The 72,089-nt window shown below is 29.5% G+C and overlaps 6 protein-coding genes, 2 non-coding genes and 1 pseudogene across 12 annotated transcripts in view; 6 read left to right on the forward strand and 3 right to left on the reverse strand.

Annotated features, from left to right (window-relative positions):
• Positions 1-288: 288 nt before the first annotated feature.
• On the reverse strand, positions 289-360 carry TRNAW-CCA (transfer RNA tryptophan (anticodon CCA)). Its single transcript has one exon. It is a non-coding gene; the product is annotated as a tRNA-Trp (tRNA).
• Positions 361-4,779: 4,419 nt separating this feature from the next.
• On the forward strand, positions 4,780-6,052 carry LOC127243080 (probable inactive patatin-like protein 9). Its single transcript, XM_051262935.1, has 2 exons — positions 4,780-5,712; positions 5,783-6,052. The coding sequence occupies exons 1-2, from the start codon at positions 4,780-4,782 to the stop codon at positions 5,966-5,968; spliced, it is 1,119 nt and encodes a 372-aa protein (XP_051118892.1). The 3' UTR covers positions 5,969-6,052.
• A 17,863-nt stretch (positions 6,053-23,915) lies between these two features.
• On the reverse strand, positions 23,916-26,463 carry LOC127243081 (chloroplast stem-loop binding protein of 41 kDa a, chloroplastic). Its single transcript, XM_051262936.1, has 6 exons — positions 26,057-26,463; positions 25,840-25,961; positions 25,230-25,332; positions 24,997-25,135; positions 24,328-24,605; positions 23,916-24,254 (listed from the first exon to the last, which is right to left on the reverse strand). Exons 1-6 carry the CDS (start codon positions 26,432-26,434, stop codon positions 24,072-24,074), a joined length of 1,203 nt encoding a protein of 400 aa, XP_051118893.1. The 5' UTR covers positions 26,435-26,463; the 3' UTR covers positions 23,916-24,071.
• Positions 26,464-26,563: 100 nt separating this feature from the next.
• TRNAH-GUG (transfer RNA histidin (anticodon GUG)) lies at positions 26,564-26,635 on the forward strand. Its single transcript has one exon. It is a non-coding gene; the product is annotated as a tRNA-His (tRNA).
• LOC127243082 (uncharacterized) lies at positions 26,580-29,169 on the forward strand. 3 transcript variants are annotated; one of them, XR_007836935.1, is made up of 7 exons: positions 26,580-26,852; positions 26,959-27,087; positions 27,256-27,381; positions 27,759-27,968; positions 28,049-28,171; positions 28,265-28,534; positions 29,080-29,169. XR_007836935.1 is itself a non-coding variant. In XM_051262937.1 (6 exons), exons 1-6 carry the CDS (start codon positions 26,712-26,714, stop codon positions 28,472-28,474), a joined length of 939 nt encoding a protein of 312 aa, XP_051118894.1. In that variant the 5' UTR covers positions 26,581-26,711; the 3' UTR covers positions 28,475-28,879. The 3 variants fall into 3 exon arrangements, 2 of the variants coding, with proteins under 2 accessions (XP_051118894.1, XP_051118895.1); XM_051262937.1 differs by lacking the exon at positions 29,080-29,169 and having other exon boundaries at positions 26,581-26,852; positions 28,265-28,879; XM_051262938.1 differs by lacking the exon at positions 29,080-29,169 and having other exon boundaries at positions 26,582-26,852; positions 27,259-27,381; positions 28,265-28,879.
• A 7,298-nt stretch (positions 29,170-36,467) lies between these two features.
• On the forward strand, positions 36,468-41,901 carry LOC127243005 (probable transmembrane GTPase FZO-like, chloroplastic). Its single transcript, XM_051262837.1, has 11 exons — positions 36,468-37,057; positions 37,505-38,061; positions 38,175-38,243; positions 38,787-38,981; positions 39,556-39,687; positions 39,859-39,945; positions 40,035-40,469; positions 40,556-40,723; positions 40,819-41,046; positions 41,152-41,267; positions 41,388-41,901. The coding sequence occupies exons 1-11, from the start codon at positions 36,580-36,582 to the stop codon at positions 41,692-41,694; spliced, it is 2,772 nt and encodes a 923-aa protein (XP_051118794.1). The 5' UTR covers positions 36,468-36,579; the 3' UTR covers positions 41,695-41,901.
• Positions 41,902-43,787: 1,886 nt separating this feature from the next.
• On the forward strand, positions 43,788-46,291 carry LOC127243019 (uncharacterized). 3 transcript variants are annotated; one of them, XM_051262852.1, is made up of 5 exons: positions 43,788-44,118; positions 44,224-44,313; positions 44,911-45,097; positions 45,782-45,862; positions 45,941-46,291. In XM_051262852.1, the coding sequence occupies exons 1-5, from the start codon at positions 44,011-44,013 to the stop codon at positions 46,075-46,077; spliced, it is 603 nt and encodes a 200-aa protein (XP_051118809.1). In that variant the 5' UTR covers positions 43,788-44,010; the 3' UTR covers positions 46,078-46,291. The 3 variants fall into 3 exon arrangements, with proteins under 3 accessions (XP_051118809.1, XP_051118810.1, XP_051118808.1); XM_051262851.1 differs by having other exon boundaries at positions 43,790-44,118; positions 45,770-45,862; XM_051262853.1 differs by lacking the exon at positions 45,941-46,291 and having other exon boundaries at positions 45,782-45,916.
• A 2,978-nt stretch (positions 46,292-49,269) lies between these two features.
• LOC127243018 (transcription factor BHLH42-like) lies at positions 49,270-55,681 on the reverse strand (annotated as a pseudogene).
• A 14,970-nt stretch (positions 55,682-70,651) lies between these two features.
• Positions 70,652-72,089, forward strand: part of LOC127242853 (aluminum-activated malate transporter 13-like) — a 5,377-nt gene continuing 3,939 nt past the window's right edge. Inside the window, exons 1-2 of the mRNA XM_051262564.1 lie at positions 70,652-70,840; positions 71,950-72,089. The exon at positions 71,950-72,089 is cut by the window's right edge and continues 289 nt beyond it. Coding sequence (XP_051118521.1) covers positions 70,666-70,840; positions 71,950-72,089 — 315 coding nt within the window. The 5' untranslated portion in view covers positions 70,652-70,665. The remainder of the gene's footprint in view (positions 70,841-71,949) is intronic.

Genomic DNA, 72,089 nt, shown 5'->3' on the forward strand with positions numbered 1-72,089 from the left:
TAACTCCAAAAATATCATTATCATTGTTACGATATTTTTACTCCAATTTATAACTATATTTTACTTCAAAAAAACCTATTCTTCCAATATTATATTTTATATATTATTTTAAACTATTTTTTTAATATTTACCATTAATATTATCTTAAAAAAAAAATTAAAATAATAAAAAATAATACTGTGTTCCGACAGACATTTCTTCTTAATTGTTTTGGGCTTTGGATGAGTTATTGGGTGTTTTAATTTAAAATTATATTATAAGCCTATAAAAATTAATTTGATAAAAATTGAACCTGACGTGAATCGAACACGCAACCTTCTGATCTGGAGTCAGACGCGCTACCATTGCGCCACAGATCCTGAGTGACTACTTGTTTGTATTTAATATATTTAATTATATTTTTCACATTATAAATTTGTTTATTAATATAAAATATATTATAAATAATTTCTTAATTGTTTTAAAACTTGAAATAAAATTTTAATTAATAATAATATTTTTAGAAATTTTTATTAATTAAAATTATATTATTAATGAATATTTTTAATTATAAATATATTTATAATTAATATATACATATATTAAATATTTTTAAAATAATAACAATTATTAATTTAGATACAATTCATTATGTATGTGCTAACACACATTCAATGTTATGTTAAGTTTATTAAAATATTTATTATTAAATAAATATAAAAATATTATAGTTTTGTAGTTAATTTAGATCAAATTTTAATAATAATAATAATAATAATAATAATAATAATAATAATAATCATAAATGATATCAAGTGTGCATAATTCGCTTATGATACTATAAGTAATTGTAATAAATAACAATTGGAAAGTAACAAAGAAAGTGAAAAATCTCTGTAAATAATACTCCTCCGTCCCATATACCATATCTGTTATACTGTAGATACGGTATTTTAAGAGATATATAATCAGTAGATAATTAAGAATGTATTAGTGAAAATAATTATCATATAATATATATTAATTATAAATTAAAAAATTTAAAATGAGATTAAAATGTGTAATTATTTTTCAAAAAATGAAAATGACATGAAATGTGAGACGGATAGAAACGATAATTTGGACATGATATGTGGGACGGAAAGAGTAATAATAATGAAGAGCCATGTTGGAAATATTTTACTAGTAAAATATGAGATATAGGGAAATCTAAAAACATGGATGCGAAATTAAATCCGAACCTCGCGTGGAACGCTATTTTTTTAAAAAGAATTCAACCCTTATCGATCATCTTTAAGGATATAACAAATCAAAACGGAATAAAGAACAAAAAAAAAAAAAAAAAAACGGTCCATTCTTGCAAACCTAACCAAAAAAAAAAAAAACTTTTGGAAAAAAATTTGCAGAATTTTGATTGAAGAGATAATTTTTCAGAGATAATTTTTCAGAGAGATTTTGAGAATTAATTTTTTTTAATATTTAAAGGAATGGGGAAGAAATATATATATATATATATATTATTTTCATATATGAGATTATTTGTATTTAATCAAGTGAAAAGAAAAACGGTCCATTCTTGCACGTTGCAACAAATACTTTTATATGATTATTTAATTTTTTCAAGTTAAAATAAATTAATAAGATAAATGGTGTATTTGACAATTAGCTCATAGCTGTTGGTTGTTAGCTAATTCGATTAGCTGATGGTTGTTAGCTAATTCGATTAGTTGTTAGTTGTTAGCTGATTCAATTAGTTGGTTTGACTAGCTGATTCGATTAGTTGTTTGTATTAAAGTGTTTGGTAAAATAGCTGTTTATACGTAAAATGACAATTAAGGATATTTTATATTTTATTTTTAAAATATTTAATTGAGTTTTTTCGGTGGGTAGATTTTTTTTATAATTTTATTATTAATTTAAAAATTTTAGTAAGATATTATTTTTTAAAAAATATTTTGTAAAGAATTAATGCAAATTTATTGAAAAATATATATTTTTTCATTAGAAATAGTATAAATATAAAAGAGCAAAAATTATTAACATATGTATTTTTATTAGATTAATTTTTAATTAATATATATTTATATTATTATAATTTTAAATAAATATATTCAATTTTAATACAAATATTATGTGATAAAAAATACTATAATTGATTCTAACAATATTAATATTTTTTATATTATCTTTATTCTAAAAAATTAAAAATAATTATAAATAAGATAATTGACATATAAAAAAAATAATTATTTAAAATTATAAATATGAATTTATAAGTTATTAGAAGAAAATATATCTATATAATTAATAAAATAGTGTAATAAAAAATATATATGAATATATGTGAAAAAATTAATTAATTGCAAATAAGAAATAAGAAAAATTAAAATAAAAAAGCTCATCTGAAATGTTGGTATACAGAGCTTTTTCAAAATTAGCTTTTTGGACCCAATAAGCTAATTGAAAACACTAATTTACTAAATATCAAAATTAGCTAATTTAGTGGTGAAACAATTAAAAACTTTTCAATAAACTAAAAGCTAAGCTCTTAAAAAAACTGTTTACCAAACACACTCGAAATTGGGACAAATATCTTTATTTCTCTTTCACATATTCAATTAAATACCCAACAATTCATCCCATCAATTAGCTTTAATAATAACAATATATGCATTGAAGATGTTTTTTTTATTTTTATATTTATTTTTATTTTTATATTTATTTTATTTTTTTATTTCATTTTTGTTTCTTTATTATTATTATTATTATTATTTATAAATACTCATGTCTACTTTAACAAGTATATATGCACACACGTTCGTTCGAAAATCTGAAATTTGCCTTAAACCCTTCGCCAATTACGTTGGATATTACCTGCAGGAGTTTTTGATACTATGAAATGGTGGCATGTGCCAGAGATTTGATTCTGTCAATTTTATTTTATTTTTTATTTTTTAACAAGTGTTCTATTTACTAAAAAAAAATTGTAGTGCCTCTATTTAAAATTTAAAATTGCATCATTATCCAAAAAATTAAATAAATTATTTAAAATTTAAAATTTAAAATATCATCAATATTCAAATAATTAAAATTCAATTCAATGAAAATAATAAATTTATATGTTAAAGCATAAATATACAAAATAATATTATATTATTATTATTTAATAAATTGAATCTTATAATTTATTCTATATTAAAGTTTATATATTGTGGAATCAGTAAAAAAAATTTCTGAATTCGCAGCTGTTGAGCTCCATTTGCATCATCACCTATTGAATGTATATATAATACATATATGTATACATAATAGATGATGATGCAAATGAAGCTTAAAATAATTTGATAATGTTGATGTAATAACCCTTGCGTACGGTGTAATATAAAAGTAATGACATTTGTGTAATATAATATAAGTTGAAAGGGTATTTATTATGTTAGATAGGTAGTACAATTACTAAATTAGGAAATGGTAAGCTTGTTTTGGGACGGACGAAAATAGAAAATGGTAACATTTCAATGGGACGGAGGAACTATTATATTAATTTTCAATTTCTATTTTGGTTCGTCACATCACATAGTTTCGATTTCTTTTTTTTAGTAATTATACTATCTACCTAACATTGCAAACATCTTTCAAATTTTACAATATATTACACAAATATCATTACTTTTATATCATATCATACTAATAAGGTTAAAGCAAATCGATAAATATATATGAGACGAAAGAATATTATATATTACTATATCATTATTTAATTATAACAAAAAATTATATTATACGTGCTTGTTAAAAATTTGATATGATATTTTTAAATTATAAATTAAAATTTCATATAAATTAAATTATATTATTTTTAATGTAATCATCTAATTAAAAAATTAAGTGTCAGATTTTATTTAATAAAATAAATTTATATCTATTATATTTATTTAACATTACAAACGATATTGATCTTGTAATTTATTATAAATAAATAAAATTTATATAAGAATAATTATTTTATTTTTAAATGATTCAAATTTTTTACATATAATTTTATTTTTATTTTTATGATATAAATATATACAATGTTTATTTAAAAACAAACCAAGTCATACCATTTATTATTCCTATATCAAAATTGAAGTTTTATTAATAAATTAACAAAATTTCATTAAATACTTTTGTTTTTTTATATTTACATATTATAGGTATTTTTACCAAACTTATTTTATTTTTATTTTTTTCTGCTTAATCAAATACAAAAACAATATTTTTCATGTCTCCCAATCTTTTTTTTTCTATATTAACAAAAACATACTATTACAATTTTAGTACATATATATACTTCTTGCGTTCCAATAGAGTTGTCTTATTTTTTCATTTTTATCCGTCTTAAAATAATTGTCTTATTTAGTAATTGTGGTTCATACTTTATAACAAAATTATTCATATTTTTTCAAACTACCTATAATTATTACTCTAATTTATTTTTTAAAATTATTCAACAAATAAGAATATTAGTATTTTATTTTCTAACTTTATACTTACTTTTAATTAAATATTATTACTTTTTAATTATGGTATCCATTTCTAAATATTTTTTCTGGAATTATTTCTTTTCTTCCCCTCCCCTCAACTCCATTAAAATTACTCTCTTCGCGGCCGCTCATTTGAACCATGTAGTAATTTTGGAGGGGCAATATAGTAACAGAAGTCAAAGAAAATTATCCGCTAAGACGCAGCGCATCGTATGTAGCGTGGTTATCTTTATATATATATATAATGTTAGGGGAAAACGGGAATCGTTGGCGATGGAGTACAGCGCTGTGACGTTGGAGAGTTTCTCCGAGCTGGAGAAGCAATGGATGCACCACTGTCAAGCAAAACGGACGCGTGTTCTCAGCATCGACGGCGGCGGAACCTCCGCCGTCGTCGCTTCCGCTGCTTTGGTTCATTTGGAAGAGCAGATCCGAGAGAGAACAGGTGATTCCAACGCTCGAATTGCTGATTTTTTTGATGTTGTTGCTGCTACGGGAATCGGAGCTCTTCTAGCTGCAATGATTGTTGCGGACAACGGTTCTGGCAGACCTCTGTTCTCCGCCTGCGACTCTGCTCGGTTCGCGATGGTGAATCAAGCAGAGCTGTTTAAGGTGAGAGGTGTTGGTGTTTTCCGGCGACGGAAGAGGTGTTCTGGCCGGAGTATGGATAGATTGTTGAAGGAGACTTTCCGGCGTGGAGATGGTAAGGATTTAACTCTCAGGGATACTTGTAGGCCTCTCCTTGTCCCCTGCTTCGATTTGAATAGCTCCGCGCCGTTCGTGTTCTCCCGTGCCGACGCCTCCGACTCGCCGAGCTACGATTTTGAGATCTGGAAAGTGATTCGCGCTTCATCTGCAACACCGTCGATGTTCAAGCCGTTTAAGCTTTCGTCTACCGACGGAAAAACCTCTTGTCTGGCTTTGGATGGAGGATTGGTTATGAACAATCCTACTGCAGCTGCAATCACTCACGTTTTGCACAACAAACGTGATTTTCCGTCGGTGAATGGAGTCGACGATCTGGTGGTGCTCTCAATCGGTAACGGAGCGTCTAGCAATTTCACGTCGGAGAAGAAGCTCAATCGCGGCGGCGACTGCTCGACTGAGTCAGTCGTCGGTATTGTCCTCGACGGAGTCTCCGAAACCGTCGACCAAATGCTCACCAACGCATTCCTCTGGAATCCAAACGATTACGTCAGGATTCAGGTAATTACGAAACTTTTCCGATCACTTCCACCGTCGAACTCTTAATATTCCGGCGACAATGATTTTGCAGGCCAGCGGCGGATGCAAAACCGCGGCGGAGGTTCTGGCGGAGAGAGCAGTGGTGACGTTGCCGTTTGGCGGGAAACGGTTACTGACGGAGACTAACAGACGGAGAATCGACGGCTTTGTCCAACGCATCATTCCACCGGGAAAAATTAGACAAACACCGACACCGTCTCTTAACACCGTAAGTTAACGGTCGTTACTAATGCCAATATTCCCCTTTCCGACTTACCATTTCATTTAGCTTCCGTCTGTTAACGGGCCTATATGCTCCCGCATTTGCTCTTATTATTAGGTACTTTCATACACTATTTGGCAGTGAATTTACTACTCCGTAGAGACAATAGAACCATTTATTAACTATGTCAGATGCTTATCAAAATTTGAAAATCATTAAATATTCGATTAAAGAAAATAATTATTTGATAAAAAAAATAAATATATTTTTTAAAAATTTATAATTAATGAATAATACCTTTCTTTTGAAAAAAAAAAAAAAAAGTACATAAATAGAATGTAGGTGTACATACGCAAATAAATTTGACATGTAGTACCTAGCTATTACTTTCACCTTCTAGACTAACAAGTTATAATTGAAGTTATGATATGTAACTGTCTCTGTGTAGAAGGAATGGTCTGTCCCATTTATTTTCACCCTCCCATCCAATAACTGTATGTATAAATCTATACGTATATGTTCATACGTGTGTATTATTATTGTACTTTAAACTTACTACGTCCGTTCTTATTTATTTATTTTTTAACAAAATATTTTTTTACTAGTATAATATTTTAATATATAACGAATGTTTTATTTTTTTCAAAAAATATTAATATATAATACTTCATCCGTCCCGCTATAAAGTATACATATTTTTATTTTGGGACGTCCAATTACAAAGTAACAATTTCATTAAATACTCTACTTTTTTCCACAAATACCCTTACTTTACATCACATCATTACTTTATACCAAAAAACAAGAGCAAAAATGTCATTATACTACTTTTACCTACCTACTATAATTAAAATAATATTATTTCTTAAACTCCGCGCCAAAAGTAAATGTATACTTTATCCATGGACGGAGGGAGTATGACAATTATTTTTTTTAATATTATCCATATAATTTCTCATACGTTATACCAAAAATATATATATAAATATAAACACTAAACAAATACACCCATAAAATTTAATAAATATTGCAATTTAATACTTCCTCCGTCCCAAAAGTATAGTCTTGTTGTGTTGGACACGAGATTTAAGGAATATTGATATTATATTAGTAATTGGTAAAAAGTAAAGACAAATGACTTTTTTGCCCTTGTGAGTATATTGGTGTAATAAGTAGTGACAATTGTGTAATAATAATGAAAAAATAGGGGTAGTTTTATGATGATATGGTTATTTATGAAAATGAGACTATTGTTTTGGGACAGACAAAAATGGTAAACAAGACTATTATATTAGGACGAAGGGAGTAATTATTAACACTCCTTCCAAAAATTTTTATGTTGTTTTATGTGGACGTAAAAATTAAAATATAATAATATTTTAATGTTAAATTCAGATAGATAAAAAATAAAATAGTAATATTATGATAAATTTATCAAGAAGTTGGTAAAATATGGATGAATAAGAGTAAAAGATATGATGACAAATTTGTTATTATTGTTAAAATAAAAATATAATAAAATTATAAGTGAATAAAATATTTTACTAAACTATGCGTAGATTTGGCATATGAATAGATTAGAGTGTTGATTGTTGAATGAAAAAATTAACATAAATAAAATATTTGTTTATTTAACACCGCATAAGCTTTGTTAAATAAAATTACGTAATTATATTGTATAAATGTGCTGAATGAAATAATTAACACTATACTTTTTTTTTTTTTTTTTTTTTTGTACTTTTGGGGGTTTGGATTTTGAGCTGGGATTTGAATAGTAAAAATTTTGAATTTGAATAGTTGTATGATGTGATATAAATAGGTGTTGATGTGATCTTTTGAATGTAAAATTGATTTTTAGTATAATATAAAAAATGAAAAATAAGTGTTTGATTTGATATTTTTAGAGGGAAAAAAATTGGATAAATAGTGTAAATCCAATCCAATCCCCCAAACAAACACACCCTTAGCATATCCAAAACACGAAACAACATAGTTGTCTATTGAACACAACATATGTTTTGTTAAATAAAATCATTTAGTTGTTCAATAAGGGATGATCTAGTGGTGTGGGGAGTGAACTTGTGACCATGATGTATTCAGTGCGCATAAATTATGAAATTTAAAAGATAATTAAAATGTATACTTATATTTCCTAAAAAAAAATTGACAAATAAGGTAGAACTAATTGAAATAAAATGTGAGACGGATAAAGTATTCTCTCCGTCCCAATACAATAGTCTTGTTTACTATTTTTGTCCGTTCCAAAACAATAGTCTTATTTCTATAAATAACCATATCACTATAACACTACCATTACTCTTTCATTGTTATTACATAATTGTCACTACCTTTTACACAAATACACTTACAAGGACAAAAATGTCTTTTACATATATTTTTTTACTCACTATCAATATAATATCAATATTCCTTAAATTTCGTGCCCAACACAACCAAGACTATAGTTCCGGGACGGAGGGAGTATAATTTATAGCTGATTTTAACATATTACATGCACTGATACGATACAACTATTTGTTTTTTTCAACACGTTTATGCATTATTTTTTTTCATATAGTGTGTTGTCGATACATATATTATGTTTTTATTGTTCATATATTATGTGATAAGTATGACTATGTCGTACGATGTTATATTATATATTGAATTATATAATATTAACATAAAACAGACAATACATATTATATAATCAAATTCAATAAAATTTCCAATTGAATTCAACACATTACATGCATTCATACAACATTGCTATGTGTTATTATTTAACACTTAACTTGTTGTATGTATTTATATTGTATGTTGTTTATCTCTTATCTAAATATATAGTATTATTTCATTCTTTGACTAATAATTGTCTATTCACTTATATCTTGTAATATATACACATATATAGTATTAAAATTATTTCTAAATTTATATATAAAAAATAAAGATGAAATTGTCCAAAATTCACCTATGTTGGGGTGCAATCTCAAGTCCCACATCGAAAGTTGTGAAGAAAATTGCACACCTTATAAGTCCCAAGTGAACTCCGCTAGTATGAGGCCTTTTGGAGAATATCCAAAAACAAATCCGTGCGGGCTCAGCCCAAAGCGGACAATATCATACTAGTGTTGAGTTGACCCGATTAGATGGTGAAGTGGACTGGGTGGCATTGGGCATTGGTTGTGGTGGTGGGCTCGTCCTCGTGACCTGCAGATGCGGATGTGCCTTGTGGCGAAAGTCTCCTGGCGGTGTTGGGCCGGATTCTCCTTTTGGAGAATATCCAAAAACAAATTCGTGCGGGCTCAACCCAAAGCGGACAATATCATACTAGTGTTGAGTTGACCCAGTCCTAACAACCTATAGTTCAAAAACTTTGCATAATTATTTTTTTTATTTATTTAAAAAATATGTGATATTCTTTCATAATTTTCAAAATGTTATATCAAACTCCAACCATCTGAACTTAACAGAATGTACACAACATGCATCAATAATATTATATCAATGAAATGTTCCAATTTGAAATTCACATTATTTAGCATGTGTCACGCTTGCTCTGTTAGTAAAGATTTAATACAACATTTTGAAAATATAAAAAGATATCACACAATTTTTAAATTACTCTAAAAAATTAATGTTTCTAAACCATATATGAATTATGGATAATTTTGTCAAAAATAAACAAATAAATGCATATCAAGACAGAAAGATAATAATTATTAGTTTAAAGAGCCAATTTATTATATTATTATTATTATTAATATAATTTATTTTAATAAATAATACTCCATCAAAATTGAACAATTTGATTAAAATTACGACATTTAAAATGACGATGTTTAATTGGTTAATAATAATTAGTTATGATATTATTATAATATTATTTTTTTGTATAATTAATAATATTTATAGTTTTAAAGTAATTTAATATATATGATTACAAAAATTAAAATATATATTTAAATATTTAAAAATTATATAGCAATTAAAAAATATATGCAATATGAATATAATTTTGTAGAGAATAAAATACAAGTAAATAAAAAAATATTTTTGTTTATTTATAATTAACATAAATTAATTTTATAAAAGATGTGTAGTTTTAAATATAAATAAAATATTTATTTTTTTGAGGAGAGAGAGGTAGAAATAAAGGGATTTTGAGTGAGTCCGTGTTATTTATGATATTGTATATTATATAGCATAATTAAGTTGATTTATATTTGTTAAATATATTTTGATTTAATAGTTTTTATCAAAAATATAAAAATATCAATTATTATGGGATAGATAAAAATAAAAATAATATCACGGACTGAGTATAAAAGTTACATAATAAAAAATTGAAAAATGATCAAGAAAATAGAATAAGGGCAGGGCAGGCAATAGTACATCATTAATTGCCAAAAATACTATAATTAAAATTTGAAATATACTATCATAAATGAAAGTGTCTGTCCCCTACCACATCATTTATTAACATTATTAAATTCAGATCCAATATCGATCGCTTACCCGTTAAATTTTTTACTGAAATTTCAATATTTACTGTTGAAAGTGGACTGAATGTGTGTCTGGATTTTGATTGATGTTGTTTGCAGGTGGTCCGATCAACAGACGAACAGTGATGAACGAGCGAATTTGGGGCTAACATTTACTACTTCTCATGTCCATGTAATATGATCGTACTGCAAATACGAAAATTTAGATAGAGTATAACTAGTAAATAATTAAAAAACGTATTAGTAAAAATAATTATATATTAAAATTAAGATAATTAAATATTTTAATTAAAATTTTTAAAATTATAAAATTTAAAATGTAATTAAAGTGTGTGTTTGTTTGGGGATTTGGATTTTGAATTGAGATTTGAATAGTAAAAATTTTGAATTTGAATAGTTGTATGATGTGATATAAATAGGTGTTGATGTGATGTTTTGAATGTAAAATTGATTTTTTTAGTATAATAGTATAAAAAATAAAAAATATGTGTTTGATTTGATATTTTTTTGGGGAAAAAAATGAGATAAATAGTGGATTGGAAATCAAATCCCCCAAACAAACAAATCCAAAATGTATAATTATATTTCAAAAAATAAAAGATAAATTATAGGGAACAAATGAAAATAAAAAATAGAACAAATTATGTGAAACAAAAATAGTATTATCTTTATCTTAAAAAAAATTACAGATATTTAAATATTAATTATTAGATTAATATACAGTACAAATTAAAATATATTTATTAACTTTTTATAATACAAATATAACGATGAAAAGAGAAATTAAAGACAGCTCTTCTCATGTAACGAAGACAATATTTAAAATTAGTAGTTTTTTAATATCAAATTCAAATAATCGGTGACAATTATTTATTTATTTATTATTATTATTGTCACTTTGCGCCGGTTGCATTGGAAAGTAAAGAGCCAATATTTGATGTATGAAATCAATATTTAACATAGTATATTTTTAAAAATAATTACGGTTCATAAATAATATTAAAATTTTCAGATAGTATCTTTATTAGAGTTGGAGTTTTAGATTTTTATAATATTTTATTCTCTTTCGGTCTTATTGTGTATTTATCAATTTATTTTTTTAATATTTTTAACATTAATATTTATGTATATATTACATAATGAATGAGTAATTGGACAATTGTACTTAAAAAAATTTAATAATATTTTATATGTGAGTTGATAATTCTATTGTAATAATACATTAAATATAAGTTCTTGTGTTTTAAGTACGTAGAAAGTATAATTTTAAAAACGCATATAGGTTTGTCTGTGGATTTGATTAATTGTATGATATATATAAATATATATTAAGTTATATTTTGAATATAAAATAGTTTTATAATATAATATACGAGTAAAAAAAAATAATAATAAATAAAATGTATAGTAAAATCTTGTAAGTGTTTGTTTGGGGGTTTGGATTTGAAATTTGAATAGTAAAAATTTTGAATTTGAATAATTATATGATGTGATGATATAAATATGTGTTAATGTGATGTTTTGAATGTAAAATTAAGTTTTAATACTCCTTCCGTCCACATAAATTGTCCACATTTTCTATTTTCGTCATTCATACATAATTTATCTTCAACTTTTTGGAAATATAGTTATACATTCTAATCTCATTTTAAATTTTATAATTTATATTTTTTAAATTTTAATTAAATTATTTAGTTATCTAAATCTTTATTTATAATTATTTTTATTATACTATAAATATTTTTACTAATACACTTCTTAATTACTTACTAATTATACTTTACCTAAATTCTCATATCTACGGTAATATGGACAATTTATTTAAGACGGAATGATTATAATATAAAAATTATAAATAAGTGTTTAATTTAATATTTTTAAGTGAACAAATTTTGTTGAATAATGAAAATAGGATAAAATTCTTGAAAAGAACACTAAAAATTCAAAGGAAAAAAAAGGAAACAAAGCCATAATATTTTACTAGGAATAGATTGTTTTTGTTATTTTTTATTCACTAAACGTTTGGACTTAAGCAATTTTGTTTGATTAACATGCTAAAAAATGATAATAGTATTTTAATATAAAAATAGTAAAAATATAAATAATAGTAACAAATAAATTATTAATTATTCGAAAAATAGATTATTAATTACTTATTAAAGTACAAAAAATAGTTGAATAAAAATAAATATTTACTATGAATGTAAACTATACATAAATTTAATGGACAATAAAAAAAATAAAAACTTAAATAAATATCTCAAATGAATTAAAAAATCATTTTTTTAATAAAATAATATATTTCATAAAAAATATTATAATTTTATTTTTATCAAAAAATATAAATATAATATTTCATCTGTCACCTAAAAATACAATTAAACTTTTTTACATGAACTTTAGTGTGAATTTTTATTATTATATTTTCTTTAATTTATCTTTCACATTTTATAAAATTCTTACAACTTCTATGTTATTATAATAAAAATCATAATAATTGTTTAATACTAATATTCATAAATTTTAGTGAAAAAGTAAACAAATATATACATATAAATTGATGAAATATTACTCCGTCTCTCACGTCTATAGTGTCGGGTGACTGTACATACATAATTTATGATAAAGTGTAATTAATAAATAATTATTTTATAATATAAACAATTATAGATTAAAATTAAAATAATTAATTACTTGAATTAAAATTAAAATGAAATTAGAGTGTGTAATCATTTTTTTTTTAAAAAAAATAACAGGAAATGTGAACGGATAGAATCGGTAATGTGAACACGATAGATGGGATGAACGGAGTACAAATTTTTAAAAATAATTTATATTAAGGTAAATCAAATAATCAATTTATTAAAATCTTTCAAGATGATGCTTTCTCTGATGATTGTCTCGGCGATATTGCTGATTTTTATTTTTTAATTTTATTAGTTTTATTCATCTTTTATAGTGTTTGTTTTTTATTTTTATTCTAAAATTTATTGAAAGATCTACAAAAATAATATGTATTTATTATTTATATATTTTTTATTAGCAATTTTCTTAAAAAAATGTCGACCAACTATATTTAAAAAAATTGAATCAATTTATATTTGATATTTGTTTTGTAATATTTATTGTTTAAATTCTAAGATATAATAAATTTTTATATCAAAAATATAAAAATAATATTTTTAGAAAGTTCGTGAGTTAGCCGGCTTGGCTCGCCACCTGTCGGCGAATTAGGTTAGACTGTCTAAATCTTAGGGCCCGTTTGATTTGACTTAAAAAATAAGTAGAAGCTAAAAGCAGAAGCAAAAGTCGAAGCAAAATACAGAAGCAGTTCGACTTTGTATTTGGATAAATTATTATAAAAACAGTTTCTCATAAAAAAACTGTTTGGACGTTATATAGTGAAAGTGCTTTTAAACGGTTACAATTACTTAAAAGGACATGCGGTTAATATAATAGTAGTTTTTCTATAACACTTTTATAATTTAATTTAAATTTTATATTTATATTTAAAGATTTAAAATTAAAGTATAAAAATTGTACTTTTATATTTTGATTATTTATATTTTAAAATTTTAATTTAAGGATAATATATTAATTAAACATAAAATTACAATATAATATTAAATAATTTGTATTTTATAATTTATTTTAAATTTTATAAATTATATTTAATAATTTAAGTATAATAAAAAAGTTTATATACTTCTATTTAAATTAGTATTTAAATTTAAAATTTCAATCCAAATATAATATACATAAATTAACAATAATAAATTAATTATATTTTTTAATTTTTATTAAAATATAATATATATATGTTATTTATTTTTATATTATATTATATTATCGTAATGTATTTATTATTATTATTATTATTATTATTATTATTATTATTATTAAGGATAAAACAATAATTTTAAAGGAAAAATGTTTATACTTATTTCAGAAGCTACCCCTGATGTGCTTATGAAAAAAAACATTTTTCAGCTTAAAAAATTGCTTCTGCTTTTGGACAGAAGCCCGTGCGAACAGGTGCAAACTGCTTTTTTTTAGAAGTAGAAACCAAAAGCTATTGCCAGAAGTCAATCCAAACGGGACCTTGGTTTGTTTTGTTGTGGGTTGGCCTGCAAATAACCCGTTTATGTGCTAGTTATAGTGGATTGTGAACCAATTTTGTTTTAACAGCTCAAATTAATACAATATATTCAATATATTTCTTCTGTTTTGACCAAAGTACTCATTTGAGTTTTTATAGTTGATTAAAAAATAGTAGTCAATAAAATATATATTATAATAGATTAAAAAATAATAATATTTTATTAATTAGTAAAAGTGTGTAAGGTATTTATGTTTGTAATTTATATAATAATTAAAAATATTTTAGTATTAGTATACAATTGTTTTTACTATAATAAAAAATAAAAATTAGACAAAAATAATAAAAAAATAATGTAAGTTGAAACGAATATTGTAAATAATATGAACTCTATTATCTCACGAAAAAAAAAAATTTAAACAAAACATTATTTTTTCTATTATCTATATAGTACTATAATATTTAACATATTATTGGTTAAATTTTTTTTGAGTAAATAAAAGATATTATAGTTAACGTGTATATATATATATATATATATTGTATTTTCTAAAATAATATTTTTTCTATTCAAACTCAAAATATTTTTATTACATTCATATTCTGAAGTACTCATTTTAAAAACAATCATACATAATAAACTTTACCTAAATTACAAACTTAGCATTGTACATAGAATTACTTACAAAGGTAAAGAGAGTATAAGATGTGTTTTCTTTATATTTTTTTTTTTTTAGTTTTCTCCAAATTTTTTTTAATATATCATCCATATTTATTATTTTTATATTATCATACAATTCTTAGTATATTTTATATAAAAAATACTTTATTTGTCTCAATTTAAAATAATTTTTTATCATTTTCGTCAGTCCGATTTCAAAATATCTATTTTTTATTTAGAAAAAAAATCATACACAAATAATACGTATAATTATTTTATACAAAAAGTCAAAAAATAAAAATATCTTATATACTTCTTGCTGATAAAATATTACTCCTTCCATTCTACTTCTCATGTCTACATTTCTATTTTCGTTCGTCCCACTTATTTTGTCACCTTCTTTTTTAAAAAAATAATTATACACTTTAATCTTATTTTTAAAAATTTAATTTATGATTTTTTTTAATTTTAATTATACTAACCAATTATCTTAATTTTAATCTATAATTAATTTTAATATACGATAATTATTTTCACTAATATATTTTTAATTATAAACTAATTATACCCCTTTTAAATTACCATGTCTACAGTAATAGGGACAAAATATTCGGGGGACAGAGGGAGTATTACCCTATTACAAAACCGCAAAACTGAGGCAAGAGTATAAGGTTCATGGAGTATCTATAAAGTCAAATTTATAGATACACATTCATGTATCTATACATGGGTGTGTATCTATAAAGTTGACTTTATAGATATACACCCATGTACCTATACATGGGTGTGTGTGGGGCAGAGAGGGGATGATGCTGAGGATCCCCTCTTTGCCCTACTCTTAGTATCATTACACACTCATATATCTACATGAGTGTGTATTTATAAAGTCAACTTTATAGATACACTCCATTATCTATACATGGGTGTGTGTCCACAGCATCACCGCTCTCTGCCCCACTCTCAGCATCACCACACACCCATGTATGATACATGGGTGTATGTCTATAAAGTTGACTTTATAGATAGACACCTATGTAACTATACATGGGTGTGTGTGGGGCAGGGATGGGTGATGCTGAGGATCCATCTCAGCATCACCCATCCCTGCCCCACTCTCATCATTACCACACACCCATGTATAGATACATCAGTGTGTATCTATAAAGTATACATGAGTGTGTGGGGGCAGGACGCTGAGGATCCCCTCCCCTCTTCAGCATCATCCCTTCCCTGCCCCACTCTCAGCATCATCACACACCCATGTATAGATACATATGGATTTCTATCTATAAAGTCAACATTATAGATACATACCCATGTATTTATACATGGATGTGTGTGGGGCAGGCAGGGGAATATGATTAGGATCCCCTCCCTTCTTCAAAGAAATGAAATCCTCAGTATCACCCATCCATGACCCATTCTCAGCATCGTCACACACCCATAAATAGATACATGGGTGTGTATCTATAAAGTCAAATTTATAGATACACACCCATATATCTATACATGGGTGTGTGTGGGGCAGGGAGGGGATCCTCAGCATCACCCTCCCTTCCCCACTCTCAGCATCATCACACACCCATGTATCTACATGGCTGTGTATCTATAAAGTCAACATTATAGATACACACACATGTATCTATACATGGGTGTGTGTAGGACAGGGAGGGGATAATGCTTAGGATCCCTTCCTCTCTTCAAAGGGAGGGGATCTACAGCATCACCCCTCCCTGCCCCACTTTCAGCATCATCACACACCCATGTATGTCTATAAAGCTGACTTTATAGATACATACTCATGTATAGATACATGTGTGTATCTATAAAGTTGACTGACTTTATATATACACACCCATGTATCGATACATGGTTGTGTGTGGGGCAGGGAGGGGTGATGCTGAGGATCTCTTCCCTTTTCATCACCCCTCCCTGCCCCCCTTTCAGCATTATCACACACCCATTTATAGATACATGGGTGTGTGTGGGGTATGGATGGGATGATGCTTGATGCTCAGCATCATGGGGATGATGCTGAGGATCCCCTCCCCTCAGCATCATCACACACCCATGTATAGATACATAGGTGTATGTCTATAAAGTTGACTTTATAGATAGACACCCATGTAACTATACATGGGTGTGTGTGGGATTGGGAGGGAATGATGCTGAGGATTCTATCCATTTGAAGGGGAGGGGATCCTCAACATCACCCTCCCTGCCCCACTCTCAGTATTACCACACACCCATATATAGATACATCAGTGTGTATATAAAGTATACATGGGTGTGTGGTGGCAGGGAGAGGATGATGCTGAGGATCCCCTCCCCTCTTCAGCATCATCCCCTCCTTGCCCCACTCTCACCATAATCACACACCCATGTATAGATACATGGGTGTGTGCGGGGCAGGGAGGAGATGATGCTGTGCATCCACTCCCATTTTCAAATGGAGGGGTTCCTCAGCATCACCCCTCCCTGCCCCACTTTCAGCATCATCACACACCCATTTATTGATACATGAATTTCTATCTATAAAGTCAACATTATAGATACACACCCATGTATTTATACATGGATGTGTGTAGGGCAGGGATAGGAAGATGATTAGGATCCCATTCCCTCTTCAAATGGAGGGAATCCTCAGTATCACCCATCCCTGCCCCATTCTCAGCATCGTCACACACCAGTGTATAGATACATGGGTTTGTAACTGTAAAGTTGACTTTATATATACACACCCATATATAGATACATTGTTGTGTATATATAGAGTTGACTGACTTCATAGATACACACCCTTGTATCTATATATGGGTATGTGTGGGGCAGGGAGGGGATGATGCTGAGGATCCTCTCCCCCCTTCAAATGGAGGGGATCCTCAACATCATCCCTCCCTGCCCAACTCTCAACATCGTCACACACCCATGTATAAATACATGGGTTTGTATCTATAAAGTTGACTTTATAGATACATTGACTTTATAGATACACACCCATGTATCTATACATTAGTGTGTGTGGGGAAGTGAGCGGCTGGGATGGGATAATGCTGAAGATCCCTTCCATTTTGGGGATCGTCAGTATCATCCCCTCCATGCCCTACATACACCCATGTATAGATACATCGGCGTGTATCTATAAAGTTAGTACACACCCATGTATCTATACATGGGTGTGTGTGCGGCAGGGAAGGAATGATGCTGAGGATCCCCTCCCCTCTTCAAAAGAAGGGGATCCTCAGTATCACTGCTCCCTGCCTTACTCTCAGCATCATCACACACCCATGTATAGATACATGAGGGTGTGTGGGGCAGGGAAGGGCAGGGTGGGGATGGTAGTGAGGATCCCTTATCATCCCCTCTCTGCTCCACACACTCATGTATAGATACATGCGTGTGTATCTATAGATTGGTGTGTGATGATGCTGAGAGTGGAAATCCCTTCCGTTTGAAGAGGGGAGGGGATCCTCAGTATCATCCCCTCTTTGCACCATGCACCCATGTATAGATTCATGGTTGTGTATCTATAAAGTCAACCTTATAGATACACACATGTATCTATACATGGGTATGTGTAGGACAGGGGGGATGATGCTTAGGATCCCTTCCTCTCTTCAAAGGGAGGGGATCCTTAGCATCACCCCTCCCTGCCCTACTCTCAGCATCATCATATACCCATGTATAGATACGTGGGTGTGTGTCTATAAAGCTGACTTTATAGATACACACTCATGTATAGATACATGTGTATATCTATAAAGTTGCCTGACTTTATAGATACACACCAATGTATCGATACATGGGTGTGTGTGGGGCAGGGAGGGGATGATACTGAGGATCATCTCCTCTCTTCAAAGGGAAGAGATCCTCAGCATCACCCCTCTCTGCCCCCTCTCAGCATCATCATACATGGGTGTGTGATGATGCTGATAGGGGATGATGCTGACGATCCCCTCCCCTTAGCATCACCCCTCCTTGCCCCACTCTTAACATCATCACACCCATGTATTGTGTATATATACATGGGTGTGTGTGGGGCAGGGATGGGATGATGCTGAGAATTCCCTCCCCTATTTAAAGGGAGGGGATCCTCAGCATCACCCGTCCCTGCTCCACTCTCAGCATCATCATACATCTATACTTGGGTGTGTATGGGGCATGGAGGGGATGATGCTGAGGATCCCAGTGAGGGGATCCTCACTGGGATCCTCAGCATCATCCCCTCCCTGGCCCACTCTCAGCATCATCACACACCCATGTATCTATACGTGGGTGTGTATCTATAAAGTCAATATTATAGATACACTCATGTATCTATAAATGGGTGTGTGTGGGGCATGGAAGGGATGATGCTGAGGATCCCCTCCCTTTGAAGATGGGAGGATTCAAAGGGAGGAGATCCTCAGCATCACCTCTCCCTGCCCCACTTTCAGCATCGTCACACACCTATGTATAGATACATGGGTGTGTAACTGTAAAGTTGACTTTATAGATACACACCCATGCATAGATACATGGGTGTGTATCTATACATCGGTGTGTGTGGGGCTGGTAGGGGATTCTCAACATCACCCCTCTCTGCCCCACTCTCAGCATCATCACACACCAATATATCTATACACGGGTGTGTGTGGAGCAGAGAGAGGATGATGCTGAGGATCCACTTCACTCTTCAAAGGGAGAAAATCCTCAGCATCACCTCTCCTTGCCCCACTCTCAGCATCATCACACACCCATGTATAGATAAATGGGTGTGTATTTATAAAGTCAATTTTACAGATAGACGCCCGTGTATCTATACATAGGTGTGTGTGGGGCAGGGAGGGGATTATGCTGAGGATTCCCTCCCCTTGCCCTTTTCAAAGGGAGGGAATCCTCAGCATCACCCCTCCCTGCCCCACTCTCAGCATCATCACACACTCATGTATAGATAAATGTGTGTGTATCTATAAAGTCAAATTTATAGATACACACCCATGTATTTACATGGGTGTGTGTGGGGCAGGAAGGGGATGATGTTGAGGAAGGGGAGGGGATCGTCAACATCATCCCTCCTTACCCCACTCTCAGCATCATTCCCTCCCTGCCCACTCTCAGCATCATTACACACATATGTATAGATACATGGGTGTGTGTTGGGTAGGGAGGGGATGATGCTGAGGATCTCCTCCCCTCTTCAAAATATTTACCAAATCATATACACCATAAATATATTAGTTTTACTTTATAGTGGCACCTTTCAATGCTACCGTTGCCGTTGCCCCTCTTTTAGGAAAGCATCAAAGTTGATACCATTGATTCAAAGTTTTTTTTAATTGCGACGAGCACGAAAAGAGTGATGTTTGAACTCGCCGATAGCGGTAAATATGATATTTAAATGAACAGGTCCTCATTTTACAATTAGTGTTGCTGTTATTTTCCTCATGTTTTAGTTTAGGATTTTGTTGAATCGCTATATCTTGGATGTGTGACAATGTGAATATTTTGATTCTTTAGGTTATGATATTTTTTAGGCATCTGCACGCTTAACCGCCGGGAAGAGCTTCCATAGCGTCTTTGTATGTTCTAGAAGGATTGTATTAAGTGTTAGCTGTATGTTACCTTGTGTTTAGGACTCCAATTTCTTGCTGTAGTATTAGAGATTTTTATTTTTATTTTTAAATTTATTTATTGTTGATATATTTTGTTATGGTAATTTAGATTATGGACTAAGTATAACTGTATCTTAGCCTCTAATTTTTGTTATCAATAATAAAAAACTATTAGAACCATTAAGGTGTTTGTTTGTGGGTTTGAATTTTTGGATTTAGAGTTTTGAATAGTAAAAAGTTGAATTTGAATAGTTCGTTTGATGTAATATAAATAGTGTTGATGCGATGTTTTGAATGTAAGATAGATTTATAGCATATAATATAAAAAAAAGAAAATAATTGTATGATTCGAGAAAAAAAAAAGTCTAAATAGTAAAGTCTTTGTTAGAACCCACAAAAGAACACAACCTAAGATTTTAGAGTACACTTATACTAGGAGGCTTCGTAAATTTGAGATTTCTACGTCTTCTCAAACTTGTTTTTTATTTTAATAAAATCTTATATCTGGTCTTATATCGTCTAACTATGTCAAGGGCATTTTTCTAACTCTAATTGCATTGAGAGTCTGTTTTTATGTAAATGCAATCCTTGATAGTCTTGTTTTTTACTCTAACTTTATTGAAAGTCCTCAATTTTGGCTATATCATTTTAGATCTCTCTTGAAAAAGATTAAGTTGTTATTATTTTAGCCTATCCATCTTAATCAGGTCTATTTATAGGCACTAACTTTATTATTAACAACTCTGAATTCTACCAAATAACAGTCGGATTGGATGGCTTTTGAAAGCATATAAAATTGAAGGACAGTTAGGAACAGATTTTGGTGCAAATGAACAATTGCATTTCATCCATTCATGGCAGCTGCTTAAGAAGTGATTGTTAAACCCTTAGTTCTGAATGATTGCTTTTTGTATTTTGCGTATAAAGTTTTGAGTGAATCATAGCTGTCAATAGCGCGCTATTGCGGCGCAATAACGGCGTACTGTAGCGGAAAAGCACTCTGCTGCTTTTTGTATTTTGCGTATAAAGTTTTGAGTGAATCATAGCTGTCAATAGCGCGCTATTGCGGCGCAATAACGGCGTACTGTAGCGGAAAAGCACTCTGCTGCTACGGCCGCTCCGCAATTCCGCGTGTACGCAATAGGGGTGTAGCAGCCTGTAGCAGCACTCAGCTATATTACGCTATACCACTATTGTAGCTTATTGGATTATTTTTTAACAGGTAAATAATTGAAATCTAACTTTAACTTATAAAATGTATTTTTTTTAATATAATATAGACAAAAAATATTTATTTTAAATCTTAACTAAATTTTTAAATTTATTTCGAGAAAAGAAACAAATTAGAAAGCCAAAAGTTAGCAAAATTTGATTTATATCAAATATAACCAAAATTTGTTAGATCATTATGGTAGCAATAATGTGATTGGTCTTATTGTTTTGAGTGATTCCAGTGAGTGGTTAATTAAAAAAGTTGATAATTGGGGAGGATAAGCTAGTCTTTACAATGATAATTTGACTACGGGAGTTGTTGTTGTTGATGCTAATAGGTCTGCTATCTACACTAAGATACAAACATCAATACATCAATGAGAAAGAAAGCTATAGGTACTTCTAAAAAGGAAAATGATATTATACAAGGTTGATAAACATACAATTGAATAAATTGATGATAATGAAGAAGAAAAAAAATATATATATATAGACAAAAGTAATTAAACAGTGAAGATGATGGAAATGAAGAATAAAATTTTTTATTAGATTTTGAATTGGATGCTTTGATATATTTCTATTACACAATAGTTATCTAATTTTTTTTTGCTTATACAACTATCTAATAGTTATGATCATATATATATATATTGACATTTTATTGGTTTGGGTGATAATTATGAAATTAATTTATAGATTTTTCTTATGTATTTTTGTTATAATTTTGTATATATAATAATTATATATATATTCTTAAATATTTAAATAGCGGTCACACCGCTATCCGCTACCCCGCTATAGCATTTTAGATATTGACCGCTGCTCACCGGTATCCGTGATTGACAACTATGGAGTGAACATTATGTATTGATTAGGAGGTGCTAATATTTCTTTGTGGAAGACATTACTGGCTTTAGTGTTCCTTTGTTTTTCCGTGAATAAAATTCATTTTTGTTAGTCTGTGGAGTACCCATATAATTTATCTTCTCAGGTGATTTCATCTTTTTCTCTTGCATTTTCCAAACTTATATATTATGGAAGTAATTAAATGATAATCTTGAATTTGCAGTGAACCCGGGCTAACTTGGAGCTGTAACTATTCAATGCACAGGTTACAGATTGTTCGATTTCTATATCTACCGAGTTCCATTTGTCGACATTTGTGTCTCTAAAGTTCCCTATCTTGTTATGAATCAAATCTTTTATTTGCAATTCATTGGCATTCTATGATGTAGTAATCTTGACATTGTGCCTTGCTCGCTTTAGTCATTAATGTAGGAACTTACAGGAATTAAATCCTAATCCTAAGATCTTTTGTGTTGATATAAGAAAATAAAGTAATTATGTCCGACTTGATTCCATCAGCGCAATCGAATACGAATCTACAAATTAATGGAGGGTCTTGTGTCTATGACGCAAATCCTCCTAAGAAAACATTAGGTTTCTGCCGTTATTTTTACGATGAGATATGAAAAGTAATAGTTTATGCGCCTACACTTGGGATCACAACTCTAATATATTGTCTTTATTATTAATTGACCTCATCATTCAATTAATAATTTGCAGTGTTTCTGCATAAAAGAGGCTTAATGTGTGACTGATAGCCCAAATCGTTATATTTAATCCACAATTAAACGAGTATATAATTTAGTCGTTGTTGTTTGTTGAACATGATCTGAGCACCCTTTATGTTGCGGCAGCCAGGGCATCAAAGCTAAGTGCCGACGACTCTGAACCTTTACCTGTTAAGAGTTCAAATTCATAGGTAATAACTAATTTTTTTTCGAGGAAATAGTGCATTATATATACATTTTGCCTCTCTTTCATGCTTGAATTGTTGCTTCCATCAAGGCTTGAGTTTATTCTCTGTTTGGTGAAGAACAGCAGCTAGAGAAAAATTGTGTCCTTTTGCCATTAAAAATGATCTTTAAAGTTTGTTGCTATTAAGCTTAAAAGAAAAGAATAATACATCAACTGGTTGGGATTTAGTTATCGTTCCTGAGGATATATCGAAATAGCAAAATTTCTTTGCTCAAAACTATAGTCATGCCGCTACAGCCACTTTTAGCGCTGCTAGGATCTTGTCATCTATCTCAAATTTGATGTCTTTCTTATCTCTACCAATCTTGACATACTCCTCGAATCTCTCCTTCAGATCCTCGGGAAGATTCGTGGTTCCACTCCATTCCAGAATCTCCTTTGCAGCTCTTGGCTCTGCATAGAAATGCTGCACCAAACCATACTCAGGCATATGTATATGTTCTCATATATATATATATATATATATATTTGTAGAATACCATGTTGCGGAAGGGGAAGGCTTTCTTTGAGTCAACTCCGACTGCTTTTGGATCATAATGCACTATCTCAACAGGTAGTCCTGCAGCTTTGGCACAATATTTGGCCATGCCGTCGAGCGTCACAGCCCGATCGCTCACACAGTTGAAGATCCGGCCCCCTGCAGCGTCTGGCTTTTCAACCCCCAAGATCAGCATCGATGACAAGTCCCGGACATGGGCTATGTTGGTTAGTTGCATCCCGGACCCGGGAATGGGCACCGGCCTGCCTCGAACTATCCCTGTCAGTATCAAACTCATTTTTTCAATGTTTCTTAGTTCTATAAAGGCTAAATGACATAAATTTACATGTGGTTTTATAAAATTGTGCAAAATCCACCGTATTTTCAAAATTGCTTCAAACTCTCTCATGGTTTCATAAACTCTACGTCTAACTCCCTCGGCCATTTTTATTTATCGGTTTTAACTTATTCGCATTTTTTGGCGCGTGCAGATAAAAAAACATTAATTAAGAAGGGTCGAAGAATTTATAAAACTACGAGGGAGTTTGACGCAATTTTAAAAGTACGGAGGATTTTGTCCAATTTCGTAAAATGTTTTGTGCAATTTATCATTTTATAAATGACCGTTTCACTTAAAGTTTTAACTTGTATGGCATAGACCAACACTTACGATCAAAGAACCATTCCTCGCAATCTTTGTTGTTGCCAGAGCCAATCATGTACTGAGGGCGGAACGATGTCCAGTTGTCGAAGATCTCTGAGATGTATTTCTCCACTCCCACATGGCCGGCGTCTGCTTTGACGGCATCCTGCAAACATCAAGATTTCAGCTTTCTTACATCGAAGGAATTCTCAACTCTTCAAGAACAGAACACAACAAGACTCAATCACAATCATCCTCACCCCTTCGAGGTGTGGCGGTTCGTCTGTTGGTTTGTAAATCCCGGCACTGCTGATGAACATAAATTGCTTCACCCCAGATCCCTTTGCCCAATCCGCCACAGGCCTATCGCAGCAAAAATTGGCTTATTTACAATAACTACATCCGGCCGGAGGACATCGAAATGTTGGCTTAAGGTTAGGCTACTAAACTCAATCTCATTGCACTACTTGATTCTTGATACATACTAGTTTTTAGTATTGCATTGATTTTTTCAGTTAGTAGACTTGTTTTGGCTAATATTGTTTTCATTGAGGCGGGATTTGAGCTTATTTTTAAAAGACAAAATTGCTCATATTTTTTTTTGTCGTTTTGAAACTCAGTCTAGGTCATCTTTATACTTTCAAAATTGCATAGAGTTGCTTGTATTTTAAAAAATATTGCATAAAATCCCTTGTTTTATTTTTTCTATAATGAAAAAATAATTTTCACTTATATCGCAAGGAGGTGTTATGCAATTTTTGAAATACATAAAGAATTTATACTAAATTTCGAAACCACGTACCAGTTGTGGACAATTTGCCTTTTCTAAAATAAGATTCGATTTCTAAGCAGTTTTGAGTTTTAACTAACCTGACGGCCTCCAAATCTTTGCCATTGTTGTCGAGCACCACATCAAATGAAGCACCCTCCAATACCTTCCCGACATCTGCTGGCTCTCCCCACACTGTCTTCCCTCCTGCATTCACTATTTCCTGCATACTTTTATTGTCAGTAATTTGGCTGTCTAAACTGATCATTATATATATATATGTATGTATATGCAATGTTCAGAGGATCATCTCTCAACTGAAAATCTGTTAAAAGGGGGCTTCTTCATCTTGTCCGAGCTTTCTTGGCCAACAGTCATGATGGTGACACCATGGCCGGAGGCCAGAAGGTCCTTGGCGAAGTAGAAGCCGATAATGGCGTGGCCTCCGCTGTCGGTGTTAACTATAAGCACATTCTTCTTCTCGGCCTTGATGATGACAGCCCCCGCCGGAGCGGCGCTGGCCCGCCGGAAAGTTGAATTCTTTGATGCTGATGATATAGAGTGAAGAGAAGGGGAGATGGAGAAGGTGGAGGAGAGAGAGAGGCGTGAGGGAGGAGTGAGAGAGGTGGAAGATGATGACGATGACGATGATGGAGAAGAGAAGAAAAGAAGAGAAGATGCAGCAGCAGCAGCCATTGGAGAACTGGTTTATGGATATGATGAGAACAAATCAGGTTCTTTAATATCTTCCCACTTATGATAAAGATTCAATCTTTCAATTATGATTTTTTTAAATTTGTTGTAAATTTGATTTTATGACAAATTGTGGCTGTAGTTTAGTGGTAAGAATTCCACGTTGTGGCCGTGGAGACCTGGGCTCGAATCCCAGCAGCCACACACGCTTTTTGAGCTTCTGTCCTTAGGAAGCTTCCCAGCCGTTGGATGACCAGACCGTTGTAAAGATAAACGGTGGATGCTAGCATGCCTTTATATTGAACGGACGGACTCGATGCGGCTCCACTCTTTCATCTTTTCTCACTCTTTCTGCAAATCTAGAGAAGCTCTAATGGCGATTACGCTTGAATCTCCTTCCCCTCCTGCTTCGCTCAACAAGGTGTGTATTAATTAGAACATACATATATATATGTATGTATGTATTTCTTAATTGCACGTTAGTAACGGTTTCAGAAATGGAATTTTCACGTCGGCGATTTCAACAGGAACGTGGTCGAAGCTTGATTTCCGCTACTCGCTCGTCCGAGAAACGCCTCTGGAGTGCTCTTCGCAGCCGTTTCGACGCACTCACCGAGAATCAGACCTCGATCGAGCGATCGGTGCCTGCACAAATGGTATTAGAACATATGTATATATATATGTTTGTGGAGTTGCATCCTCTGAATTTACTCACTTTGAGCACGAATTCCCTTCCCCATGTTTAACTAGGGTTTCGGATTGTGAATTAATTATAATGTATAGGTTTTGTTCGTGTTTTTGTTGTTGCTGTTGCTGTTTCCCAGCAGAGAGCTGAAGCGATGGAGCAGGCGAGGAAAATGAAGCAGGACTCCGTGCTTCTTCTCAGAGGGTTTGATTTAACATTTCGTTCACTCTCTCAGCTTTCCAGCAACCTCGACACTGCCTTTCAGGTCAAATTATAATCATTATCTTTAACTATTCCATAATCTCCAGGAATTTTTCGTACCATGCTTAATTATTACTGCAATTATATATTCCTGTGGGCTAGAATTTTCTTCCTCCTTGTTATTTTAATTATTCCCAAAATATTTCAAAATTCTAATAATCTCAATGTGTGAAGCTAAGTGGGAGAATGGTTGGTAAGGATTATACATATATGCTGCACATCCCAGTATTATTGCAAGAATTTTACATTTACTTCATGTGAATTAAAAGCTCTACTGACATGACATGCTGCATAGTGTTTATTCCTCAACAAATCACGTGAACGAATTCAAAACTTCAGTGATTATTTCTGAGTTAAGTTTTGTTTAACAATGTCTGTCAGGGAGCTAGAGACTTATCCAGGCCACCCACATTCACTGAACTACTCGAAACCACCATTGTTAAGAGCAACACGAAGCTCAAGGATGACAAAGTCGAACAGACAGGGGACATCGACAAGAGAGGATCAAAGAGAAAGTTGGATTCCAATGAGGATCAAGAAGGGGAAGAAGAAGGTCCATATGAGATGGGGAGGCTCAAAAAACCCAAAAATGTAAGTAAAATGGTATTCACACAGCCTATAAAATTTGATCATAGATAAACTAAATTTAATGTTACATTTATGTTGTGAAGATGACAACTTCCATGGCCAGAGAAGAATTGGACAAAGTTAGATCTGAGTTAGATTTCATGAAGCAGAGATGTGCTCTGCTAGCAGACGAGATTCGCCGGCGCAACGACAACGAAGATGATTTGGTAATAATATCCTCTCATCATTAGGCAGCCCTTGAAAATTGAATCCAATATTATTTAGATGATTGATTGGCAAATCTAATCAATTACCTTTAGGTGAGGCTTCAATTGGAAGCACTTATGGCAGAAAAATCAAGATTGGCAAATGAAAATGCAAACTTGACTAGAGAAAACCAACATCTGCAACAGCTTGTGGAGTACTTCTCAGTATCATCCTACAACAACCTCGAATCGGGGGCAGCGATGTTCTTACATGAAACTGAAGACAGCCCTTTAAAGATACCATACCGGTTAGAATTCTCCTAATGCTATGACGAAGAACAAGAGCAGCAGAACAAACAATGAAACAAACGAACAATAAATAAGGTAACTAAAATAAGGTTGTGTTCCGATCAAAAAGAAATGTTTAGAAAATATATATTATATTTATGGTACTTATCATATTTAAAAGATTTGTAACATTGGTGTCTTGTGAATTCTTATGATTGAGTTTTATATTCTAATATTGTATAAGAGCTAAATTCTTTTCGGGTACATCCATGACTCGTTATGTCTCGTATATGTTTTTATATTTTATTGATTTATCTGATTTTATATACGGTCATGTTGTCATTTACATGTCGTCTTCGTCCGTCAGTGCTACTTTGATCTCCATTGTAACGCAGTTGAGAGCCCTATTTTTCGACTCTAACGCTGTTGAAAATTTGTTTTCAACTCTAGTTCTGTTCTGTTATGATATGCGAATTCTTGCAATTGAAATAGAAAATTTCAGTTTCACTGTTTATCATATCAAATGCAAATACCTTACATGTTATATACGTAATGTTGCATCGATGATACCTTAGACATGACAGCATCAACTGCTCGAACTATGTAATCGATCTTTTGTTCTAAACTTCTTATGTCCACAGGTGCTACCGAAGACGCAGATGAAATTGTATCAAAAGTCAGAGTCTCGAAAATAATACACTTTTTCTTCTAACAAAATATCTTTTATTATATAGTCCTTCAATCCATTAAAATTAGCTCATTTGTGCATGCCAGATACGAGAATTAAGAAAAATGAATATTTTATAGAAAATGTGATAGGTAGTTGGAGGTATTTTTGAAAATTTAATTAAAAAATAAAGCAAACGAAGAGATAATATAATAAAGTTAGTGGTATTGTTTATAAATAAGTGTTCAATGAATGATAATAATTAAATATTTATTTGTTGATTTTGCTCAAATTAGTAGTGAATGGACTAAAAAGGAAAGTGAAAATAATTTGATGACGGAGTACTATTTAATATTAAATTCAAATTAAAATTTTTCAAACTAAGAAAAACAGATTTTCGGTAATGAAAACACAAATCTAAGGTGATGTTACTTTAGATTACAAAGGTTTTTACTATTGATATTTTATTTTATTTTTAAAAAAATATCAAATCAAACAATTATTTATTTTTATACTATAATATTTATTATATCATATCACATAACTATTTAACTTAAACTTTTACTATTCAATTGTTAAATCTTTGTAGACCAAACAATGAGACATCCTGACTTGAGGGTTGGGTCTAGTTCCATCCTCGGCGGGTGGGTTCGTACCGCTTCAACAACGGTAGGCTTCTTCAGCGAACACTGAAAGTATGTTTCTCTCAAGCAAAGTGCCAGGTAGATTCAATTTAACCGTATTATCTGATGGTTCGTCTTTTTTAAATTTACTTGTTTGTTTTGGTTTTATGTTTTGCTCCCTCCGTTGTGGTGTGTAAAAAGTATGAGTAAAATTTATTTTTTATTTTTGTTCTTGTGAATGTATTAGTGTAAAATTGTGTTATAATAATAAAAAAGTAAGAGTAATTTTATAGTGATATGGTTATTTATGAAAATAAGATTATTGTTTTGAGATAGACAAAAATGGTAAATAATGGTAAATAGGACTATTGTATTGAGACGGATAGAATACTATTTTAATTTTTTTTTTCTCCAAAAACATCATATCAAACACTTATTGTTTATTTATTGTATTATACTAAAATTTAATTGTATATTTAAAACATCACATCAATACATATTTATATCAAATCAAATAATTATTTCAATATAAATTTTTATTATCCAAACCTCAAATCTCACGTGTGAACACACCTGTAAATTTTGCAGAATAAAATATTGAGATTGAAGACGACGGAGAATAGATATATAGGATGTGTTAATTTTGGCGAGGTTAGGGTCTTGGGAATATAATTTAATTTTGGATTGTATTTGAATTTTAATATGACTTCTATTTATATATATATATATATATATTTATATTTATATTTTTAAGTTTATAGGTTAATTTGAATTTGAAAATTTGAGGTTTGATGATTATGATTTGATAAGTAAAAAATATAATTATAAAAATCATACATATTAAATTAAATATATAAAATTAATAATAGTGTGATTCAAGTAGTAAGTTAGATTAATTATAAATAAATATTTATATATTTTATTATATAAAATTTTATTTTTTATAAAATAATCTTAATATTATGTATAGTTTACTTCTATCTGTTCCACATCGTTAATATTATGTATATTTTATTTCCTTTGTTTCACAACGATTGATACTTTTTCATTTTTATTTATTCCATAACGATATATTTTTTTTTGGATAAAATTTACTGAATTAAAACATATTTAATAAATATATAAATAAAAGTATTTTTATTACTTATATTATAAAAAATTTATTTTTGTACAAAATGATATCATCAATATTGCATATATTTTTTATTGCGATATAATTTTAAAATATTAAAAATACATACTATAAATTTGTAATCATATATGTAGTTACTAACCAATGTCGACAGGTATTTTCTCCAATAACCAAACAAGAATCTAGCGAAAATTTAAAGTAATTTTTATTATTACGAAAGCAAACACGATTCGGAGTCAAAGTATCCAATTCGGAAGCGCAATTAACTCACAAACTCGAATCCTAATATAAGGAAATATTCCCACGCCATCGGACTATCCCTTATTGGACAAATTGACTTCGAACAAATTTCAATGACTTCGTGCACTCGTCAAATTTCGTATTCAATTACTTTGAAGATTGTTGCAAATCATAAACACGATTTTTAAGAAGACATACATGTGCTCTTTTATTTTCATTTATAAAATTTTTCGATTGTCGCAGGTAAATCTTTTCATACGCAGGGCCACCCTGGGTCCGGGCTAAAGGGCGACTGTCCAGGATCCAATTTAAATTGGGATCCATTATATATTATTTATATATATAAATTATTTGACATTAATGTATTAGTATAAGAGTATGGTTTGGTGGTTAAATTATATCCTTCAAAATTAAAAAATATTTTTTTATGCATTAAAAAGAATTATACAAAGTTAATATTAATAATATTATTGATATTTTACATATAAAAATGTTAAGAAATTTACTTTATTTAATTATTTATATTTTATTATTAAAAAAAAAATATTATTTATACATATTTATAGGCCTGATTTTTGTTTTAAAATTGTTAATATTAATACTATTATTAATATTTTATTTAAAATTTCTAAAAAATTTATTTTATTTAACAATTTATATTCTATTATAGGTAAAAAAAAATTGGAGTAGATCATATATATATATATATATATTTACGGGTTTTTTATTTTGTTTTAATTATTTTTTTTGCACTAACAAAATAATAGATATTAGAGAAAATTATTATTATTATTATTAAGCAAAATTATCAATAATTCCTTTATGATTTCGAAATTCAATGTAAATTTTCTATATACTTTAAAAATGATATGAACCCTCTTGTACTTTAAAAAACGTTCCATGAAACTCATTTTTATATTTTTTTTTGTGATGAGAAGATGACTTTTCATCTATATTTTTTGTATGGCGGGAGTTTCATATAGTGTTTGTTAAAATATAAGGGAGCTTTACGCAATTTTTAAAATTTATACTATAATTTTTTTAAAATATTTATATTTTATTATAGATAAAAAATATTATATATATATATTTAAGGGGCCCTTAATTTTTATTTTGCCCCGGACCCTTCGAAAATCAGGAACGGCCATGTTCATACGTCATGCAGTTTTAACGTTTAATTGCTTTAATTTTCAATAAAATATATATATTAAATTTATTTTTAAATTATCAATACTATTAATTATATAAAAAATAAAAAAATAATATAATAATTTACTATTATTAAATAATTAAATATCATTGCATTCAATACCTTATTTTAGAATCAAATAATAATGCAACAGACTGTGCTCCAGTTTTGTACAGCCACGTGAATCCTTAAATACATGTTTGGATTATAATTCTAATCAACCACAGAATTATAATAAAAAAATATATAATATAAAATCTTTATGTTTTTTTTTTTAAATTTTCATTTTATTTTTAATATATATATTTTATGTTCGGATAAAAAATAAACATATTTAATATAAAATATTATTTTTTATATTATTGATACGTTTTTTTAATATTTCATATAACAAAATTCAAATCAACGTACTAAAAAAACCAAATTAATTTTTTTAAATATATATTATTATTGATTTACATAAATACTAATATTAAAATACTAAAATAATACTTTATTAATATTATTATAATATTTTATATAAGATAATTAATTTAATAATTTTAATAAATAAATAAAATTAAAATAACTATATACAAATTATGAAATAATATTGATATAAAATTAAAATTATATAAAAAATATTGGTACCTTTCAAATATGATGCAATATTTAATTTTGGTACGATAATTTATTTAGATAATATTAAATAAAATAATTTAAAAATTAAATAATGTAATTAAAAAAAGAAAGAAATGTATATTGATTTTTTTATTTGGCACTGATAGGTATTATACAAAAATAATACTCCATTCGTCTCATAACTAAATATTAGTTTGCTTTTTGCACGAAGTAGAAATATTAGTATTATATTGAGATGTAGTAGGAATAAAATAGAAATGACTAAAATAATATTATTAGTATTGTGTGATATAAAGGTAATGATATTTGTGTAATATATTATAAATTGTAAGGGTATTTGTAATGTTAAGTAGATAATACAACTACTAAAGAAGAAAATTGATATTTTGTTACGAGACAAATTAAAATAGAAAAATGAATACTTTGTTAAGGAGTACTTGTAATTTAATTTAATTGACTACAAAATAAGATTCACCCTTATATATACAACTTCATTCACCAATCGACAGTCAATATCGAATCAATCCAAGGATTAAAATTAGTCTCTAAAATGTTGTAGGTCTTCCATAATCTTCAACAAAGTTCAACCAACTATCAACAATTATGTAAAATTCTAATTTTATCTCTAATTCTCCATAAAAAAGTTTTGATTATTTATGGTTCGTTCGTCATAATTTATGTTTCAACACATTTTTAATAAGGAGCAATCCTGACTTTCGAAGGGCCCGAGGGAAATAAAAGTCAGGGGTCCTTAAATACAAGAGTGTCAATTTTTGTTTTTCGGTTGTGTTCATGTCGGGTTGAGCCATGGAATAACAAAAAAAACTGTCAATCTGAACCTGTAATGTTAGGTAGATAATATAGCTAAAGAAAATTGATATTTTGTTACGAGACAAACTAAAATAGAAAAATGAATATTTTGTTAGGGAGTATTTGTAATTCAATTTAATAAGATTCACCCTTATATATACAACTTCATTCACCCTTATATATTTGTAATGTTAGGTAGATGATACAACTACTAAAGAAGAAAATTGATATTTTGTTACGAGACAAATTAAAATAGAAAAATAAATACTAACAGGGAGTCCTTGTAATTCAATTTAATTGACTACAAAAGAAAAATTCACCCTTATATATACAACTTCATTCACCAACCGACAGTCAATGTGGAATTAATCCAAGGATTAAAATTAGTTTCTAAAATGTTGTAGGGCTTCCATAACATTCAACAAAGTTCAACCAACTATCAACAATTATGTAAAGTTCTAATTTTATCTCTAATTCTCCATAAAGTTTTGATTATTTATGGTTCGTTCGCCATAATTTATGTTTCAACACATTTTTAATTGAAAGCGATCTTGACTTTCGAAGGGCCCGAGGCGAAATAAAAGTTGGGGCTCTTAAATACAAGGGTGTCAATTCGTGTTTTTCATTTGTGTTCATGCCAGATTGAGCCATGGGATAACAAAAAAAACTGTCAACTCTAACCTGACTCGAACCCGTGAAATCCTAAACCCGAACACGATACAAATTCTTTCAAGTTGGGTTTAGGTTGACCTGAATTAGTTTCAGGTCATCCGAAATTCGAACAAATCTAAAACGAATCCAACACCAAATAGACCAGAAAACTTTAATAAAAATTAAATTAACCAAAAAAAATTAATTTTTATTTTTTTTATTTTTATATAAATTTTATTAATTAAAATAATAATAATAAATAATTCCAGGTACCCAAAACATGAAACCTGAAGCCTAACTTGATTTTTATATTTCGAGTTATCAGGTCAACCCGAAACACGACCCGAACACAACACGATTTTCTTTCGTTTTAGGTTCGGGTAGACCCGATTTTTTGTAAACTTGAATAACCCAAACCCGAACCTAAAAAGTTTCAAGTCGAATGGGTTCGATTTTTCGGGTCTAGTTTATTTTTGACACCCCTACTTAAATATATAATATTTTTTTACCTATAACAAAATATAATATATAATAAAACAAATATTTTTGTAGTATTTTTTATGCAAAAAAATCAATAATAATAATAAAGCAAAATTGTTCATAACTCACATATAGTTTCAAAATTTAGTATAAATTCTTCAAATACTTTAAAAATTTCGTGGCTTCCTTTATATTTTAACAAATATTACATGAAACCTCCACCAAAATATAAAATGAGATTTCATACAACGTTTTTGAAAGCATATAACATTTAACCATTAAGCCATATACATCAATTAATACATTAAATATAATATACTCCCTCCTTTCCAAAATTATAATTTGAGTTGTGTTTGACACGATATTTAAGGAATATTGATATTATATTGGTAATGAGTAAAAAGTACGCGTAAAAGATTTTTTTGTCATTGTGAGTATATTAGTGTAAAAAACAGTGACAATTGTGTAATAATAATGATAAAATAAGAATAGTTTTATAGTGATATAATTATTTATGAAGATAAAACTATTATTTTGAAACGAACAAAAATGACAAATATAACTATTGTATTAGAACGGATAAAATATAATATAAATAAATAATATACTCCTATTTAAATTCGGTCTTGGCGGACGCCTCTATCGTCCGGGCACAAGGCCAGCGCTATTTTAAATTCAACACCAGGTGTATGAAAAGTTTAATTATATTTATGAGTCATTAAACATTACGGACCGGGTTTAGTTCTATTAGCTACTAAAATTGAGAAAATTTAGTTTCAATTCTCAAAATTAATTTTTAATAAGAATAAAATTGATGATTGTAATGTAAAATATGCCAAAAATGATTTTTGCTCTTTAAAATATTATAGAATTATTATTTTAAAACACAATAAAAAATTAAATAATCCTTTTTTTTAAAAAAAATGCATTTATTAAATTTTAATTTAATTATTTTAGAATGGTTTTTTTGGTAATATTCATTTGTTTCACACACTAATATCATAATAATTATTGTCCTATTTTTTTTTTAATATAAAAATTTTACTTTTCTACTTTTCATACATTTATTGTTTTTATTTGAGCATGCGACCTCTATCTTACCACAAAATGTAAAATTGTCATTTCATACCAAAAGAGTATTTACTACTTCAAAAATTTTAACCACTTTATTATTTATCAAAAAAAAAAATTTCAAAAAATATCGAATCAAACATATAATTTTTATTTTTATATTATTATAAAAATTAATTTTATATTCAAAATATTAAATCAATACTTTATATCACATTATAGTACTATTTCAATTCAATTTTTTTATTATTCAAATCTCAAACTCAAAATCCAAAATTCCAAACAAACGCACCATTTACGTACAAGGTTACAAAAAAAACGTGAAGCGTCTATGCCAAAATAAAAAAATTAATATATTATATATATTTATTATTTTTATATTTTTTACATAATTTTCTATAATTCATATTAATTTTTTACTTTTTTTTTTAAATAATCTCAAAAAACAAATACACCTGTGTGTCTTCTGTATGGCTTATGCTAAAGTAACAAGCGGCATTGCGGCTTACGGTCACAGTCACTCCACATATAAATAAGCCCAAATCGTCACAGAATTCAAATCACCGTCATCAAATCGGATAAGTGGAGCTTTGCCTACGCACCACCACAGCCACAAGGAGGAACTCCGGCCGCCGCCGTCCGTTTCTTCTTCCATCGATGGTACTTTCTACCTTTCCTCCTTTGACCTCTACTAACCGTTATTTCCTTTTTCATCCCTTGCCGACGGTGCGAGCATCCCGTATTCGTCGCGCATTAGTCTCTTCCAACCCTCGGTCCGGCGCCTCAAGACGCAAGGAGACGCTGATTTCAAATTGTATTCGACAAAGTACACCGAGGAGTCTGTTTCCTGGCGGTTACAAGCGTCCTGAAATTAAGGTGCCGAGTCTCGTCCTCCGATTGAGCTCAGACGATGTGCTTAAGGATGACAAAGCGGTGATTGATGTTGTTGACGTATCTGTTTCTGATACGGTTGGCGTTGTAGTACTTACTGGCGGCGAAGGCAGCGGAAAGCAGCTATATGAGGCGGCTTGTTTGCTGAAATCTGTGATTAAGGACCGTGCTTACTTGTTGATTGATGAGCGCGTAGATATTGCCGCTGCGGTTAATGCAAGCGGAGTTTTGCTATCTGATCAAGGTAGGCATCTGAGATCAAATTCATTGTATCTTTTTGTAACTTGTCTTCTGTTCTTAAACTGCTTACCAATCTTTAAAAGTTTAAATTGTGTTGTTTCATGGAATTGGAATACGTCAAAGGTTAGTTCTACTTTGTATGGAAGTTTAGGCACATGTTGTAGGGTTTTAATTACAAATTTACATTATGAGGAAGCAATTATAGATTGTCTTTTACAGTTGAAGAAAAGTATGAAGGCTATTTTGAGGGCAATCAAATACAATCATGATGCGAGGAACTGTAAAGTTAATTTAATTGCATAGCTAAGACTTTTTGGGGATCTGAATAATATATAGCTTTTTGTGGGGGAACACCTGAATGTTCCATTGCTCATTCAGGTAGCTTGCTACACATAGTTAGTCTTTCGTCTAATGCTTGCTGAATCTTGATGTTTATCTCCATGTATGACAGGCTTACCTACAATTGTGGCAAGAAATACAATGTTGGATGCAAAACTTGATTCGGTGATTCTACCTCTAGTAGGAAGGAATGTCCAAACCCATGATGCTGCTTTAAATGCTTCTAATATTGAGGGTGCCGATTTTCTTATCTATACGTGTAATGAAAACAGTCATCCAGAGGAGATGGTGAGCTCTGTGGCTGAGCATGTAAAAATTCCAATATTTGTTATGGTTGATTCTGTTAGGGATGGGAAATCCTTGAAGCAAACTTTGGGTTCCCTAAGATCAGGAGTTGATGGTGTAGTTGTTTCAGTGGATGAATTGAACTTGTTGAATGAAGAAGACTTAAGAAAGTTCTTTCACAGCGAAATTGCGGTAATTAAGAAAGTAGAGGATAGCAGTCCAGCTTTTGGCCGTGTCAATACTTCATATATGGAGAATGGGTTTCCTGGTCAGAAGATGGTTCCTGGGTTCACTAGATTGGAAGAGAGAGAGAAACAATTCATTGAACAGGAGAAGTCTATATTGCTTGAAGCTGTTGATGTCTTCCAAAGAGCTGCACCACTGGTGATCTTTCCTTGTTAAACTTTGGTAGTTGATGGTGTTCTGACTTGACATTCCATCCTGTTTCTGATTTGTAATTACAGCTAACATGAAACTTTTTAAATCTCGATTGGCAGATGGGGGACATCTCGCTCCTCAAAGATGCTGTTTCCCAACTTGACGAACCATTTTCGTTGGTTATAGTGGTAATTGTGTGCTGAACTTCAACGAATTCTGGTTCCCCGGATATTCATGGGTATTAGCTCTAATTTCGATGAATTTTTGTTTATTAGATGGTTGTTGGTTCAACCTAATCCTGAATCACTCATGTTTCAAAAGGAAGCTTGATTTTCTTAATTAAAACATACATGTTAAAATTAATAATATTTTTCACTTTATTAAGGTAGGCAATCATGATTGTAATATTTCAATCCAATAACATAATATGTGTGTGTGTGTGTGTTCGCATAGTATCTTTTTTCTTCTCTGTAGTTATCTGGTTATATATATATTGGTATTGTAGCGAATATTAGTCTTCTTCTCATATGTCAAAAAGATTTCTTGATAATATATCAAGAACTGAATTTAGTAGATTCTTCATTTTTTTCCTTTTGAGTGTGTTACTTTGGAGTCCCTTGAGAGCGTAGTCGAATTTATAAATTATTGCTACTAGAAAAACTGCTTTAAATTTTTCAATACCATCACATTTGTAGCCCAAGTAAGATCCCTACATGTACTAATTGTACCAGGGAGAGTTTAACTCTGGAAAGTCGAGCGTTATAAATGCTTTGCTTGGACAAAACTACCTAAAGGATGGGGTCATTCCTACGACTAATGAGATCACCTTTCTACGCTATTCTGAATCAGAATATAGTGAACAGCGGTGTGAAAGGAATCCTGATGGCCAATACACATGCTATATACCTGCACCAATTCTAAAAGAAGTGAGTTTTTATTTATTTATTGCTGTATGAAAACATGTTATGGCAATGCATGATCATATTCCTTGTTAACAGATATATCGAGGCATCAGATGTCTTGTACATGAGTTTCACTATTTAATGTTCGTTCTTCCTATGGTTTTTAGTTACACATACTACTTCCAGCAAGTATTTTATTTTACTTTTTTCGGAGCAAAATAATGTGGTTTGTGGTTCATCAATCTGTAATCCAAACACTACGATCATTTAACAAGAATGCAAAAAATTCTTTATTTCATGTCATTAAGATTTCTATCCAAATTTGGATTGAGTCTGTCACTTAAATTTTCATGAGCATCAATTTCACCCAAACATTTTGTATGTTGTTGCTCTGGAGATCATTCTAATAACTATGGCAAAAATGATAACTTTTATTGTCCCAGAAAGTGGATTGATTGTACTTTTTCGTTTATGTAATTCTTGTCTTTAAGTGTAAATTGATCTCGTAGTGCTCTCATATATTGAAGATCTATCGCTCAAAATTTGTCTGAGCTGCCCTGTTTAATATTTACCATATTATTATTCTCATTCCAAACAGATGATCATTGTTGATACTCCTGGAACAAATGTGATTCTTCAAAGACAACAGCGGCTGACTGAGGAATTCGTGCCTCGTGCAGATTTGATTCTCTTTGTCTTGTCTGCTGATCGGCCTTTAACTGAAAGTGAGGTATGGTCTAATTAACCATGGAAGAGCGTCGATGCTTGTGATGCTAGTTATTTCGTATCTCATTACATTTTGAAATAATGTAAAGAAATTATATAAATTACAAAAGTTTGTCTTACCTCTTTCTTTCTCTATAACCTGAGAAGCTAATAGTTTCCTGATGTTATCTATCAGGTTTCTTTTCTACGCTACACCCAACAATGGAAGAAAAAAGTTGTTTTTGTGCTGAATAAGTCCGACCTGTATCGAAATGACGATGAGGTTAACCCTAACATATACGTCCTTCAAATTGTTTCATTTAAATACGAGCTTCCTCTGATTTAAGTTTTATATATATATATTCTATGCAGCTTGAAGAAGCTGTTTCATTCATCAAGGAAAACGCTCGAAAGATGATAAATGCCGAACATGTCAGCTTATACCCTATATCTGCACGGCGTACTTTAGAAGCAAAGCTTTCAGCTTTGAGTGGTCTAGAAAGGGCCGACGAGTTCTGGAACATTCCATACCCAGGAACTAACAAATTTGCCGATTTTGAGAAGTTTCTTTATAGCTTTTTAGATGCAACAACCGATAATGGAATGGAGAGAATAAAACTTAAGCTGGAAACTCCGGTTAAGATTGCTGAAAGGCTACATTCTGCTTGTCAGAAGCTCGTTAGAGAAGATTTCCAGCAGGCGGAAAAGGACTTGGTTTTGGTAAATAAGCTTCTCGACACTGTGAAAGAGTATACATTAAAGATGGAAACTGAAAGTATCTCATGGAAACGACAAATATTGTCTTTGGTACGGTCTGCTGCTCTACGATTGTTTCTCAATTTCCTATTCATTATATTTAAAGGTTTCCGATTTTGTTTGGGTAAAAATTGCAGATAGATAATGCACAAGCGCGCGCAATCAACCTGACCGAGTCCACTCTACAATTATCAAATTTTGATCTCGTCATTTCTTCCGTTCTCAAAAGTGGCAAATCTGCCCGTTTGCCGGTGACATTAAATCTTCAGAGTGAAATACTTGAACCCTCCGTCTCGGAAGTGCAAGTGAGTGATGTTTCTACGTTCTATTTCAAAAAGCACTTCCCTTCTGCTGAAATTAACATGTCATGCGTATTCTGTAAAATTAAATTGTCGGCCAGAAACTGCTTGGCGAGTACACTGCATGGCTGCAATCGAGCAACAATCGTGAAGGGAATGTGTATAAAGAATCATTTGAAAGAAGATGGCCATTCGTCGTCCCGTCTGTTCAATCTCAGTTGGCGGCCAGTGAGCTGCTGAGGACAGAACATCAACTATGTGTAGAAATTCTTACCGATTTCAGCGCGGCTGCTGCTTCTAAACTTTTTGAGCAAGAGATTCGTGAAGCCGTAAGTTCCTTGCATCATTTCCCGACCATTAAAACCATTAATTTATACTACAAGACAAAGCAATCGAATAAATATTGGCTAATAGTTCTGTTCTTAAATTTTTAGTTTTTGGGAACTGTCGGTGGATTGGGCGTAGCCGGTCTATCCGCGTCGCTCTTAACATCCATCTTGCAGACGACATTGGAGGATCTTCTCGCATTGGGCCTTTGTTCCGCCGGAGGGTATGTAAATCGCAATCACATATGCGCTACATTTTCGCCATTTATGCATTTATGGTTAGGAATATACGACGCATGTTTTCTTATTTTTATCTTTACATTTGAATCTATATGATGATATAGACTATTGGCAATTTCGAGCCTTCCTGCGCAACGACAACAAGTGGTAGATAAAGTGAGAAGAACTGCCGATGCCTTAGCTCGTCAGGTCGAGGATGCCATGCAGAAGGACCTCTCGAATGCCACCGATACTTTAAATGACTACACGACCCTCGTCGCCAAACCATATCAAGAAACAGCTCAAAATCGCGCGGATCAACTTTCAGCCACTCTGGATGAATTGGCTGCAATCCAAAGAAAACTGGAAACGCTTCAGGTCGAAATCCAAAACCTTCACGTCTTGCGGCCGCAACCGAGCAATTCCTCGTAAGCCCCTCTCTCTCTCTCTTTCTCTCTCTCTCTCTATATATATATGTATGTATGTATATGTGTGTTTATCTTGTGTTGTTACGGTGAAATTTCGACATTACTATTTTAGGGAAAAGTGGCATGTTGTTGTTTGATGAGCATGTTGATTAGGTGAGTAAGATTAATTGGATTGTATGTTCTGTTGGGAAGTTAGTTGAACTGTTCAAATTGTACATTCGTTATTATGATCTGATCTAAATAGTAGTAATAGCTGAGTTAGGTTATAAGTTTGGTAAAATCTAATAGAAAATTGCACATCACTCCTTTTCAGATACACTGAGCTACCTTTCTTAGGTTATCTAATTATATGCACTTACAATTAAATTTCTACATGAAAATAGACATATACTATATACATCATTTCTATTAATAGAATATATGTTTTGTTAATTGAAATTATGAGATACTGTTCATATTTATTAGGGTGTTTTGTATTGATATATATATATATATATATATTTTGTGTTGATATGTATATTGTATGAATAGCTGTCATTTGTATGTATTCATAGTATATTAATATGAATCGTGTGTAGAGCTGTTAAACGAACCGAGCCGTTCGTCGGCTCGATTCGGCTCGGTTAAAGCTCGTTTGCGAACGTTAAGGAGTCAAGCTGAACAACATAAACAGGCTCGTTTGGTTGACGAATGAACCCGAGCTTTATTCGCGAACGTCCGTTTAAATAATATATTTATTATAAATATTATGTATACATATAAAATTATAATTTATAAATGAATAAAATATTAATTTAAAATATATAAATAAATTTAATTTTTTTTTTTATAATATATATAAATTTTAAAAAATAAAACAAACGAGCTCGAACGAGCTTAATCGAGCCTAAATGAGCCGAATACGAACACGAGTTCAAATAACAAAAATTCTTAACGAGCTGAGCTTGAAAGCTTAACGAACGAACACGAGCCTTGTTCGCGAACGTTAACGAACACTTAAAATTTGACTCGACTAGGCTCGTTAAAAGGTCTAATCGTGTGTAGGCTCGGTGGCTAGAAACAGCACAACAAAGCTAGGCGCGCATATAATTGTTATTGTAGTTATTATTATTATTATTTTGGGTAAGAAGTATTCTGTATTATGAAGATAAATGTGGTCGATAATAAGAGTAAAATTATTTTTTGAAAAATAATAAAATTAGAGTGATCATTAGTTTTGGGAATTATTCAAATTAAATTAAAAGTTAAAAACCTTGTATTGGTAAGAAATGGACAATTATTGCAACCACCTGCGGAAGACGGAGGCGTTTACCCAACCCAACCCAACCTCTCCACGTATACCTGTGTTACTGTGAAATTACTTTGTTGTCCTTGTAATAATGTTGCCTTAAATACTTTTCATTTAATAATAGATATTGTTTTACTGATATTTATTGGTGCGGTCAAAATTTTAGCGTATTGGTTATGATAAATTAAATTGAATGTATGATTAATTACAAATAAGAAAACATTTACATAAAAAAAATTTAATCAAGAGTAGAACAGTGATGAGGTCTGGTTAATTTGAGATGAATCTAGCAAATTAATTCCCGTTTTAACTAGAGAATTTTTAAATAAAAAAAATACGGTAAAAAATTAAATGCTTGACGTGTGTTCGTTTGTAGGATTTTGTCAAAATTTTACTATTTATAAAAAATTTTCACTCCAAAAACATCAAATCAAACACCTATTTTTTATTTTTTATATTATACTAAAAATTAATTTTACATTCAAAATATCGCATCAACACATATTTATATCACATCATACAACTATTCAAATTCAAAACTTTTACTATTCAAATCCCAACTTAAAAACCAAACCCCCAAACAAACACACCCCTAAGTTTATTTGTATTTATCTGTTATAGAAAAAAATAGATTTATTTTATTTTTTGATAAAAAATTCTACAATCTTTTCTATTTTTATACTACTTGTTGCATTATTTATTTTTTTTTATTTTGAATAGAAAAGATATAAAGTAATAAAAAATATTACCGAGCTGAGGTGGTCGAAGCTACGCGCCAGGGGTAAAACCGGTAATTCAGTTAAGGCGAAACCATTATTCCCTGTTTGGTTGTCACGTAATCCATCCACCCCGCGAGGCGTCCGTACGTTGCGTAACTATAAAAGGCGTCGTCACGTTGTTGAGATTATTAGTTGCGTTGCAGGTTGAGAGTAGGAAGAAGAAGTAACTGCTTGCTGTGCATCGCCGATTCTTACTCGTTGCCAATCACCATTACTGTGTGTGTGTGATTCGGAGGTACTCACTCTGCGTGCTATGGCGGCGGCGCGGAACGAAGGTTGCGATGGAGTTGTCGATTTCAGGCTTCCTTCGACGAGTACTGTGATGGTAGGACGACGTGAAGATGATGAGAAGTTCGGCAAGGTACGGATTTAGGTTCCTAGGGTTTCGATTCGAATTCGATCAGTAGCTAGGAGTGTTCGCGCAAGTGTCGTCGTCTGATGCTTCGTTTTCTTCTCACCGGAGCAGTTCGCTTCTCCGATTGAGCAGAAATCGTACCGACTGGGAATGGTGAAGTCGCCGCCGAGGCGGTGCGCGGAATCGAACTCTCATTTGAAGGTATGCGTATCGTTTTGGACCTTGTATGGACTGTTCGTGTGATTCATCTGTAGTTAATTTCCTCAACTCTGTGATTTCACTTTGTTTTTTCATTCCTATTTTGAGAAACGTTTTCAAGCAAAGATGAGTAAAAATCTCGAACGAATAGGATTACAACAATTAAATTAATTCTCAATTCCCCGACGGATTGCTCTCTCTTTCTAGCTTTGGTATAGAGCATTTTCAAGCAAGGATGAACGAATCTCCGAAGTAACTTAGAATACAGCCTTACATCGAATTATAGTTTGATTAGTTGTAACTGTGCTTTGAGTTATAGTGATTGTTCTCCATTTCTATCTTTGTTAAAGCATATTTTCAAGCAAGTATGAGTAAATCTCGCAAGTAATTAGATTAATTACAGCCTGACTGACATAATTGAATTATAGTTTGACTCAGTTGTAACTGAACTTTCAATTATAGTGAATGTTCTCCATTTCTATCTTTGTTAAAGCATATTTTCAAGCAAGGATGCGTGAATCTCGGAAGTAATTAAATTAACAGCCTGACTGACATTGAATTATAGTTTGATTTAGTTGCAACTGTGTGTTTGAATTGTAGTTTGAACAGCAGAGATCGAGAAACAGGCAACAGAAAGGCGGCCATCAAAGAGCTGCAAAAAACTGGACCTCAGGTGGACCTGGAATGCAGGCGATATTCCTTGGACCGTCAAACCAGAGATGTTGTGGAACTGGAGTATTTCTTCCCAGAAGGGAAGGCACTGGATTCCAATGTAGCAGTAAGCCAGGTACCTACTTGTTTTTATTATTAATTAATTCATATGATAGATATATACACTGACTACAAATTAAATATACAAGATCAGTAACTTGCAAAGGCTTCAATCCCCTCACAACACTTTTGATGGTATAATTTTCAGTAGTTTTTTCCAGTTTGAGTCCTTTGGAGTTTATCCTTCTTATGATGGATATATATCTTCACATTATGCTTTGGCTCATCCATACTTTTCAGTTAATTAAGTCTACAAATATTTGTTAATGTTGCTATTGTGTGTAAAGATTTTTTTGTTCTTGAGCTTTGATTTAATATAATGCTATTGATGTAAGTAAGTGTTAAAAAGGAAAATATATATTATATATTTGACAGGATAAAAATGACAATTTGTGATGTTTGAAGTGGATAGGAATTGTATTTATTGAATTTAGAAACATATATTTATTACTTTATTTTTCATTCAAATTTATTTTCAATTTCTTTATTTTTGTTGTCATCTAAATTTATTTTTGTTTGGTTTCTATTTTTCTTTTACTCTAAAAAAGTAAATCTTTTTAATTTTTATCTTTTTTTTTTTTAAAATTCGTGCTGATCAAATAGACACACAATTGGATGACGGAAGTAGTATCGCATATATGGTTTGATTAAAGTTTTATATTTATGTTGTGATGGGGTTCATTTTCAGCTTTCTCTCCAGTTTTGCTGCCTGCAAGAGTGGTTCAAGCCCTCAACCTTAATGTGCATGAACTTGGTCTGCTCATCAATAAACCCCAACCAGGTTTTTATTAATTATTAATTAATACATATATTGTATATTGATGGGCATTTAATAAGATTTATTGTGTGCATGAAGCAGAACATCATGAATTGAAAAATAATAGTTTGAAAAAAAGACATGAAAAGTTGGAGGAGAAGCAGAAGCAACGGCAGGCAGCAGATGATATAATAAGTCTCTCCCCAGAGATTTTCCTCCCTAAAGAATGGACTTATTAATAATTATATTCTCAATAAATATACCAATAAATATACACGGTGTGGGTGTGGGCGTGGGCTGCCTTCATGATTTATTTAACAATTTGATAATATATATATATATATATATTTAAATATGATTTGTAAATTGCATGTTTTTCATTATGTAATTAAGCTACACATTTATTGCTTGTATAGTGGGGGCGGGGTTTGATTATAAGATAACATGCATGATGTAACCTCTCTATATTAATAATAATTCATATATATATTAATTAATAACATGTTAACTATATCGTTATTATTTTAGTAGGGTGTTATAGTGATGACTGTTTAATTACTGCATGTATTCATCCAGTAGAACATCACCATCTGTCCTCTACACTATGCATTAAATTTTTAAAATTTTCAAAAATTCTGACTACCAATTATAATTAATAGTCCCTCCATCTTTTTTTTAGTCCTTCAACTAAATTTATCTCATTACTAATTTTGATAAAATCAATAAATCAATATTTAATTATTACCTTCGTTCAATACTTATATCACTAATTTTATTATATTATCTTTTTATTTTCTTTACTTTTTAACTAAATTTTTATAAAAACTATCAATTACCTATCACTTATTTATATAAAATATTCATTTTTCCTGATTCCTACAAGATCCAAATGAGCTAATTTTAATGACCGGAGGGAGTATAATTTAATTTAGAGTAAACTGTTTTTTTAGTCCCGTAACTGGACTCCCTTATCATTTTAGTCCCGTAAGTGGAGCCTGTCGCAAACTAGTCCATAAGTGAAGAATTTTTACTGTTTTAGTCCTCCGGCGCCGGAGATGCCCGCGTGGCTCGCCGGAGGTGACGTGTCCGCCAGGTGTCGCTGATTTGGCGGACACGTGGATTTTTATTTTTAAATTTTTTTTTAAAAAACTTATTTTTAATTTATATTAAATTTTATTTGTATTTTTTTTAATTTTTTTATATCTTACAATTAAAAAAAATTAAAAAAATTAAAAAAAAATGAAAAAATAATTAAATAAATCCACGTGTCCGCCAAGTGTCGCTGACCTGGCGGACACGTCACCTCCGGCAAGCCACGCGGGCCTCTCCGGCGCCGGAAGACTAAAACAGCGAAAATTTTTTACTTTGGGACTAATTTACGACAAGCTCCACTTACAGGACTAAAATGATAAAAGAGTCTATATAGGGGACTACGAAAGCTGTTTACCCTTTAATTTAATATACAAACATAGACATAAGGGTTACAACTTATACATGTCTTTTTTATTAATAATTTTAATAAAAGATCACCCACAACTTCTTGGCTTGAGAACTTTTTTATTCTAGGTATAATACGCTGCATGTTTATATATATATATATATATATATGCTAGTCTACAATGGTTATATTTAGAGTTGTAGGTAGATTTTACAATATACTTTCTAAATTAGGCAGAGTGCTGTCTATCTCCCGTTGCACCCGTCTTATATATGGTAGGTTTTAGTTCAACAGCACACACCCACAGCATACATACGTGTGTATATATATATATATATAGAGAGAGAGAGAGAGAGAGATATGAATGCATTATTATAGATGTTCTAGCACAGCTTGCCTAACTTTGCTGTAAGTTTTTGTATTTTCAACATATATTAATTACACCAATAATAACTCACTCCATCCTTATTTACTATTTTCAAATGACTTTATTTAGCATTGCTCCTCTATATTTTTCATATTTTATTCAAATATATTATATATATTTTTTTGTCCATTATATTTATTTACGTTTTTTTTTTAGTAAAAAATACTATTTTTTTACTTTTTTTTCTAAAAAAATAAAAATTTCTATTTTTATCTAATTTTTTAAAAAATGTGTATCCGATCAAATGAATACATAATTGGATGCCGAATAAAGTGTTAAACGCGGCGGCTATACTTAATGTTATTATAATGGGCATAATGATAAGATTGACTTTGGGTTATACGATTTTATATATATATATATATATATATTATATTTATGTAGCAGCAAAGCAAAATCTTATATTCCCTCAATTCCAATACAATAGTCTTATTTATCATTTTTATATGTCTCAAAACAATATTCTCATTTCCATAAATAATCATATCACTATAAAACTATATTTATTTTTTCATTATTATTACACAATTGCCACTACTTTTTACACTAATACACTCACAATGACAAAAAAGTTTTTTACCGTACTTTTTACCGACTGCCAATATAATATCAATATTTCTTAAATCTCGTGCAAAATACAACCTAAATTCTGATATAGAGAAAGTATATTAAAATGCATTAATTAGATTAATAGTATAGTGTAACTATCTGAGGTAAACTTATTGGGCGTAACGTCAGCAATTCCAGTAAACGGGTGCTTACCGCTCAGCCCAAAATGAAGTGTTTATTAATCCACATGAAAGATCACCAAGGTGCAAGTACAGGCAAGTGATTCTAACCCAGCCCAGGAACAGAACATTAGGAAAAACCAGTTTTAGGCCTGGGACTATATTGGGCCCATCTCAATTTTGGGTCTCACCCAAACCAATTCAATTCAATTCAATCCTTTTCTTTGAATTTTTATTGTGTACTAGAGTATAGGAATAATTAATAGAAAGTGTGTTAAGAGGTTCCATCTTAAAATCATTGAGTGATTCTTCACCCTTAATAGTCCCAAAAGTTTACCAAGATCAATACCTAATACAGGTATCATGACTTTGATACCATATTAAAAGGGATTCGGACTTCAGATTTAAGATCAGTCGGTGATATTTGAAGTATGCATTTACCTTTATAAATAAAAAAGAATTCCTACAAGTTTTTCAATACGAAATAATATTCAACAGAGTCTTTACATATATATATATATTGTGAAAGTGAATATGTAATGTGTGTGAAAAGATATATATATATTTGTATATAAGTGTATATCAATCAGTTTTTTGCATCCATATTCCATACACACATTATGAATATATATATACACAATGTGTATTAGAAGAGACTAAAGGGCCTAGGCAGCCAAGGCCGGTGATCCATACCCCTCGTTTAAGGATGAAACTAACTAAGTCTGTAGGGTATTAGGTTCGATCGAATGTTTACTTAGTACGCACTTTCGGATAATGACTACGAATTTTCACGTCGTAAAAAAAAAAAAAAAAAGGGGATGAAGCTAACTAATTGTAATGGCATCCTCAATTTCGGTTATACTGTGGATTCTGAGCCTCAAGCAGCTAATTAATAATACTACTAAGTTATAGTATATGACTTAATTAATCACTAGCTATACTTACTTGGTTAAAGATGCCGTGTGGTGTATAAATGGCTTCATAGATCGCCCTTTTCACCTCCGCAATGCTCGCTTTCCTGTCTCTCACCTTCTCTTTTGCCTATCATCATCACAAATCAACAAACATTTCATAAATAATTATCAATTACTATATATCATTTATTTATATGGCGCCGGTTAGTGCATTGATTGCGTTACCGCGCTAATTTGAACAAATCAATAAACTAGTTTGAAATAGTTAGCAAATCATTATACAACAAATAACATATTACCAAGCTACGACGTCCACTCTGAAACAATTAACAAATTGTCACAAGATAAATCATATATTGTATTATATAATGTGTTATATATTATATCAATATTTGTTATTTTCTTTACAGACATTAGCTGATTGGATCAAATTACTGCTAAATGATAATATATTTTGCTACATTGTAATTATATAATGTGTTATTCAAATATATGTTATATATTATATCATTATTTGTTATTTTTTGTATAGATATTTGCTAATGAAGTAATTTGACAGATAGTACGGTGACCGAAACGAATATATGTATATAGAGAGAAAAAAAATAATACTCCCTTTTATTCCATATACTATATCTACATTGACATTTCTGTCTGTCCATATTTCATATATATCAATTGTATTTTTTGAATTTTACACCTAAATTTTTTTAATTTTAATTAAACTAATTAATTATTCTAATTTTAATTTATAAGTATTTATATTATACTAATATATTCTTAATTATTTATATATTGTACTTATTCTAAATTTTTGTATCTACGTAACTCAGACACACAGGAGGTTTGGAGGGAGGGATTAATGAATTAAGGGCATCAGCATCGGTAGGGCTTGCTAGCCGGCATTTTTAAAGATTTGAAAAAGGTAAAATGATTTTTAGGGTTGCTGCACAGATCAATCCAAAAAATCTCTCAATTTTTTATTATGTATTTATTTATAATAATTTTATTTATTTTTATTTTTTATTATATAAATTTTATTTTTTATCAAATGATATATTTTTATTTAAATTTAATTTTAAAATAAATTATATTGATATAAATATATATATATATATAATTTTTTTGTTGAAATAAAATAGTAAAATAATGAAGTGAAAATGAGGAGAAGCTTTTAACTAAATACAGATAGAGATAAGAGATACGTACCTTTGCAATGAGCTCAGCTTCAAAAAGCCCTTGGGCGGTTATGGAGGACTGAACATTGGTGACCTCCATCTTCAACCTTCTCAGCACCTGCATCACCTCCACCAACACTCCTTCCCTCCTCCGCCACCTCATCTCCACCAGCACATCTCTCGATATTACCTCCACCTCCACCTCCACCTCCGCCGCCGCCGCCGCCGCCGCCGCCGCCATCCTCCGCCGCCGCCTCCTCATCTTCTTCCTCTCCTTCCAATCACCACCGCCTCCTTTCCTCTCCACCTCCCCCTCCAGCTCCTCAATTCTCCTCCTCAGCTGCTTCACGTACTCAATCGTGTCCCCCAGAATCGACGCTTTGTCCATCTTCGTCACGAACGGCACCATGGATCTCAGCGTCGTGAACCTCTCCTTCAGCTTCTCCCGCCGCCGCCGCTCCGCCAGCACGTGCACCTGCCCTGTGTCGTGGGGGACTGATACTTGCTGCTCATGGCGGTCACGTGACTTGGCGGCGTGGAGGAGAGGGACGGTGAACAGGATGTACTTCAGAGCCGTCTGAGCGGTGGCGCCGCCGCCGGAAGATGGTGTTGGTGATGGAGAGAACGGCCGGAAGGCGGTGGCGCCGCCTGCCAAGGAAGGCTCCGACCACCGCCGCGACTGGCGGCGGAGGATCGCGGACACAACGTCGGAATACGGCGATTCGTAATTATTCGACGGAATATTCTCGGCTGCCGGAAGTACGCCGGCGTGGCTGACGGCGAGGAAGTGGAACTCCGGCTCGAAATGATTCGACGCGCCGTCGCCGTCCGGCGAGCCGAGCCGTATGTCTTCAGACATGTCGAGCTGCAGCAGCTCAGTCGCCGGATGGCTCGTTGGCCGGCTACTCATGGCGGCGGCGCCGTCGATTCGGCCGGCGGTCTCAGCCTCCGATTCCGATTCCAGTAATAGTTTTCCGATTTCCGGTGCAGCTAAAGGCAGCGTCGCCGGAAATTGGAACATGCCGTCGGAGGTAGGGTTGGAAGTGGAGTGCTGGGATATGGCTGGCATCGGAGGGTTAGGATTGCATCCATCGCTCAGGAGGAAGCTTTTCAGCCGTTGGATTATTCCAATGTCTTCTTCAACCTGTACATACATATACATATATTTTGATATAAAGGATTAAGCAGTTGACAAAATTAAAGGATTAATTGAATTTATATATTATATATATATATATTAATGCATATTTGTTACTCTTTCTGTAGTTCCGATTTCAACAACTCCATCCAAGACCGGAATGCACAGCACCGTCTGGACACCCAACCGTACAAACATTTATTAAAATCTATACAACTTCAATTCATTAATAATATATTAATTTTAAAACAATTAATTAAATGAATATATACTCACCTGAATTCCGGCACTCTACCGATACGGAACCAATTTGAAAGGTAATAAACGCAACAAAAAAAAAGACACATTATGTCAGCTAGATATAAAATCTTGACATGATCAAATGTATATATAACATAAAAGGCTGACAATATAAAATATTATCTCCATATTAATAATTATACAAAAATATAATACAAATTAAAAGAAAATAACAAAAATATTTCTATTAGTGTTTTGTAATACTATTATTATAATGATATTTATGTAAAAAATTGTACAAATTTAAAGATATTTTTAATATTATTTACAATGACAGCAAAAGATAAATGAAACCTTAGAGTCGGACCGGACAGAGGGAGTATATACCAACATATGAGATACAAATCTACAATGCAAAATACATATTAATATAATACAAATGCCGGCAGATCTTGTGTTGATCTGATCAAGTCAGTATGACGCTGATTTGACCGAATCAAACATATGTTGTATTACAAGATAGAGTATACTGAGTTATAATATAATACTATATGTTTGAATTATAAATATGTTGAAATATATATAAATATTAATGATAATCTTTATAGCATAAATCAACAATTGATCCCAACCCAATATTAATAAATGACAGTCCCGTAAGGACCAAACCCCGATGTCCCCAGGTCATCTACCACACATGGTTCGCCTAATGTGACTTACCTTGTCGGCCTAATTTGCAGAGTATTAGATTCGACTAGAGTTTACCTAGTGCGCACTGTCGGGTAGCGGAAAGTTATCAAAAAATAATAATAATAATAATAATAATAATAAAAAAAATAACAATGTTAACATTGTTTAGACTATTAATTAGCATATACTATCAAACTATATTACCGTGTTAGATTTTGTGGTAAATAATTAAAACAAAACCTTTTGAAAATACTAATAGCTTTATTTATTACTCCACAATATTGATTTGGGATGTATTACCTTGGCAAGAATGACTCTGCAGAAGAGGTTGGCGTCGGTCTCATTTGCCTCCATCAGCCAAATATGCTGCTGGTTTACATATGCCTGTCCAGGTAACCTTTACACCACCATCCATAAACATGTTAATTTCTATTCTATATATACACATTAAAACATACATACATACATTGGTTCTGCAGAGAGTGCAAGTTAATTAAGTTATGTCACAATTGATGCAATTCTACCTACATTCAACCCAGAAAGAGGTAATCACATTAATTTCTATTTGCAGGAAATAGCTCAAGTAGAAGCCTATACATGTGACTGATAATGCATGTAAGTTCATGATTGTGTCAGTCACCCAAGCACAGTGCACCTCTGTTTTATTCATTTTTTTCTTTTTAATAGTTATGTTAATTTCAGTCGATAAACTTTCCGTCGAATATAATTACAAACTATGCCAGGAAAGAAAAATTATACTAGACAAATTATATTGCCAGACAAATAGAACAAGCACAAGGTCATGTGTTTCTATTAACCTATAAAATACTACTCCCTCTATCCAAACTCAAAAACTATTTTTACAATATTCGTCTATCCAACTAAAAGATAATAAATTCTTATTGTAATAAAAGAAATCATATACTAATATTAAAATATACTTAATTATTACTTAAATTACAAATATAACATTACATATATAATTATTTTATAAGTAAAGTTAAAAGACAAAAATATCAAAATGTTCTTACATGCTTCCACTAACTAATAAAATATTAGTAATATTATTTTTTAATCTACTATAAAACTCTAAAATGGTACATTAGAGTGGAACGGAAGGGGTATTATTTCTTAATCCACGGTGTGAGTATTAAGGATACATTTCTTTAACATAAATTTTCTAAATTTTACTATTTAAACTCTATATTTTTTTAAAAAAAATAATAATAAAAATACTTCATCAAAATACTTTCTTTTTTTTTTTTTTATCATTTTCTTCTGTTCTATTCCAAAGCATTCATTTCTTATTTTAATAAAATTAATCATACATTAATACCAAAATACCTTTAATTTTTACCTAAATTACAAACATACCATTATACATACAATTACGTTTTACAAAAGTCAAAAGCAAAAATACCAAAATCTCTTACACACTACACAAAGTAGTAAAATATTACTACATCTGTCTGGCTCTAAAGATCTCATTCACTTTTTGCATGTTGATATTTGAATATTAATTATTATATGAAATATAGTGCAAATTAAGAAAAAATGACAAAAATACTTATGTTAGTGTCTTATAATACTATTATAATTTGTGCAAAACAATCTACAAATACAAAGATATTTTTAATGTTAAATACAATGATGCAAAATGTAAATGAAACCTTAAAGCCGGACGGAGGAAGTATTATTTTTTAATCTATTACAAAACCCAAAAGATCCTTTTGGACCGGACCGGTTACTCACAAATACTATATCAAATATTATTTTAATACCAAATTTTTGTATCCAACAAAGAAACACCCTAAATAAATAAATATCCCATACGGATAAACAAACCCGTAGTATCTTTAAAAATGCTGATGCAAAGGTTTATCCGGTGGAAGAAATGTGATACTCTAATCAATAAATTATGATGGACTCATTCCTCATTTGGGTGTGACAGATTCGGGACCAAAGTCATAATCAATGCTTCTCCATCCTTAAAGTACAAACCCTAATTTGTGACCTTCACCCAATATCATGACACCGACTGCTACCTAAGGTAGCCTAGAACGCATTAATTTCATATCTCTAGTAAGGAAATAATCAGTTATTTTGGTACTTACCCGATTCCGGGAGGAAATGAGAACGAAGCGCACATTATGTAATACCACTCGGAGTCGGTCAGATCCTCCGGCGACAGCGCAGCCGTGGGGCGGCGAGTTTCACCGGTGGACAGGGATTCGTACAGCTCTCGAAGCTGCTGGCTTCTCTGGAGCGTCGCCTCTCCCGTGCTCACCTCGACTGGTTGCACCGTTTTCCTTGTTTTTATCGCTCCATTGTAGTATCCATCGTTCCATAGTAGAATTCTTCATCGAGAGTAGTCATGGAGTTCAACGAACTAATTCCGATCAGTTTCATTAATTTATTCAAAAAAAATACGTGTAGGAAAGTTATGCTTACCCTTGCTGCGGGCACAGTTTCCAGAAAAGGCTATAAGTCCAGCCAATATCCTGAACCGCCGACTGCAACATGCTTTGCAGCTGCCTCGTAGGCGGCTCCGCCATAGGCTTGCTTTTTTCGAATTGATAAATGAAATTATAAATCCTTTCTCAATATCGTCTAAGAATTTAACTCTAAGTAAAATTTCTCAGTAAAATTTTCAGAAAGCACAAAGCAGAGGTTTGGGGAGCCATAACTATATGGTAGAAGAGACTGAAACATTCTGGCTGTAAATCAAGTTCAACAAAGGGGAAAACTGCACAGGCGAACAAATAACACAACGAGACGAAATCGATCGGATATCACAAATTTCACAATCAAACACGAGATAAAATCAAAAACTGCACTTAACCTGAAGATGCTAGAAAAAAGGAAATCTACGGAGCAAAAAAAAGCTAGAGAATATAATTATCTAGGGTTTAACATTCTAATAAGTTAAAAACCTGGTTTGATCGAGTACTGAGCGACAATCGATTGACTAGTCGGTGGCGATATCCATCTGCACTATGAAAATCTCTTCAAAAAGTCCGCGCGCGTCGTGCATGAATGAGAAGAATCGACGGAGGGACGAACCGCCAGTCCGCCATTAATGGAATTCGGGGAGCAATATTTAGGTGGTGAAGACTAGAATGGGAGTTGCGACTAAACTGTCAGTTACACAAACTTGTCTTATGTAGGGTGGTTCTGCTTCGGTTCTCCACGGTGCAATACACCGGATGGATCTCTGCCGCTCATCTTATGGACCCACATAATGGACGGTGGGGATTCTCTATCAAAATAGCTTGTTACTTGTGTACAACCGTAGTTCAAATTTTCTAAAATGGATCTAACGTTTGTTTGGTTTGAAAATTTGTTAAGAGCCACTCCTAATTTGTTTGGTACCCGACTCAAGCCTAGACAATTGCATGTTAAGAAATTGAAAATGTTTGATGGGATATTTTGTGAGTGAAAATGTAGAATTTAAATAGTAAAATTTGAGAAAATTAGGGTAAAAAAACATACCCTATATGTCTATTTCACCGGGTTAGAATTTAAAAAGTATGGATAACCTTTTCCTATTACGTAAAAAAAAATAGAAAAAAATACTATATTCGTCTGGCTATAATTATTTCATTTATTTTTTACGTATTGATTTTTAAATATTAATTATTATATCAAAACGTAGTAGAAATTTAAAAAAATAAATTACAAAAATACTTCAATTGGTGTCTTATAATACTAATAGAAGGACATTTGTACCAAAAAAAAATTATATAAATAAAAAGATATTTTTAATGTTAAGTGAAATGACAGAAAAAGTAAATGAAACTATTAGAGCTGGATATGAAAGTTGTATTTTTTATTATAAGGTAAACAAAAATAAATTTGAATAAAAAAATATATATATAAATAAATTTAGATAGATGAGAGAATATTAGCGATATTGAATATATATTATCGCATTCTAATCATTCATTGAGAAACTATGATTCGTTTTCCGATTATATCACATGGGAATGATTTGGAGTACCGACTACTGCTTATAAGCTCTAATCAATACATTAAATAATAATAATAATAATAATAATAATAATAATAATAATAACATATGGAAATTTATGTATATTTGATTGGACATTTAGATTTTAAGAAAAATAAATAAAAGTATATACATTTTTATAATAAAAAAAAGGAAAAATAGAGTGGTATTTTTTCACAAAAAAAAAAAAAAAAAACAAGATTGTTTATGACAATAAAAAATTTTAATATAAATTTGGATGAAAAAAATAATTAATTAACATAACATATTTTACGAAGTGTTTCATAAATATATTAAATGTATGCTGAAATTATTGATAATATGTATTTTATAAAATATTATGATATATTAAATTAAATTATTTTCTAATTGATCAATATTTTATATGATGTATTTATTGATAAAAATGTAATGAGGTAAGTAAAAATAATAGTGAGAAATTAGTCATTGTTTGTTAAAATTAGGATAATAAAATTATGAGTAAATTAAATTAGTTATTATAGATAAATTGTACATATTTTTTTATGAAAAAAATAATTACATAATTTTAAAGGGAAGATGAAATATATTTTTATCGAAATTATAAAGAGGCAGAAGAGGTTTGTTTTTTTGGTAATTTTTATCAAATATTTTTACTATTTTAATTTTTACTATTCTTTTATAAAAAAAATAAAAAAACATATATTCGAATCACAATTCAAATAAAAATCCCAAAAAAAAAGCACCAACTTAACATATAATTTGAAAAATAAAAATAAAAAATAAAAACTTGGATCTCAACATGTAGATCTAAAGTCCTCAAAAAATTTTAAATAACAAGAATGTAGCAAAAAGCTGTTTATATATAGGCCTTCTTTAGTAGAGGCCCATAAGGCCCAACCCAATTAATAGGCACTTTATATATATTTACTACTACTGTTATTTTAAGAATAATAAAATCTAATATACTACTCTCACAATCCCACAATTGTAGTTTGGGTTGCATTTGACACGTGATTTAAGAAATATTGATATTATATTAAAAGTGGATAAAATGTACATATAAAAATACTTTTTTGTCCCTGTGAATGTATTAGTGTAAAAAGTAGTGACAATTGTGTAATAATAATGAAAAAGTAAAATAATCTTATAGTAATATGATTATTTATGAAAATAAGACTATTATTTTGAAACAGATAAAAATGATAAATATGACAATTTTATTGAAACGAAGGGAATATAATATAATGAGGAAGAAAGAAAGTGGGTGGGGCAGGTGATTAGATGGTGGTGATGATGATTAAGTAAGGAAAAAGAATTTATAAAAGTATTATTCATTTTATTAAGATTCCAACACGAATTATTTAAATATAATAAATGGTTAATAAGATATCAATATAAGTTATAATATGCGTTTTATAATAGGCACTCAAAAGGGTGGGCTGTGACTGGCTGAAAAAAGGTCTTTGACTAGGCATGTCAAATGGAGCGGGTTAGCCCGGACCGCTTCGGATTCGCTTTTAATGGGGCTAGTTCGGGTCTAAATAATATATTTTGGGGCGGGTTGTTGATTTAAAATTTTAAATTCGGCCGGGTTCGGGGCGAGTTACGGGTTTTTATTAAAAACTCGCCTCAACCCGGACCTGAACTCAGATATTTTTTAAAATTATTATAACTAATATATATGTACATTTATATAATAAAAATATATTATTTATTTACTTAAATAATTTTAAATATAAAATTCAATTAGTCGTTTGCTCCAAATAATTTTTTAAAATTATTATACCTAATATATGTATATTTATATAATAAAAATATATTATTTATTTATTTATCTTATTTTTATGGATCAATATTTGATTATTTTTAGATTTTTATTTTTTTTTCTTTTAATGCTATTTGTTTTAATATTCAATTATTAAAAAATATTTATTATTATATATTTTTTTTAAAAATAGGTTTGCCGGGTTGGCCTCGAATCCGGAGGGTTCGGTGCAGGGCGGATCCTGGGGCCGGGTGGAAGTGGGCGGGGCAGGTCTCGAAGCTTAATATTTCTAGCGGAGCGGATCTCGGAGCCTGCAGAACCCGTCCCGAACCCGTCCCGTTGACATTCCTATCTTTGACTAGTCTTCCTCGTAATGAAATAGAATAATTAAAATTCAAGAAGAATTAACAAAACAATATAAATCAAAACAAGAACAAATAATAATAATACAAAATATCATAAGAAACAAAATGAAAATAAAATAAAATAAAACAAATAAATGATAGAGGAAAAAATAGTTGTGAGGTGTTCTTACCCCTGTCTCTTTTTCTCAAGTCTTTTTCATTTTTAATCTATCATACTCCTTTCATCCTACAGCAAAGAAATTATTTGAAGTTTTATATCAAATTAAAAAATAATAATATTTTATTAATTAATAGAAATATATATAAAAAAAATTGATATTTTTTCTATTTAACTTCATATATAAAATAATTTTATGTGTAATAATAAATTTTTTTTCATCTTTAATTGATTGGTCTAACAATTCTTTAAATGATACTCCCTCCGTCCCATAACAAATTATTTATTTTTTCATTTTAGTCCGTCTCATAACAAAGTATTCATTTCTTTTTTTTAGTAACTGTACTATCTACTTAACATTACAAATACCCTTACAACTTACAATATATTACACAAATGTCATTACATTTATATCACACATACTAATAAGGTTATTTTAGTCATTTATACTTTATTTCTACTATATCCCAATATAATATAATATTTCTAAAATTACGTGCAAAAAACAAATGAATATTTACTTATCGGACGGAGGGAGTATAATTTTTTTCAATTGTTTAACACTTTGAACTCATAACAACCATCTCCTCCCATAATATCTATATCCACAGACTTCTTTCAGGTCATTCTTCTCCTTTGAATAAGGGTGGCAATTCGGGCCGACCAGATCCAATTCTGAACTGTATTAGGCCGGCACAGTTCGTTTTATAATTGGGAAGCACGATATTACCATCAAGTCATAGTTCAATTTTAATCATTAGTTTATTAGTTGATACAAATATAATCATATTAATTTTTAAATATTAATGTTAATAAACCGGGCCGAGCCAAATACACGACTCGACTTTCATAAGCCCAGACACAGACCATTTCATTAGCGTGTCGAGTCAGGTACGACCAAAAAATTTTCAAATTTATTTTTGGAGTTTCAACTACAGTTTTTCGTATCGAGTTTGAATCGAATTTTCAAACTATAACTATTTTTGTCAGTCTTGTATCAATCCGACTATTCTTCCAACAATATGACCTTTTAGAAAATTGATTTTCTCTTCGATTCCTCCGTGATTGATCCAAACTCAGATTGACAACAACAACAACAACAACAATGACAATAATAATACTTTTTACGTTCTAATTCAAAATAATTTTATTTTTTTATTATTTTTTGTATATTCCACTTCAAAATATATTTTTTTTTTTGTTATAGAAAAAATAATCATACACTAATACCAAAATACCCTTAATTTTTACTTAAATTACAAATATACTATTACACATAAAATTACTAGACAAAAATATCAAGAACTTTTACACACTTCTACTCTTACTGGTAAAATATTGCTCCATCCGTCCCAAATACCGTGCGTTTGGCAAGAGAATTTAGGTGGGAAGTATTAAGTATGATAATTTGAGATAATTTAGATATTAAGTGATGTGATTTGAGAGATAAATGATTATTTGTTTTTTTTATTTGAGTGATGTGATGAGATAAAGTGAAGTGTATATTAATATATATATTATTAATTATTTTTAAATCTAAAAATATTGTAATGAATTTGGAACAAATAAAAAAGAAAATTTTGCAGGATATTTAGGACGGAAAGACTATTATTTTTTAATCTATTATAAAACTCCAAATACCGTTTAATTATTACACTAAAGTATTTGATTATTTATTCGCCACAAGCGTGTTTGCTCACGTTTAGTTTGGCAGTGATTTTATAATCATCCTTGAATAATAATAATAATAATAATAATAATAATAATAATATAAAGAGGCTCCACTAATTAATGTTTGTTGAAATGATCGTATCAACGATGGATCGGTAAAGAAGCACTTTAATTTGCTTTGAACGATGACATGTCACCAAAAGGTTATGACCAACCTCAGGGTTTGGAACGTGTGACCGTGAGGTCATGGGTTCAAACCCCCGACGTCTCAGGTCATTTGCCACACATGGTTCGTCTAGTGTGATTTTTCCGTCGGGCATGGTTTGCAAGGTATTAGGTTCGGCCGAGGGTTTACCCAGTGCGCACTTTCGGGCAACTGCAGGTTCCCACATTAAAAAAAAAAAAAAAAAAAAAAAAAAAAGAGGTTATGACCAACTCCAAAACACACACAACAATCAAAACAACATATAGAATATATATGTTATATAAATTGTAATTTTAATATATTTTGTATATTGGGATTAATTATAATATGTGATGTTTATATAATGTCAATTCAGTTTATATATTTGTATTATATCAATATATATATATATATCTTATTTTTAAAAATATACACTTTGCATCTGAATGGATGGACTCCCTCCGTCCCATGTATTACTGTAAACACGAGAATTTAGGTAAAGTATAACTAATAAGTAATTAAAAAATGTATTAGTAAAAATAATTATTATTTACTAAAAATATTTATAGATTAAGATTAAGATAACTAAATAGTTTAATTAAAATTAAGAAAATTATAAATTTTAAAATTTAAAATGCGATTAAAGTGCATAATTATATTTCTAAAAATAAAAATGACAAGTTATGTGGAACGGACGAAAATAAAAAATAGGGACAAATTATGTGGAACGAATGAGTATTAATTTATCATGGATGAAGTATTATTAATATTTTATGTATGATAGATATTGCTTGTAAGATTTGAGTGTAATTTTAGATGAAATAAAAGAATATTCTTTTTTTTTTTTTTTTTTTTACACATTTTTTGATTAATATGATAAAAACTATATATGGTATATGTTGCTTAGAAAAAATATAGTCCCTCCATCCATTAAAGTACTGTAGATTTAGTTGGACATAAAAACTAAGAAATAATTATGTATTAATATTCAAGTGTGATAGATAAAAAATAAAGTGAAAAATTATATAAAATTTACTCCATCTGTTTCAATACAATAGTCTTATTTATCATTTTTGTCGCTCCCAAAACAATAGTCTTATTTCCATAAATTACCCATATCACCATAAACTACCCCTACTTTTTCATTTTTATTACACAATTGTCACTACTTTTTACACTAATACATTCACAAAAACAAAAAAGCCTTTTATCCATACTTTTTATCCACTATCAATATAATATTAATATTCCTTAAATCATGTGCCCAACTCAATTAAGATTATATTTGTGGGATTGATGGAACATTAAATAATTGATAAAAACAAAGTTTGATAAGTAAAAAATAACAACAAATTAATTATTATTTGTTAAAATAAAAGTATTAAATTGTGGGTGCATGAATACAATAATTTAATATAAATAAATTATGCATAAATTTAACAGATAATAATATATACTCCATCCATTCCATAAATACAGTTTTAATTGGGTTGGGCATGAGATTTAACTAATATTGATATTATATTGGTAGTGAGTAAAAAATATGGATAAAAGACTTTTTTGTCTTTGTGAGTGTATTAGTATAAAAAGTAGTTACAATTGTGTAATAAAAATGAAAAAATAGGGGTAGTTTTATAGTGATGTGGTTATTTATGAAAATAAGATTATTCTTTTAAGACGAACAAAAATGATAAACAAGACTATTGTATTGGGACGGAAGGAGTATATAATAACATAATTTTAATTAGTGGGAACTATCATATAAAAATATATATTTACATAAAAAAAATAAAATAATCACTATGTAAATAAAAAATTACGAATTTAAAATATCCAATCTAAACATACTGGTCGATTATTATATACCTAATACTTCTTTTTAACAAAATGCGTTAAATAAAAATGTTACACTTTAGCATATATATATATATATATATATATATATAAGCATTATTTTATTTTATTTATTTATTTATTTTATTTTATTGGCTTTTAATAAATAGTTAGAAGATTGATGTTTATCCGTGTTAACATCGTGTCTAAGTTTTAATTTATTACAAAGTGATTAAATTAATACAATGTGATGAATCACGATTGCATGTAATATTTATTGTACAGATTTTAATTAGATTCTAATTAATTTGAAGTGAATGTCGACTCATCCAATATGGTACTAATTTAATTTAATTTAACTTCACATTATGTATTAATAATCCAGTAAATTAATCAATTTGTTTTTTTAAATTTTATTATTTTTTACTCTAACAAGAATATTGGGTAAACTGTTTTTTAGTCCAGTAAATGGACTCCCTTATCATTTTAGTCTCAATCTCGTAAGTGGACCCTGTCGCAAACTAGTCCCATAAGTGAAAAATTTTCGCTGTTATAGTCCTCCAGCGCCGGAGATGCCCGTGTGGCTCGCCGGAGGTGACGTGTCCGCCAGGTGTCGTTGACCTGGCGGATACGTGGATTTTTTTTTTATTTTTTTTCATTTTTTTTACTTTTTTTTAAAACTTATTTTTAATTTTATTTGTATTTTTTTTATTTTTTTTGATCCAATTAAAAAAAATATTAAAAAAAAATAATACTTAAAAAATAATAAATCCACGTGTCCGCTAGGTGTCACTGACCTTGCGGGACACCTGGCAGACACGTCACCTCCGGCGAGCCACGCAGGCGTCTTCGGCCCTGGAGGACTAAAACATAAAAAATTTTCACTTATGGGACTAGTTTGCGACAGGCTCCACTTACGGAACTAAAAAAACAGTTTACCCAAGAATATTTCGCATATATTATTTATTTTTAAACAATTACATATTCTACATTCAACTTTTATCTATTTACATATTAACCCCAAATTTTTTTTTTCAATTAATTAAAATTATTTTAATGGGAAATTTTTTTAAATAATAATAATATTGTTATTATAGTATTTAATTATTATTTTTATGTAAAAAAATGATAATTTAAAAAATAAATACTATAGCAGATTCGAAAATCCGGGAATATTTAAAAAATGAACAAACACGGATATTGAAAAAGAGAATCGCGGAACAACAACAGTCCACGCTTCTCTCATGTTCGGATCTCTTTGGCTATGATTTTAATAATTTAGGTGGAGGTGGATCTGATGTTCGGTCGTATTAATATGTATTTTTATTTCTATTTCAGTAATTTAGTTATTGTTGCTTTTAATATTATCATTTTATTTTGTTTAAATTTCATATTGTAATATTTATGTCTAATATCATACTGTTATATAATAATTTATATTGTGCAATATTTGTATGGTTTATTTTTATTATATAATATAATATATTATGTATTAAAAAAATCATACACGGCACACTTTTTAATAACGACTGTGATTTTCACGTCATTAAAAAAATAATAATAATAATAATAAGTAAATAAATTAAAATTACTAAATATATAAAAACTCCAACTTCGAGGACAAAAAATGGAGCATTTCTCCAAATATAGCACCGGTTGGACTTGCCCTAAGTCGTTTAAAAACCTAACCCTAATCCAAAGTAATGATGATGATAATGATGATAAATTTAAGAAAATAATTCTATTCAGACAAAGATTTTTATTATTTTTTTTTTTTTTTCTTAGAGTTTTGAAATTTTGAAAGATTTTAAAAATAATAAAAGACAAATATTTGGTGTGATATATATTTTATAAAATTAAATTATAGTGTTTAATATAATTTTATTTTTTTTAAAAAAAATTTATTGTTAATAAATAGTATCAATATTTTTAAAAGTATTACACATAAATAAAATTGTTTGAAATATAGGGTGTGTTCACCTTGTATTTTTTTGGATAAATATAATTTTTTTTTAATATTAAACATAAAGAATAATATCAATAATATAAAATAATATTATCTCCTTTCGGTTAATTACATCACAATATTCGGTCACAAAAACTAAGAAATAGCACTAATATATATTAAATAATTAATAATAAAATAACAGTAAATATAAAAGATAGTAGGTAATTAATTATAATTTGTTAAAAATAGAAAAAATAAAATCATAAGTGGATAAAATCATTTATTTTTAATAAATTTATGACATAATTACTTCAGATAGAGAGAGTAATATTATGTGTTGAATTATATATTTTCATTAAATAGATAGAATATATATTTTATAAATATTGTGTGATGGTATGTATATATATCACTATTTTTAATAATATTTTTTAAAAAATACTCTCTCCCGTTCCAAAAGTATAGTCTTATTGTATTGGACACGAAATTTAAGGAATATTGATATTATATTGGTAGTTGGTAAAAAGTATGGATAAAATATTTTTTTACCCTTGTTAATGTATTAGTGTAAAAAGTAGTGACAATTGTGTAATAATAATGAAAAAGTAGAAATAGTTTTATGGTGATATAATTATTTATGAAAATAAGACTATTGTTTTTTTACGAACAAAAATGGTAAATAAGACTATTATGTTGGGAGGAAGAAAATATTATGTTAAGGGTGTGTTTGTTTGGGGGTTTGGATTTTGAGTTGAGATTTGAATAGTAAAAATTTTGAATTTGAATAGTTGTATGATGTGATATAAATAGGTTTTGATGTGATGTTTTGAATGTAAAGTTGATTTTAGTTATAATATTAAAAATAAAAAATAGGTGTTTGATTTGATATTTTTGAGAAAAAAAAAATAGAATGAATAGTAAAAATATAATCCACGTCCCCAAACAAACTCACCCTAAGTGTACTGTCTTTTTTTAGTTAAGAGAAAATTGCATTTATTCTTAAAAATAAAAAGAGATTAATTTTGGACAGACCAATATAACAAATATGGATAAATAAATTGTGGATAAAGGGAGCATGATATTTTTGTGATGCATACTTATAACTAGAAGGAAATATTTTATTGAAATTTGATTTAGATAGTTGTTAAATATTATACTATTATGTAAGAAAAATATTGTATATTTATAAAAAATATATTAAAGGGAACACAACACTAATTAAAATAATAAGTGAATTTTTACATACCATTGGAAAAATGTAATTTTTTTTTCACAATTATTTTCTCTGTTCCACATTGGATATATGGATCACTGTAGACACGAGAATTTAAGATAAGTATAATTAGTAGATAATTATGAATATATTAATAAGATTAAGATAACTAATTAGTTTAATTAAAATTTAAAAAAATTAAATTAAAAAATTGAAAATGAGATTAAAATGTATAATTATTTTCAAAAAAGGAAAATGACATGGGATATGAGACAGACAGAAATGGCAATGCGGATATAATAAATGGGACGGAGGGAGTAAGCAAAAAAAAAAATAATCTCATTATTGGAGTTGGCACAAAAATATATGTATATATATATATTAAAGGTAAGAAAAATAAAAAAAATAGTTTGAAAATATTTTTAAAAATTTCATTAGTAATTAAAAGAAATAAAAAGGAAACATAATAATGGCAGTGACAATTATGATAAGTAAATATTTTATCTGTCCAATTTCTACCTTATGTGTTTCTCTTTTTGTTATAAATAGACAAATTTGCCCTTAAATGTATGATAGAGATTAAAAAATAATAAATGAATTAAGGGTAAAAATGTCAAATTTGTGTTTAAAAAAGAAAATAGGACAATAGTTGTTGGACGTTCCAAATAAAAAAGTAGGACATTAGTTTGTGAATGGAGAGAGTAATATTTAATATAGAGTAAAGTTCAATAATGACTTTTTTTTTTACTTTGCCAAAAATAGTTAAGACGTAAAGTTAAGGGTTTAGGAACAGAAAGAAATATATTTCAATTATATATTTTAATTTTTTATCATAAGATACTTATATGGAAAATAAAGTAAATATTCATAGAAAACTCATGTAGTAAAAAGAAAGAGAACAGGAAAAAAATAAATAGATACATTAATATAGGACTAAATTGTTATTGTTTCATATGTATTAATTAGGGAAAAAAATTATTTTTTGTTCCAATATAACCAAAATTTATCAATTTTGATTCCAATATAAAAATCTTATTAATTTTGGTCTCAATATAATCAAAACTCATCATTTTTTGTCCCAATATAACCAAAACTCATCATTTTTTTATTCTAATATAAAATTTTTATCAATTTTAGTACCAATATAACCAAAACTCATCATTTTTTGTCTCAATATAATCAAACATTATCTTTTTTGGTCCCACCGTCAACAAACCGACGGAAAATGCTACAAAATTGTGCAATTTCTTCAAATATAAATATAAGGTTTGATTTCTTTTCACGTCAGTATTTTCCGTCGATTTGTTGACGGCGTGAGACAATAAAAAATAAAATTTAATTATATTTGGAAAAAAATGATGAGTTTTGATTATATTTGGACTAAAATTGATAAAAAAATTTTATATTACCAAAATTGATGAGTTTTGGTTATATTGAGACAAAAAATGATGAATTTTGGTTATATTGGGACCAAAAATAATTTTTTCCCTGTTAATTAATATCCCGTTTTATACAGTGCTGTTTGCCTAACTTCTCATTTTTATAGTAGAGGTTGAATTAGGTCATACGTATATATTTTATTAAATGGCCGAATTAATTTAGTTTATTGGCTTAACATATTTCAATAAATTAAATGAAGCAATGATCAAATTAGGTCATGCATTTAAATGACCTACTTATTTAGTAAATTATGTGATTAAATATATTTCAGTAAAACTTAAACTAATTAAAGCAAATTGGTTCAGTGTGATGTTCATTTTATTCTTCTTCTTTCTTCTTTTTCTATTTGAATTTTTGTACATATATTTTAAAATAAATGTTATAAAATTTTAGGGTCGATTAACGAGCTTTTTTTACGAAATCGAACAAAACATAATGAAGACCAAATTATTAAAGGATTTCATTCAACAACTGACAATCCCCCCCGAAGGATTTGTAATTTTCGTGATTTTTCTTAATAATATTTAATTTTCGATGCTGGTTTTTATATTACAATAAATTTTGTGGTTAATCCATTGTAAAAACACATTACTAGCTAGTACATGTTCGACGGTATGTTTGATCGTATTTTTGTATTTCGTACAATGAACTATTATATCCCTCAAAAAAAATTATGTGAAAATTCACTTTTTATTCGATTTTCTATGTTTAAATTCTATTTAGATAAAGGATTTTTTATTTTTAAAAAATATTATTATTATTATAATAATTATTATTATTATTATTGTAATAGTTATATATAATTAATGTTCATTTGATATCTTAAATCCCCCTCCCCCAAAAATATATATACAGTTGTTTTGTTTTTTCAGTTTCGTTTCTTCCAAAATAATTGTCTTATTTTTTATTTAGTAATAGTAGTCCCCAATATACAATAAAATTATTTCTACTTTTTCAAAATTACCTTAACTGTTACTTTAAAATACTCACTATGTTGGCCTCTAAATGTCACATTTATATTTTGTGTCATTGTACTTAATATTAAAAAATATTATTTTATTTTTATAATATTTTATACAAATGTCATTCTATTAATATTATAAGATACTAGTTGATGTATTTTTGCAATTTCTTTTTTTAATTTGTACTACATTTTTTATATAATTAATATTCAAATATCAATACGCAATAATTTTTTTATTTCTTTGGAAAAAAAGAACGATTTAGTCATTTATATTATACTTTATACTTAATTTTAATTTAATATTATTATTTTTTAAATTTCATATCTATTTTTAATCAGATATCCCTTTTGAGACGGAGAGACTATATATGACGAAAAATAAACTAGGGGTACAATGTGTTTTAAATAATTGAGATTTAGTTTAAATAATATTTTAATGTATTATTTTACGAAAAAATAATAATAATATATTTTTAATAAAAATCATAACACATAAATAGTATAGAAAATGATTTAAAATAAAAGACAGTATATAATAATAATAATATTTAAAAACTATATTTTAATAGCATATAATAAAAATAATTTAAATAAGACCTACTATCTTTAATAAATATGTACAATGGCAAAACGCTCCAAAATTTCCTTTTTAAATATAAAATTATTTGATTTTAATTTTAAATTGAAAAGATATAAATCTTTTTAATATTTATTTTTTAATAAAAATATATTGTTTTTTCAAAAAATATATATTATGTCAAAATACTATTTTGAATTAAAATTCCAATTCAAACCAAAAGAAATGTACATATCATTGTTTTTTATTTAAAAATAAATAAATTTAAAAGAATACAAGATAATTTGGAAGTGTACATTAAATATTGCATTATTTTTACACATGTTGTTCCACTATTGCTAGAGATATTTTTAATTAATTAAATAAGAAAAGCATCTTAAAATGCATGTAATGTTGGGAGACCAAAAAATCAGAAAAATCTCTTTAATGAAATAAATAAATATTTAATTAACTATCCAATTAGTAACCAAGTTAAATCCGCCATTACGCACTCATATAACATAAAATATGATTTAATTAGTTTCATTTGGTCCGTACGCGTCTGTCATTCAGTGTTACGTCACCCACGCTCAACTGACACGTGCTTTCAACAATAATTTGAAAATATATATAATTATATATATATAATGTGAAAACTTTAATATAGAAAAATAAAAAATAAAAATAAATTGTTTTTTTAGTTCCGTAATTGGAGCCCTTGTCACTTTAGTCTTGTAAGTTGAGCATGTCGCAAACTAGTCCCATAAGTGAAAGATTTTCGCTGTTTTAGTCTTCCGGCGCTGGAGATGTCTGCGTGGCTCGCCAGAGGTAACGTGTCCGTCAGGTGTCGCTGACCTGGCGGACACGTGGATTTTTTAATTTTTTTTTTTCATTTTTTTTAAATTTTTTTAAAACTTATTAAAAAAATTTTTTTTCATTTTTTTTTTTGTATTTTTTTATTTTGTCTAATTAAAAAAAATTTTAAAAAAACAAAATAAATCCATGTGTCCGCCAGGTGTCGCTGACTTGGCGGGACACCTGACAGACATGTCACATCCGGCGAGCCGCGTGGGCGTCTCCGACACTGGAGGACTAAAACAGCGAAAATTTTTCACTTATGGGACTAGTTTGCGACAGACTCCATTTACGGGACTAAAATAATAAAAAGGTCCAGTTACTAGACTAAAAAAACAGTTTACCCAAAGAAAAAAAAAATAGAAAGTTTTAATCAGTAAATAATTAAAAATTTATCAATAAAAATAAATTTAAGTTTAAATTAAAATAATTAATTAATTTAATTAAAATTTAAATATTTAGAAAAAACTTACATTGTATAATTCTTTTTTTAAAAAAAAAATAATAAAATTAACAAATGAAGTTGTACAAATGAAAATAAAAGTGAACACAATAATACTCACATAATCAATTTTTGTTTATTTGGCATTGTTTATATATAAAAAATATAGCACATTAAATATAAACTTTTCTTATAAAAATTCAAATTAAATTAATTTTTTACATTTTTTATGTCCAAACGGAGCCATATATATTTCATATATGTATAATATTTTTAATAAAATTATAATTATAATCATATTATTTGTCCAATATTTAAATTTATTTTTTTTTTGAAAATAATCATACATTTTAATCCAATTTAAAATTTCATAATATATATTTTTAAATTTTTTAATACAATTTAATTATTTATTTATCTTAATGTTAATATATAATCATTTGTATTATATTATAATTATTTTCACTAATAAAATATTTAATTTCTTAATAATTATAATATTTCTTATATCTACAATAACCTCTACACTTATAAAAACGGAATAAATCATTTTAAAGAACCAATTATACTTCTAGAATATAATACCAAAATAAATCCAACACATGTCACTTTTTCATATATATATTGGTAGATTTGTATTGTCGTTATTAGTAATTAGGCAAAATGTTGTTTGGTGGTTATTGCAATAATATGAAAAGTATTATTAGTAAGATTGAGAAGAAGAGAGTGATTCATAGCTTCAAAGTTGGGTTATGTTTAGTTTTGGTGTCTCTTCTTTACACCGTCGATCCCATTTTCCGGCACGTCGGAGAAAATGCCATCTGGGCCATCATGACCGTCATCGTCGTCTTCGAATTTTACGCAGGTATATATAATATTGGTTGATTCCATAATATATATATATATATAATGATACGTTATTCTTTTAAATTTAAATTTTTAGGGAAAATAATTATTTAACATAACATAGCTAAAAAGAAACGACTGTTTTTTATGGTTATATATATTTATACATTGATGCAAAAAGTGAATGAAATATGATGAGTTTTATTTATAATGAATTTATTTTAATATAAATATACAAATATCTTATATATAGTTTATCCCATGCTATACTATTATGCTAATTAAATTATGCATGAAATTTGTATGTTTATACACAAAATTCTAAAAATACACTATTTTATTTCTATTTCTTTTTATTTTCTTTATTATAATTCTCTCCACCAGCATCTAACGGTAACATTTACATTTTGTGTCATTATATTTAATATTAAAAATATCTTTATATTTGTATACATATATATTTACAAATATCCTTCTATTAGTATTATAAGACACCAGAAAGTATTTTTGTAATTTTTTCTTAATTTTATACTATGTTTTGATAGAATAATAATATTTAAAGATTAATATGCAAAAAGTAAACGAGACTTTTAGAGCCATAAAATATTCTATGCATTAATTTTAATAGCTATTATTATTCATAAGCTCTCCCTTTATTTATTTGATGCGGCACATTGAGTGCTGTTCTTTTAGCATTTAATTCAACTTTTAAATTTTTATTTTTATTTTTTTAATTAAATAGTCGTTTGAATGTGATGCTTTTGAGAATATTTTTATTTTGTTTAGAGTAAAGTACCCATTTGTTAAGAAATAATATTTTTTTTATTAGTTAGTAAAAATATGTAAAGTAATATTAACATTTTTGTCTTTATAAGAACAAAAAATAAAAAAATAAAAAAGTAAATATTTTAATATTTATATATGAATTATTCTACTATAACAAGAAAATAACACATTTGAGTATGACAAATGAAAAAGATAAAAAAGAAAAGATATTTAGTTGAAATAAAGAGAATAATTTTATAGAACACTATGATGATTTTATGGTATACAAATTTAAACAGATTCCAAAAGAACAATCTTTTATTATTATTATTATTTTGAACTCGAACTTGTTTCGATGCATAGGTGCGACGCTAGGAAAAGGGATTAACCGAGGGATAGGGACGATGGTAGGAGGGGGGATAGGGTGTTTGGTGGCAATTCTAGTCGATAAAATCGGAGGAAATGGTAGCATGGGAAAACCTATAGCCATTGGGATTTCGGTT

This window comes from Andrographis paniculata, unplaced genomic scaffold, assembly GCF_009805555.1.
Source record: "Andrographis paniculata isolate CXL003 unplaced genomic scaffold, ASM980555v1 Contig89END, whole genome shotgun sequence".
Lineage (NCBI taxonomy): Eukaryota > Viridiplantae > Streptophyta > Magnoliopsida > Lamiales > Acanthaceae > Andrographis > Andrographis paniculata.

Bases quoted from the DNA above. Each gene is read 5' to 3' on its own strand.
- LOC127243080 (XM_051262935.1), top strand. From the start codon at position 4,780: ATGGAGTACAGCGCTGTGACGTTGGAGAGTTTCTCCGAGCTGGAGAAG. The intron at 5,713-5,782 runs GTAATTACGAAA...ATGATTTTGCAG, and splicing joins ACGATTACGTCAGGATTCAG to GCCAGCGGCGGATGCAAAAC.
- LOC127243081 (XM_051262936.1), bottom strand. From the start codon at position 26,434: ATGGCTGCTGCTGCTGCATCTTCTCTTCTTTTCTTCTCTTCTCCATCA. The intron at 25,962-26,056 runs GTTGAGAGATGA...AAAAGTATGCAG, and splicing joins CCCCTTTTAACAGATTTTCA to GAAATAGTGAATGCAGGAGG. The intron at 24,606-24,996 runs GTAAGTGTTGGT...TGATACTGACAG, and splicing joins CGAGGAATGGTTCTTTGATC to GGATAGTTCGAGGCAGGCCG.
- LOC127243082 (XM_051262937.1), top strand. From the start codon at position 26,712: ATGCTAGCATGCCTTTATATTGAACGGACGGACTCGATGCGGCTCCAC. The intron at 26,853-26,958 runs GTGTGTATTAAT...CGATTTCAACAG, and splicing joins CTCCTGCTTCGCTCAACAAG to GAACGTGGTCGAAGCTTGAT. The intron at 28,172-28,264 runs GTAATAATATCC...AATTACCTTTAG, and splicing joins ACGACAACGAAGATGATTTG to GTGAGGCTTCAATTGGAAGC.
- LOC127243005 (XM_051262837.1), top strand. From the start codon at position 36,580: ATGGTACTTTCTACCTTTCCTCCTTTGACCTCTACTAACCGTTATTTC. The intron at 37,058-37,504 runs GTAGGCATCTGA...CATGTATGACAG, and splicing joins AGTTTTGCTATCTGATCAAG to GCTTACCTACAATTGTGGCA. The intron at 38,244-38,786 runs GTAATTGTGTGC...TAATTGTACCAG, and splicing joins CATTTTCGTTGGTTATAGTG to GGAGAGTTTAACTCTGGAAA.
- LOC127243019 (XM_051262851.1), top strand. From the start codon at position 44,011: ATGGCGGCGGCGCGGAACGAAGGTTGCGATGGAGTTGTCGATTTCAGG. The intron at 44,119-44,223 runs GTACGGATTTAG...TCACCGGAGCAG, and splicing joins ATGATGAGAAGTTCGGCAAG to TTCGCTTCTCCGATTGAGCA. The intron at 44,314-44,910 runs GTATGCGTATCG...TTTGAATTGTAG, and splicing joins AATCGAACTCTCATTTGAAG to TTTGAACAGCAGAGATCGAG.